We start from the raw sequence: 72,089 nt of genomic DNA on the forward strand, positions 1-72,089 counted from the left end.
CAATTTACAAGTGTTAGAGGATGATCCCCGTCATGAATGTGTATAAATAGCGTCTTATTAAATAAATAAATAAGGTAAAAAAAATGTATTTGTCATTTGATCGCCGATCGTTCTGGTCGTATGATCGTAAGTCAGAATCAGCGTTACTGCCAATGTCAGCGGCCTGTCAGCCTCAGAACAGGGGACGACGACGAAATTCAACTACCAAAAAGGGACGACGTTTTACTCTTTGTTCCATTATACCAAGAAGCATAACTTGACTTTAAAGTAGCCTGTTCTGAACGATTTCTATGTCATTCGGAAAACCACCTTCTAACCTCTTGCAGCCCAAGTTTTTCCTCGCACCTGTTGACTTGACCTTCCACTACATTTCCACAGAGGGAATCTTCAGCTTCTACACTTCAAGTGGAGCTGTCAGGCTCGTTCATTGATAAGGTGACGCGCCTTTATCTTCAGGCATGAGTGACTGGCGCTAATGAGTTGTTCTCGGATGACACGCCGCAGACGCCCGTATCTCGAGCGCGGCTTTCTTCCCCCCCCCCCACCCAATCGCATGAACTCCGGCGCTAAGGAACCACGGCAGCACCTTCTCTGCCGCTGTAGCTCCTGTGGAGAGTCCGCGGCCGCAGCGGATGGAGAAAGGCTGTTTTCCTGCTCTTTGCTAGGAGGATTATACACTGTGGAATGATCTCAGGATGAATGTTTGAACGTCTTCAGCCTGAAGAGCGTCTTAGGATATGGTTGTTTTTTGGATGTAACCTTCGCGAAGGTAAGAATAATATTATCCTCATCAAATAAGCTTCGTAAACTTGGCTTGGGGTGCAATTGCGTTAGATTTTTTATTTTTTAAATTTATTTATTTAAGAAGCATTTGTCCGTCAAGCTTCAACTTTCGGTTGCGTTGTTTCGGTAAAACCCGTCCATCCAACTTCTGAAATGTGTGCCATTCAAAGTCTGGCTTGTGGGCCATTTTTGGTCCCTTATCGAACTTCATTCCTTCATCATGTTTCTATGGTTTTCTGGTACTGTCTACCTGAGAATGTAAATTAAACGACAACCAACAGCAATTATAAATATTTAAAAATAAAACATTAAAAAAACTAAATAAAACATTTATTATATGAGTTTAATAGAAATTCAAGACATACAGTTCACTGAGTGAGTCATCAGTGACTCTCAGTCAATTCCAGATATTTGCATTTCATGTTTTGAAATGTGGACATTTGCTATGATCAAAATTAGAATTTATTGGCCAGTAATGAAAAACAAAACTGGATTTTTTTTTTCAAAAATAAGATAACATAAATGAAATAAGTTAGCAAAAGAAAATATAAAGTAGAAAGTCAAGGTGCTACTCTAAGTGGAAGAGTGCACAGCATAATCCACATCAGATACAATCAAACAAGTAGCAATGCAGTGTTCACTGTGCTTGGCGTGTCTGTGCAGTACTATGTATGATTAATGGTTTGGACAGCAAAAGGGTGAAAAGGGTCTCCTGCCAAAAATTAGTAGTTGAAACAGAAGGTGTCATGGTTGATAGGGGTCAGCTGTGATCCTGTCTGCACGCATTGATGTCCCGCACATGCACATGTGCTGGAATGATGGAAGGTTCCAAGAGGTCACCTTCTGTGCCGAATGGATGCTCAGCTGCAGTCTGTGCCGGTCTGTTACTGCTGTGGCACACTACCACACGCTGATGGTGGACTCCACAACGGTGTTGTAGAACTGCACCAGTACCAGCAGTGGGAGGTGGGATTTTCCCTAACAGATGCAGGAAGTACACTCAATAAAAATATAAACACACAAGCTTGAAATGGTCAACGAAAATATAATCTCAATTTGCTCAGATTCTTGATGTGTTTGAATATGCACTGACAGCAGTCCAGTGCCACTTGGCCACTCCTATTGACTCGGACATTACTCTAACGCCAATGTTCTGTGACGGCTCATGGTGTGGGCTGGCATTTGCTGTGGACTGCACACACGTCTGGATTTCTTTGATGGCACCATGAATGGTGATGCAACCTGAATGGTGACGGCAACGTTACCAAGATGAAATCGTGTCCTGCCCATTGTTGAAGTCCATCATCTGGCCTTCCATCAAGATAATCCCCACTTGCACATTGCCAAGATGTGCAAGGACTTCCTTGAACAGAAGGCTATACCTGTCCTCAGCTTGCCACCGTATTCACCAGACATGTGTCCAGTTCCAGTTCCCCAGAATGGCCGCCAACTTTAAGTGATTCTGCCAGAGGGATGGGACAACCTGGTGATGTCCATGCGTCATCAGTGTACTGCTCTGCGTGAGGTTAACAGCAGACGCAATAGTTATTAAGTTTGGAAACTGTGACCATTGACCCCAACTGTGTTCTTCCTGCCATTAGTCCAATTATGAAATTGATGCTTGCGCTCACAAATTAAAGCAACTGATGAAGTTGTACTACTGTTTTGGACAGTCAAATGAAGTTATGAATATTATTGTTGAGTGTTGTGTGAGTCACCGTGACTAAAACACACAACATTTGATGGACTTTAAATAGCTATCTGAGGCATTATTAAACATAGAATAAATGGAATACAGCTTTCCTTAACCCCAAACATAGAATAAGCAAAGCACCATCCAATGGCTTACCCCAACCTATGTCTTTCTTTCATGTGTCGCGCTACCAATGCAACCATTTCATCAGTTGCGCAACTACCAATGCAACTGATGAAATAGTTGCACATGTAAGACATATACTGACGTTGGGAAAGTCAACTTGAGGATGTGTTGCATGAAAAGTCTGCAGCAGTACTCGCCGGGTATTGTAGTTGGTTTCAGAATCTGTTTGAGTCAAACTCTTTGGGCCAAAAGGTTCCTACACAGCAGTGAAAGGTCAAATCTGTCATCGTCCTGATACATCAGTGTCCCTGAATGTGTGGACTGCACTGCAGCAAAATAAAGGGACATGTGTGTGACAAGGTTATTTTATATATGACCTACACTTTTGTGCAAGTCCAGGATATTGTGTTCCTGCACTTGTCTGGAGGCTGAAGTGACAAAAGGGCAGCAGAATAAACGATCAACAAATGTACATTATCTACCTCATTCCTTTTGATTTTGAAATTCTGTAACAGTCTATTTGCTCCATCTTCAGTTTCCATTCAATGCCAACATTTTCTCGCCTTTCCCCTCCTTGAAAACTATGGAAGACGTTTATTTCAATCCCAACTATTCAATCAAACATACAACAACAAATCTCCCAGAAGAATTAAGAGTATACTTTCTGCCCCCTTTAAATGTAAGCTTGTTTCCAGTGCAGCTTCCCAGCATGAGGTTTCTGATTTACTGAGTCCTGTAAGTAAACGTAAGTGAAGCTTCTCAGATACAGTCAGAGCACAAATGCTGATTGCTTGACAAATATGAGTGTTACATTTTTGACTGTGTCGCTCCACTTCTTTGTCCATTATTTGATGACTTCAGTGGGCTTCTGAACATGTAACTCTCAGTCATTACTCCTCACTCTTGTTCATCTTCTGTTGCCTATATGCCAGCTGGCAAGCTCTGCCTCTTCTGTCTTTTGGTGGGACTCCACGTGTTCATCTTGGAACTGAACTCTGAGCCCAGCTGGGAAGAAACTGCGTGCCTCTGCCGGGAATTTCTTTATTATTGCCTCTTGCTACCTTTAGTTTAACGCATCCCATGCTGTTATTTATTGACTTTGGGGAAAAGTGTATGATTTAAAGACAGCTCCTCTCTTTAAAATCCCTCACACAGCCATGCGTTTCAGTCATGGACCCTTGCTGACGCCACCAGTAAGGTGCCATCAGCATTAAAACCGCCATCAGATCGTCTATGTATCAACATGCAACAAGGCAGGCTGCCCTTGGCATGACCAGAAGATGTAAGCGACCACTTTCTCAAAGTCAATGTATTACGCTATGGGATGGGTTGGAACTTCATCCAGTCAATCCCAGGATGTCAAGCTCTTCCTGAAATATGCAAAAACATAGCCGTCATTTTTTCTGATCCGTCCCAGGAATATCATCAGGAGACTTTTTTTTTTTAAAGCTGTAGGACTAGAGGCATGTTTTCCATTCCAAACACCTTCTCTTTTCTCCCACTTCTCCGTCCATGCAAAGTGCCCAGCTGCCAAATCCTCTGCTGAGCGTTTTTCTGGGTAATGTGTCATGAATATGGCACATGACAGCCAGGTGTCATGTGCCATATTCAGTGACGTCGCCTTCTCTCTTTCTTTTTTTTTTCCTCGACATAGTTCTCCATTATGTGATGATGTGATGATCAAAATAAATGAAAAATAAATAAAAATAAATAATTCACTCCTAAAAAATCAGCTCTACTTGTTCTACTTCTAGAGAGCCGAATGGCCATTCTGACGCAATACTCTGATAAATTGTTGCACTACATCAAATCCATGGAGCGGAGCACGTAATTGCAAATGCATAAGAAGAAAGAACTATTGATGTCAACACAACAGCCACACATACACACCTTGTTGAGTGTGCTTGTCTGTGCTGGCTCTGTTGGTATTAGGGTTAGGAATAGGAATGGAGCTGCACAAGCTGATGCAACACTGTAACACTGCAGAGCGCTTTACGATCACCCTCATTTGTGTGTAGTTGACAGCCCTGTGTAAACGTGATGCACTGAATATAGCTGGGGTAGATGAGTGACAAGTACGAGTATGGCGAAATAGGCCATTAACGGTGGGAGTACTGAAACTGGTATTGATACATCCCATTAGCAGAACACAGTAACTCAAACACCTGCTTTAAGGCTTTTACACCGAGATGCTTCCTCTTTTATTGTGGCTGAACATTCAATTCCCGAGCCCCAATCAATGACACGCTGAAACGTACTGTACACTACAGGACAGTGCATGAACGTTGAACTGAAATGGAGTGTGCTGATAACTAACCAATGACTTCTACTGGATTGATAAATCGAATTACTGATTCCTTGAAAATATACTTGCAATGAAACCCTTGCTGAATATGGAAATTCATTTGTCAGAAGTCATGAGATGCTTCAGATTTAGGCTTCATCTGACAGTCACACATCTCTGCATACTGTTTGAAGCATGGCTTCATTCATTGAGAGCATTAAAATGATTCACTTGACAAGGTTGTGCCAAAGGACACAAAGAGGGTGACATGTTCGGGATAGCAGATTCCTTGGCCGACCGAACGGTACACAAGGTGGTAGACAGTGTTTATATGTTATAAGTAACATGACCTTTAGCAGAAACATTTTTAATGAATGTATTATCCTTCAGATCACTCTTGCGATCAACTTGCAGGGTTCATAATTCAATCAGAAATGTCTTTCTTGTGCTCCACAGATGGAATTTGACGGCCCTCTCTCTGCACAGGAGCAGATGTTCATACTGTATGAAATGAAACAGCAGTGCTACCACAACATCTCCAGCATGGATACGGGGACCATAGGTGAGACTAAACGTGGACAAATTTGCTTGTTTGCTTGTTTTGTGGTATCAAAACAAGCAATGGTGATCCCACTCTGGCTGCCTCCTGGGAGACTGATGTCATGTGTGAGTATGTCAGAGCTCTGGTTGTTATTTCTTGAGGTTCGCTTCACGGCTGTGATGCCATGCGATAACATGCTGTATGTGAGAGAGAGACCATTTGTCCAGATCACCAAGTCTGCGTCACGCCTATGAAACACGGACTTGAACTGACGACACAGTGAGTCATCATACTAGGTGACACTAAGACAGCTGGAATGTACATACAGAGCTGCCAGTCTGACAGAAGGTCTTATGATGAAGGCTTATGTGTTCACCACTCTGTTCACTCACAGGGAGGTAGTGACCGGCCTGAGACATTTGGTAGTACAAGGTAGTACATCCTTGTAGTACAAGGTAGTACATCCTTCTTGCAGTATATTAATTTATGAATCTCCCCTAACCCATTAAAATGACTTCACAATGAGATTTTGTTGAATTATACTACAATGCTTGTAGTGCAATACGTAGATGACAGTGTATTATCAGCCACAAAACACTCACCAGATCACTGGAACTAATAAAATAAAATAACATGAAATAACAACATCAGCGAATCATAAGAAATTACAAGAGTTTTATTCTTTATTTTTGTAACGACTAATGTTCACCCTGTCTGTCTCTCCTCCTGCCTGACGCAGATGGGGTCTGTCCTCCGAGCTGGGACGGTCTTATTTGCTGGCCCCAGGGTTCACCAGGAGTGGTTAGCAAGGTTCCCTGCCCACCGTACGTCTACGACTTTAATCACAAAGGTTAATAGCCTTTTCTTCTCTGTTTGACCAGAAAGAAATGTGTTTTTGCAGAGGAGAACAAGAATTATGTACATATGCATTTTAGAAACTATATATTAGAATCTCACCAGATGTCTATATTTTTTGTTTTTTCTGAGTCAATAAAAGGAAACTGCTCATTGTCGATGGTTTCATAATGCATGCTCTCAAACTGATGATATGGCCACGCCATTTCCCACACATGCCCACACACACAGCGTTTTCTTTAAATTCTGTTTATTTATTTACTTGTTTAGGAATAAGAGTAATAGTATTATTATTATCCAGGCTTGCTTGTAAATGTTACAACTATTGTTGAGACTTTTTGCTTTATGAGCCATACTAAAAAAATGTTTAAAAATCTTCATGTTTTGATCCAGAAATCGAATAGTTGGGCTTTCTCTCTAAGAATGAACTGCCTAAAAATGTCAGAGCTCTGATGCTGCCTTGACCAGCTGACTGAAGTGAAAGGTGTTTTCACCTCAGCAACATAGTTGCAGTGATGGGGATTAATTCAAATCACAGCATATTTCTGAACAGTCAATTGTTTTCATCTATCATTCATCCTACATTTTTTCCAAGGGACTGTTGAAGCATGTAAACACACCCCCAGGGTGTTGCTGCCACCTGGACCTGCTGACATGTTCAACATACAGTTTGATGATGTTTTTAGCTCTATGTAGAAAGTCAATGCTTTCAATCGGAACAGTCCAAGCACAGGTATTTTAACGTGTGTGCGCACCATCGCATTCCCTGGACTATCAATATAAATACATTTCAAGTATTTCAACAGAACTTTCATGATTCATTGGAAATGGGCTAACTGGCTGGTGTTCTGTAGGTTCATTTGGATTTGCTTTTCCCTGCATAATGGGGGTCACGTGAGCAGATCTGGTAGAAGATGAGCATAAGCCAGGAAGCCGACTATAAAACAGGACACAGAATGAAATCACTGTGACTATAGTACCTCTGTGGATTTACCTCTGTTTTCAAGGTTTGTTAATTCATCAGAATGGGCTCTTGTCTCTGGCATGTACGTTGTTGTAAGTTGAGTAATTATTTCATTTATTTATTCATTTTTTTCATTTCCCCAAGTGAAGCTCCCAGAGCGATTCATAAATGAGTCAAATCCGTCTGTCTGTCAGTCACCGTCACCACAGTGCAACACATGAACCTCACCCACCGGAGAAGATTGCCACCGTGCTTGGTTCACAAAGGCGCCGCCCACCTCTACTCTAATAAATAGATCATTGATGGTGCTTTTATTTGTAACATGATGACTGTATGAATCAGTCACTTTATGATTCATTCTTGAGGCAGAGCCTCGTAAAAACAGCCGAATTTATGTAATGGCATTTTGTGCTGACACTCATACTCTGTGACATTAGTTTGTCAAATTCTTCAACTTCGACTCCAGTGCTTCACTCACTCCGACCAGCTTCTCTGTCCTCTCACTGATTTTAGCCTGAGTAAGCACCTTCTTAAGAGTAAATGCCTCTGTCTATTCACCTAAGTTTTCCCATTTCTGCCAACTTTTTCAGGACTATTCCATCTGGTACCCAGATAAGCTTGCACAACTTTTTACACTGCTCTAAGAGCAGTTGTGTCTTTCAGAAAAAACACCCAAGACCCATCATCCAGGCCACTTCCATTTTATTTATATATATATATATATATATATATATATATATATATATATATATATATATATATATATATATATATATATATATATATATATAGCACCACAGACCAACAATTAATGCCTATTTCGTTGTCTTCATGCGCGGTGTAGCCGACAGATAGAAAAATCCTCCCTTCATCTTCACCTTCTACCGCTTATCCGGGGTCGGGTCGCGGAGGCAGCATTCGGAGCAGGGAAGCCCAAACTTCCCGGTCCGCACAAACCTCCTCCAGCTCTTCCCAGGGGATCCCGAGGCGTTCCCAGGCCAGACCGCAGACATAATCTCTCCAGCGAGTCCTGGGTCTTCCCCGGGGTCTCCTCCCGGTAGGACATGCCCGGAACACCTCCCCAGGGAGGCGTCCAGGGGGGCATCCGGATCAGATGCCCGAGCCACCTCAACTGGTTCCTCTCGATGTGGAGGAGCAGAGGCTCCACCCCGAGCTCCTCCCGGATGACCGAACTCCTCACCCTATCTCTAAGGTGTGCGCCCAGCCACCCTGCGGAGGAAACTCATCTCAGCCGCTTGTATCCGCGATCTCATCCTTTAGGTCATTACCCAAAGCTCGTGACCATAGGTGAGGGTGGGAACGTAGATCGATCGGTAAATCGAGAGCTTCGTCTTGTGACTCAGCTCCCTCTTCACCACGACGGTCCGATACAGCGACCGCATCACTTCTGCCGCTGCACCAACCCGTCTATCAATCTCACGCTCCCCTTTTCCCACACTCGAGAACAAGACCCCGAGATACTTAAACTCCACCACTTGGGGCAAGAACTCTCCACCGACCTGGAGAGAGCAAACCACCTTATTCCGGTCGAGAACCATGGCCCCAGACTTGGAGGTGCTGATCCTCATCCCGGCCGCTTCACACTCGGCTGCAAACCGCCCCAGCGCATGCTGAAGGTCCCGGTCCGTTGAGGCCAGCAGAACAACATCGTCCGCAAATAGCAGAGATGAAATTCTGTGGTTCCCGAACTGGATGCCCTCCGACCCCTGGCTACGCCTAGAAATTCTGTCCATAAAAGTGATGAACAGAACCGGTGACAAAGGGCAGCCCTGGTGGAGGCCAACATGCACCGGGAAGAAGTCTGATTTACTGCCGGCAATGCGAACCATGCTCCTGCTCCGGTCATACAAGGAGCGGACAGCCCTTAGCAGAGGGCCCCGTACCCCATATTCCCAGAGCACCCCCCACAGGACATCGCGAGGGACACCGTCGAATGCCTTCTCCAAATCCACAAAGCACATGTGGACTGGTTGGGCGAACTCCCATGAATCCTCGAGCACCCGATGGAGGGTATAGAGCTGGTCCAGTGTTCCACGACCGGGACAAAAACCACACTGCTCCTCCTGGATCTGAGGTTCGACTATTGGCCGAAGTCTCCTCTCTAGTACCCTGGAATAGACCTTCCCAGGGAGGCTGAGGAATGTGATCCCCCTGTAGTTGGAACACACCCTCCGGTCCCCCTTCTTAAACAGGGGGACCACCACCCCGGTCTGCCAATCCAGAGGCACTGTCCTCGACTGCCACGCGACGTTGCAGTGACGACAGCCCTACAACATCCAGGGATTTCAAATACTCAGGACGTATCTCATCCAACCCGGGGCCCTACCACCGAGGAGCTTACGAACAACCTCGGTGGCTTCGGCCCGGGTGATGAGAGAGTCGTCTGAGTCCTCAGTCCCTGCTTCCTGAATGGAAGACTCCATGTCACCTACCTTCCTCAGGATCTGGGAGAAACTCTCTCGGAGGTGGGAGGTAAAGACGCCACTGACAGCGGGTTCTGCCAGGCGTTCCCAGCAGACCCTCACAATACGTTTGGGCCTTTTCTTCTCTGTTTGAGCAGAAAGAAAGTGTGTTTTTGCAGAGGAGAACAAGAATTATGTACATATGCATTTTAGAAACTATATATTAGAATCTCACCGGATGTCTATGTTTTTTCTTATTTCTGAATCAACAGATAGAAAAATCCCTGCCTAGGTTTGTGGAGGAACTTCTTCCTATATCACATTTAAACTGTGTTTTAAGTCGAGAAGTTCTCAATTATGATTCAGTCTTTGTTTTATTAGATTAAGGTGCAGCTAAGATGGTGCAATTGACTGATAAAAAAAGCTGGAAGACAGAGGATTAACCCATCAACATACATGGTCCTGTCATTGCAGCTGCAAACTCCACCTTTATTTTAAACATGGAAGCTAAACTTGAGAAGGGGAAACACAGTCCAGCTTCACATGAGGATGGTGGTGCTGGTGAGCCTATCATGTGGTGAGAGTTCAAGTGGGTCGCACAGGTATTCATATTGGTATGTGTGAACAGTGATGGGAATTATACCAGAAGAAAGATCCAGAGGAAGATTTCCTCCGGTTGCAATATCAAAAAAATCTTTCTCTCTCTCTTTACAGGATATGAATTGTTGTTGAATGACAAAAGACACAGAAGTAAAGTGTTTTCAATTCCAATCATGAAGACAAGTCACTAACCCCTTAATCTCTGAGTAATGAATAAATGATGCCAAAGAAATCGGCATAATGAAATTAATATCTGTGGTTTCAAGGAGAAAAACCTGGTTGTCTTTTGTGTTGAGATTCTGTGTAGGTAGGTGAAATTGAATTTCTGAAACATATTCACAGTGAGGTGGGTCAATTTAGCCTCCAAGCCAAAAGCTGATTCAGTAATGCATCTGTTCCCTTTTAAATCCATCCATTATTCTCACATCTCTGGTGAGATGTGATTAATTCAGTGTATCGACAAGGCTAACTTCCAGATGGACACAGTGGGCTTTTCACAATACAGAACAGGAGCAATTCTTCTTAGACCCAGATGGCTGAATTCACTTGGTCTGCACATTAAGGGGACCACACACAATCGATAATGGGGCTGCTTTTGTGCTGACTGTGCTGACCAGGGATGGTACAGTAAATGCCAGACTGTCTTAACTCTAATATAACTATCCTATGATAGAATCCTTGCAGTATACCCCTGGTGTTCTGGTGGCAAACCAGGCAAACTTCAGTCCAGCGAACAGTCCTCGTCATCCTGTCCTTTAGTGATGATGCTTCTTTCAGGATTCATGCTTTTAAAAAACACACAAAACCACCATGTGCTGTGTTTTTTGTGATGTTTCTCCACTGTGTTATATCACGCATGATCACGCAAGATTTCTGACTTGGAGGATGAGCTTCTTGTTTGATGCAAGGAAATGATCTTTGTGTGTGCTGTGCTGTGTTGACATTACCTGGAGAAAGTACCTGGAAAAAAAACAATGCAAGGGATTCCATGTTATGGAACAGGCGTGCTTGTGAGGAAAACCTGTCCACGTGTTTGTGATTGGTTTTCCAAGTGTGAAAAAAAGAGAAACTCACACATTTGAGTTGCCAAAAAAATCAGGGTTTTCATTTTAGGCAATATCACCCAGCACCACGGGCTGTGGAGTCTAAATTCAATTCCCGGCAATTTTCAAGTAGTGAGTTTGTGAAATGATAGATTTCAACCTAAATACATGTCTCTTAATGCTGGTTTACAGGTCATGCCTATAGGATGTGTGATGTCAATGGCACCTGGGAGTTTGTGGAGTACTGGAATATGACTCTGACAAACTATTCCGAGTGCCTACCTTTTCTGACGCCCAGTGATGAAGAGGAGAGGGTGAGTATGATGATGCATGGACACAAAAACAGCAACTGTGTTTAATGGACATTAGTAGTGATACTACTAAACCTGTACTGCACACAGTGCAAAATGTGCCAATGGAGGGCAAACCTTTGATAATGCTTGAATGCTTTCGTAGTGCTAGTAAACGTAGGACTTGAGCAGCATCCTGTGCTGATATTCTTAGTTCTACAAATGAGTGGGGATTAATCACAAGTGCAACGCTGTTCTCCTTTCATTTCAATACCTGCTGCAGAGTAGATGCCAGGTATGGGTCTTGGACCACAATTACACCAACAATTGAAGAAAATGAAACTCTTGTTTGTCAATGTACTTTATTTAATATTTAAAAGCAGTTTTTGGAACACATGTTGAACACAAGTTCTGCATCCTCAAAAACAGAAAAAAACAAATTCTCCATATTAACATTTTCCAGAAAGTCATATAATATTTTCCAAAGTTTTCAAAATATGTCAAGTTTGCCTTTAATACCTGAGCTGATTTTCTCCAAGTCCACATGAAGAAGTCATCCCTTTAAGCCATTTGGAGATTGCACATGGGACCACACTCTTTCATTACTGTGCAATGCATCGTTTAGCTTTCAATCTACATAAGTAATGGAATCTTCTTTCCAATAAACCAGTAATTTGGCCACTCAGTTCCCAAACCTCCCAGAAACAAGAGACTTGTGGACAGTCCCACATACAATGGAGTAGTGATCCTGTTTGTACATTGCATTTAATACAAGTGTCAGGAGTAGTAGGATTAATGTAGCCTAGTTTTGCAGGTGATGGTGCAAAGACCTGGAAATTTAAGAAACTTATTGGGATTTTAAGAAATTGAAATTACATTGTAACTGGAGCTGTGCTGTTTATTTCAAAGTAGAACAGTGCTGGTCTAATATGGTCAGCCCAAAAATACTGTCATAAATTCCGTCATATGGTAAGTATCATTATCAGTATTTCTGATTTGGGAAAACTGTTTGGAAAAGAAGAGGAAGCAGTTTCTCAGACTCCAACTTAAAGCCATTGCAGAGCTATTGTCCGCTTTGCTGCCCAAGAAGAGCTATTTTTCCATTATCTTCTTTGAAGCATGAAGCCAAACACTGCTGCTTTAATACATTTTGAATTCTCAAGAGTATGCATGAGCTGGCACGCTGTCAATTTGAGCTGTTCGCAAGTATTCATTGTACAAAAGCTGTCAGCATTTGTTGTATCTTCATGAAGGATAGTGGTATTTCAACACCAGTATAGGTCAATTGTACCAATGTGAATTTGTCATTTGATGATCCTTGCAACTCGCAAATTTCATAGGAACAGAAACAATATCACTGAACAATAAATAGCCCAATCTGCAAATTGTGATTCCAACATTTGAAAAAAAAAAAAAAAGAGTGTTGTAGAACACCTGAATGGAAAAGACCAGGGGGCCAGCCTTCACAGCTACAGGACAATATAGTGTGGCCCTGAACAAAGAGGAAGCAGTGCACAAAGTGAAGAGGATGAGTCAGAGAAACGGAGGAAGAAGTTCAAACTAAACTGAGTGGAGGGAAATATTACTTATGCCAAATATTTCTGGGAGTCACAGTTTGATGTCTGTTTTATAAGCCGACTTTGTCTCTCCATTTGTGCTCTTGCTTTGCACACCAATGACGGTTCATTTGAATAACTGGAATGAGCAGGAGCCTCATGTTCAAAGCGTGCGTCCGCACTTATCGCAGGCAAATTCCCTGGATACAAGAAGCAAGAAGTGTGTGGAAAGTGAATTTCTGAGGCGGTTCCTTCTGCAGTTTGCAATGCGTGGCTGAATTGAAGAAAAACACTTATTAGCATGGTTGGTTTGGCCCCAGCCCTGGCCGCTCATTCAGAACACCTATCTGACAGCCAACTTAACACAAGCATTGCATGTGGTCCAGCACTTCGTAGCGCAACAGTCAAAACCAATCGGACATTAATGCGCATTAATGCAAGTCTTTGTACATGAGGAGTAAGAATGCAAAGAAGAAAATTTAATCCAGAGGGCCAACTGTGTCATTCTGAATTAGCGAATGCCTGGGTACAATGATTTATCTATTTTCTTCCCTGTGGGTTACTATTTCGCTCTTGTCATTGACCTACAACTGGATTGGGACATAGCTGTCAGCCAACTCACTCACCACTTTGATCTACAGGTCTGCTATTTTGTGTCAAGATCAGTGCAGTTTTGTAACTATTTCCTTCTTGTTTTTATACAGTATGATTTTTTTTAAATGACTTTAACAACCTTGCAATCATAACTGAGGGATTCAAAAGACTAGTTATGTTAAGTAGTTCCCCCTGCTTAAACTGTAAAATGTATGAACATGAAAATGTCTGTGTTGCTGATACAAGCTCTGTTTCTGTTTACAGCAAGTTTTCTTTGACCGGCTCTACATCATGTACACCATCGGCTACGCTGTGTCTTTCAGCTCTCTCCTGGTGGCCATCTTCATCATTGCATACTTTCGGTAAGAGCACACAATGAGCTAGGACGTGACATGGGCAGAAATCAGGGCTGAATATTTTGGATCTCCAATGACTTTCCTGATCCTCAAAGCGTAATGTTTACAGCCGACCCTCCCATTTAACTGGAATAAAATACAAGAGGAAATGCAGGCATTCATAGCTGCGGTATCACAAACTGGTGTCAGTACTGACAGATCAGCTGTACACACAGTGAATACAATGAGTACGACAAATACAAGCAAAAGCAAATGTTAAGGGCTATGTGTGACTCGGAAAAGGGACACCCCCTAAATGCACATACATTCTCTGTGTACTGTGGGGGGCAGAAGAAGTAGAAGAAGAAGAAGAAGAAGAAGAAAAGAAGGAAAATAGATCTTGTTCATACATAAGCCGCATCCGTCTATAAGCTGCAGGTACGGAGCGTCGGCGCTGCTCTCGCCATAGACAAGGTGCGGCTCTCCAGCCCGGGACGCTTGTTCCTGGCCAGTCTTTCTCAAGTACATAACAAATTCTTTGATTTTTTTTTTTTTTTTTGACTTGTTCAGTCAAGAGGTCTTTTCATTTGTCTGGATGTGAACCACAAGGGAGGCGAGAAAGCTTGAAGACTGCGGCAAATCATTTCGTAATAAGCGCCAGGATCAGCACCTGTAGATGAAAGAAGAGATGGCAACTCCACACTGCTCCAGCACAATGGAACTCTCTTTGCCACTTCACTGACCTCACGATTGCACCATTGATTAGTTGCTGGGAGCCCGGTACCCTGGTCTCGCCTGTAGAATCTTGTCAGAATGGGACACCGTGGAACGCATCGTGGAGGACTGGGCTATACATTACCACCACACTCAATGTGTCCATTTCTATCGACTGTGTGAGACACGCTTCCCGTTATGCTTACATTCAGCTCGGCGCTGTTTGAGCGGGCGAGCAAACTGTTTACCAGTTTTAAAGTGGTTCTGTCTCACTGGCCCCCCTTCAACTAATGATTGTGGGAACAAAAGGTTTTGGTGCTGGTATTCAACAGATGGCGTCTCTTGATCAAATGAAACTTGACTCGTGCTGCGAGACTTAGCTAGATGTGTTTAACTGGTAGGCTGAAGCAACACAGCAGAGGTGCCTGCAGTGAGGATCGATGGACGGCAGAGCACGGGCCGGAGGATTAAAGGCCCATTTATGCTCCCATAACGGACACAATTGTACCCGTTTGTTTCATATGAGGTTACCGTCACTGATCACATACTTCCATAAATTCTTTGCGTTGTTATCACTGTTCAAGAATATATCTCCCGCAGGAGCAGCCCAGAGTCAAAAGCTTATGACAAACTCCACAATGACTGTGGCAGAAGTACCTCTTGCACAAAAGAGGAAAACGGAGGCAGCATTGTGGGAGGTGGTGGCTATTCAGGATGTTAAACATATAGTGACTGGATGACGGAGAATTTCCGCTATTGTTATGTCTTCTTTGTGTGTCATTAGAGCTACATATCGGGTAGTAACGGTAACAGTGTCCCCACCGTTTCTGGTGGGACTGCTCCATTTGGGCCGTATCTGTAGGCTTTGTGGAAACGTGGAGGCAGATCATGGCCAAAGGGCTCGGTCCGTATCTGGATCAATACATAGTGTTGAGCATAAATGGGCTATTAAGGTCTGCTGCATCCCAATTCTTCACCTAAGCCCTTCGTCTTGGTTCCACGCGTTCACATGAGACCAAGGCATGTCCCTATTCTCTGATGGCCGAGGGGAAGGGCTAAGGGTTAGGGGGAACATTGAAAATAAGATTTTTAGGATGAACACTGGGAACCAAGGGGTACGATGAAATGCCACAAAGCATTGTGACCATGACAGCGGATGAGGCGAGCGACCAACACGGAGCACAAATGTGAGTATTAAAAACATAGTCACATTAAAACACAATTATTTTGTTTTGTTATATTAATAACACTACCCGAAAGGACACGTTAGCCATTTGTTCAACAGTAGTAACAAAGTATATTCATGTTGTTCTGTCCTTTGAATCTATGTTCATCTAAGTTCATGTCTTGGCTGTTGAGTCTATCCCGGAAACTACAGTGTATTTGATCTTACTTATCATGTGTCTCTATTCTTTAAGAACTTGAACCTGTCTTTCTGAGGTCTGTGCATCATGAGCCAGAACCTCAACACCCTCACAGCTTCTTCCCCAGCATGAAAAAGACAAATATCAAGTCCTGTTTTGGATTTCCTCATGGATGAATTGAAAAGAGAACAAAAGTGTTATGAGGAAAATGACTTAAAGATGCAAATATTCAGTTGTTTGAAAAGATGTTTTTTTCACATTTTGTTTACAATTTTTGTGTGCTCTTGTTTATAGTTGTGTTTTCATAGTCGCTTGTATCCCTGATTTGTGTGTTAATATATTCTTTGCTGTCGCTTAGGCTGACCTAGCATTTAGTCAGTAGAAACAGTTGATCGATGTCATGTCCACAGCCTATTACACATGCAGCACAAGTGAATAGAGATAGCACTGGGTTTAGCTGCCACAAATCATGAACCTGTCTGAAGACCGGCCTTCACTTTGGATTCTAAGTAAGGTCCATAACTGATTCCATACTCTAGAAAGAAGATTTCTTCCACACAGCGGCAAAGGAGTGTCGGAATGGGAAAGGCATTTGCATGTACCTTTGATTCTGAGATAGTTACCTGAAGGTCATCCTGACATCGACACTGAGCTCACTGTGTTTTATTGAGGAGTTCTCTTATCACATGAAACGTATGGGAGTCCCATTGCTGGGTTATTACTCTGTTGTTATTTACCCCTCACCAGTGACTCTTTTACATAAAAATGGTTTTCTGAACATGCATTGAATTAAAACAAAATCCAACAGTAGACATCGCTTTGGTTTATGTACTGCAGGTCAAAGTTACACATACATAATAAAAGTAACCTCGTATTACATTTTGACTTCATTTCTGAACTGCTTAAAACAAAGAAATGATTTGCTGGCAGAATGACACAATTGAAACTAACAACAGCAAGGGTAAAAATTGTGCATGACGAAAATGAAAATGTGTCCTTCCTTGCTTGCTTTTCTGCCTTTCTGGAGGCACAGTCACTGATGACATCACTATATATGATGTTGCTCTGCTCACTTGGGTCTCCGATCACAGTGAGTCTTTCTTAAGCCATTGATGATCCTATGAAATGAAAGTCCAGCTACAAACCTCTCTGACAACAACTTACAGTCATTGATAATGCCAGATCTGATTTGGTGGCATTTGCATTACTCTTTTTCAAACAGTTTGACAGTTGCTTGTCTAGTCGGATACACAGTAGCCTGGGTTCAGTCTCCATCAAATGTGATTTTTATCTCAACAGACGTCTGCACTGCACCAGGAACTACATCCACATGCATCTCTTCATGTCCTTCATCTTACGAGCAGTTAGTATTTTTGTGAAGGACAAAGTGGTCCACTCCAGCGCTGGACTTAAGGATTTTGACTCCACTATGTTGGACAACTTAAAATCAGACACCATGGCCCCATCGGACAACTCTCAGTATGTGAGTATGATCTACGCCGTTCTGTGTAGGATGGTGTTGAGATAATGGAACACCGGCTGTTTGACCCCTTTATGGAAAACAATGAGTCCTGACTGAGTAGTGCAAACAACTATACACCTCATGTCCATTTTTATTGAATGATTATGTAGTTCAGATTTTTTTTTTAATCATTTTCTAAAACCAATTTTCCCTTTTTCACATTTCTAGTTTCCCATCAGCGTTTTAACAATAATATGTAGATTCTAACTTGGTTACAAAAGGCCATGACCATATGTATTTTCAGTTTGACTCAAACCATTGCAGACCTGAATCAACAGTTTCTGGGTTTTGCCTGAATTGGCCAGGACATTCTTGATGTGTCTCTATGTACAGCTAGCTTCATTTATGTTTTTCACAACTACATTTGTTGACTCATGCTCATGCAATATATCAACGTAAGGCCCAAAACATGGCACACAAAAAACACTACTGCTTGGGCCAAACTTGCACCAAGTTCACACTTTGTTTGAGATAGAGAGATAGATATCCCTGCGCTCTCTCAATCCTGAGCAACGCCTTTCAGAGCAAATAATTGCTGCCTGTTTTAAATGTCACCCTGTCACGAGGCAATCAGAGCTCAAGCATGTCACCTGGAGAGATGCATTTACCAAAATAGCTAGTAATTATTTAAGCCCTGGCAAATGGAAGCCCAGTATATTGCAGTGTCTGAATCCTTATCTCCTGGAAATGTTCTATTAAATCAATTTCCATTTAAGCATTCAAGCTGGGAGCCTGTTTCAGCAATCCAAATTTTCATTATGCTACAAAAAGAACGTTTGTTCATTCCTTGTTATGATCTCTCATATAATAAAACATGGCGACAGTCGAGATTGAAGAGGTTAGATTCAAATATTTTAGATTAGATTAAATAGATTCAAATATATCAAATATTTCTTCAGCAAACATCGAATAAATGCTTCCCAATTTTTTTTATATATCTTTTTTTTCAACTGAGGTGCAACCAGCTCACTACGACATGTCAGAGATCTTGCATCATTTGTCACTGATTGAAAAATGTATGTTAATGTCAATGCCAGCCTATTTTATTATAATACATGTTTTTGTTTTGCTTTACTCATAACAGCACAATTCCTCATGCTTTCTCACTAGATCGGCTGCAGGGTGACTGTGCTGCTCTTCATCTATTTTTTGGCTACCAATTACTACTGGATCCTAGTTGAAGGTCTTTACCTCCACAGCCTTATCTTCATGGCCTTTCGGTCGGACTCCAAATACCTCTGGGGATTTATACTCATTGGATGGGGTAAGATGATTTGTCCAATAGATACGACACTGAACCTGGATCTTCATCTTCAAAATCATTCATTCAGCAAATCAATGTGCGATGTCAGAAACAAGTCATGCGCTTAAAGCCGCAATAGTTAGACTTGTTCATCATTATATTTCATATTGTCACTGACCATTGGCCTCATATGGATCTATTCAAAAGTCACAGAGCATCTCTTAAGCTCTTAAGCTATTTATAATCATAACAAGCTTCCAGACAACGCAATGTTGTCGTGACCGTACAAGAGCCGGGATCGGGCCATTCATCACAGTTGCATTCACACTCTGGCGAAAACCGTGGAATGGCAATATTTCAACTGAAGTCCTTCACTATCAGCACTAGTCTTTGTTGTGTAATCAAATGGTGGGAAGATATACTCTCCATTTTATTGTGTTTCCTCAAATACATTGTAGATGTATCCAGGCAAACATTTTAGTTATGATGGTACCAAGCAAGCTAATGTCAGCAAAGAGTGAACACTTGTAACACTTACTTCAAACCACTGGAGATATCTTCTCTCTCATCTATCTATCTGCAGCTGCTGCACACACGACCAGCGTCAACATCTCAAACTCATCCCTGGCAGTCGTTCTGCCATGCATTGCATATAGTGGATTGAAATGTCATTACTCGACATATACAACATTAAACCATGCATAAAATACAGCATAAACAACAAAAACACAAGTGACATTATTGAGCGTACTTTAAACATGGTTGTCTTTATTTGACTCCACTTACAGGATAAAATAGGATCAAACATCATGTACTCCATGCTGAAAATTATTAGTTCAGTCAATAAAAATGTCTGTCTGGCATCAGAAGAGATGGTATAGTAGTAAATGATTTATTTCAATGTCATCTGCCTGACATTGATGTATACAATTCACATTATGTTCAGACTTTTGCGTATTATACTGACAAAAAAGTGTGAATGTTACGTATAGGAGCGTCAATGGACTAAAAGGACGTTTCCCTCCATAGCGTTCAAGGCGAGGTGGTATGGATCATGCGTTGGAGTTGCGCATGGAGCATTGCGCGCCGGAGAGAAAAGCTTACTTCTATATTGCTCCTTGTGCGGCTGATGCAGAGGATGGGTTGGTTCTTACCTTTTTGGCTCTATTTCACTTTGATTAGCCGAGAGAGAATGTCCTGTTGACTGACCAGTTGATCATGAACCGTCATCATCAGGTAATTCTGATGAAGGAAGCTGCGATTTCTTGTCCTTTTTCATGAGAACCTTTGGATGAAAACTCACTCCTTTGATTTCCAAACTTCTACGCTTGAGCGCTCCTTCTGCAGTGTCTCCGGAGTTTGGTTTCTGTGTTGAATGACTGAAGGAGTGCCTCCTCCTCCACCATATTCCACGGCTGCAAACAGGCCAGCATTACTACTGCAAGTAGTAATGCTGGTATCGACATGTGTTGCATGGTATCGAGTATTGACATCCTTGCTAATTCCCGCTTGTTTCTCTCTGACTGTAGGTTTCAGGGATGCACTGCTAACCCACCATTCTAACTCCCCTTAATCCACTTAATCTCATCGCATAACCATCTCCAGTTTCCACTGGGAGCATAACTACAACTGCAACGTTTCGGCAGAGTAATTTTTTCCAAAGGAATTGGAGCTACTGCACATTACTGCACCGCTGCTGCACTGCTTCAAATTGGCAAGGACTCTATTTCTTACGAAGCGACATGCGGCACTGCTTTAAGTAGGAGTTGAGCGGTACAGTCCAGAGTCAAACGCTTAAAGAGAGAAGCGGGCAGGCCAGAGAGGGAGAGGCTGCAGTGTGCAGAGGTGTGCACAAGTGCGTAAGAGTAATTTCTGTTGAAATGATTTCAGTCTTTTCAGTTACGCTGAGTTAACTGTTGAGTTTCTTTGCAATCCATGGTTTTTCTTTTATTTTTTTCTGGCTATTTTTTACATCCTGGAGCAGCTTGTTAATAAATTTCTTTGGTGAAGCAAGAAAAGTGTCTCCAGCGTCTGCCTCCTACACCTACTCTGGCCTGGATTACCACAGGAAGGAACAGAAAGGAAAGGATAGGAAAGAAAATCGGTGTTTGAAGAGTGACGTGAATCCAGCACAAAATCAAAATAAAACACCATGAGTTGAAAGGGAAATGTAAAACATTACGTCAAAAGCGGTGCACAAGGAGCGTGGTAGATTTTTTTCTTGACAAGTTGACCACATGGACACTCATTTTGGAGGTTGTCGCAAGCATAAAGACAACGTAAGAAAAGAAAGACCATGGACTGAAATTGAAATTGAAGGGATAGAGAGCAAACACGTCATTCACATAGGTCAAACTGGCTAAATTCATGTGTGGCGCTCTCATTCAAATTGACAAGTCTTGTGTGACCGAGCAGAGGACCACTGCTCAGTGACGGTGTGCTGCACTCCTAGTGGATATCAGAAACTACACTGCAGTAACTGCTGCAGCTCCCAGTGGAAATTGGGGGTTAATAACATCTAATTATGTTGTAACATGGCAATGTTGCACAATGCTATTACATGATCAAGAACTGCAGTTTGTTGCTTCTACTCAGCTGGCAGATGCAGTTATGGTCATATGACTGGCTGGCACTGACGCACAGTAAAAACAGTGGCAGACAGGGACGTTGAAGATGTACGTGGCCGGCTAGCGACGGAAAAGAGAAAAGCTACTACCTCCTACTAACCTCATGTTTTCCTGTGCTAAATGAGTGTGCGATCGAATGAAAGCTGGATAAGGGCTACCTGGTCAACCACCTCCTCGCGGTAAAGCGAGATGGCTGTTGAAAGGCTCAGTGCTTTCTTATGCCATTGAATTCTTGGATGCTGTGAAACTGACTGTGGCTGACTGACCTTGAAGGTGAAGTTAAAACAACTGACCTGGTGCACATACCTGCAGTGTTTGTGGGGAAAGTGAAGCTATTTGGGAGACGCAAGCAACCAGAACTGGCCTTAGATGCCACTGAGGTGAATTGGAGATGACTGATCTTTGACGGTGGCGTAAGCCAATGGAAACACTCGACATCAAATAGGCTGCGCTAACGTCAATGTTTGTGGGTGGCACGTCTGTCAGTCTGAGTTTCCACCAAGATACACATAGAATCCAAGTTGTTCTGCCTGACGCGTGAAAAAGTGTTGTTCACAATGGAATACAAACCCGATGTCAATATATATATATATATATATATATATATATATATATATATATATATATATATATATATATATATATATATATATATAATTTTGACAAAAACATCCCCTTCTGGGGCCCAGGCCATGTATAGGGCCGTTTGCTGGATGCCACAATGTTAAGCCTCATGATGAAGACTTCAAAATAACTGGGTCACAATAGGTTTAAGTTTGGTTCAGAGTCCTGGTTAAGTTCAGCCATTTGTTTAAGGTAAGCTTTAGGGTAAGAGGCTGGGGAAAGCATGAAAGAAAATGAAATGTCCCCACAAAACTTAAAACCATAATATGTGCGGGTGTGTGCACGTGTGTGTGTAAGTTTAAGCATATCCGTCTTAGTGAGGTCCAATTTTGGGAAAAACACCTCCTTGTGAGGCCATGTTGTCGGACCCCACAACGTTGAGGATGAGGGCTTCAAAATAACTTGATGACTATTGGTGGATTTCACTTTGGATCAGAGTCCTGCTTACATTTGGCCATTTGTTTTGGATGGTTGAGTTAAGGGTGAGAGACTGTGGTGCGACAAACTGATGTGTGAGTGCGTGTGTGTGTGGCGGTGCACCAGAGCTAGGTGAGACTGACTGTGTCGAAATCAAGACTTATCCGGGTTATTTGTGTTTCTTGAATAAAAATGTGACACGCTAGAACGGTAATGAGCAGAAATGTCGATAATACCTAACAATGAACAGTGTGTCCAGTGCGGCTCTCTGCACAGAGGTGGGAGAAGATGGCATGAGTCCTCTGGTGCAGCAGGCCTCCAATTAGAGGTGAAGAGAAATGTATGTAAACATGTGGGTGTGGAAGGTTAGTATCACATCTGCTTGGCAACAGTCTCCAGAGGAAGTGCAAATAAATGAGGAATTGATGTGTTGGGCTTTCCCCAATGGAGACTTGTTAGGATTGAAGAAAAGATGAAGCCAGCAATGTCCAGCATTCTGAATGAAAGAGCGCTCTTGATCAAGGTGCAAATTCGTCTTTCAGGAGGAAGATGGCTCCAAAAAACAGCCTGTAAGCGCATGTATATTGTTTTCATCTCCGTCTCAGAGAAGGTCTGATAATGGCACCTAGTGTTGCCTAGCGCAGCACAGTGGAACGGGCAAAAGCCAATCGCTGCCTGGCTTTTGACGTCACTCACCATACAGCTCCGGTCATTATTTGGAATTAATCCACCCATTAGAGAGTGTGTACAAACTGGTCAAAATAATCCATGTGATCAACGTGATCTTGCCAAAAATGAAGCACTTGACTGACAAGAGTCAGACTACTAATGTCAGATCGGGGTACACATTCTGGGACTGGACCTTTTCTGCACTTGGCCTTTGCTTCAAAATGTGTCCGCACATGCTCAACAAAGCAGAAGCACAACAACTGGAACTGGAAGATCCCGAGTGACGTATTCTCTGTGTTGAGACTTGTGTGTGTAGTAGTCAGGAATCCGGCAGGCCATTTTTTTTCCACACACAAGCAGCGGTACCATGTGTCCAGTTCAGGAAGTGGATCGCTGAGCTCATTTCCTGATTGAAGCAGCACCAGGAACACCTCTGCCACCGAGTGTGTGATGTTACTAGCATATTACAGCTGTGCCGAGACACACACTACTTATCTTACTGATCCAAGTCAGACACCCGCATCGAAGACACTGGAACATGCTGCGTTTTATAAAACCAACTCTGCACCTAAAGGGCGTGACAATGACTTGACAAAACTCAACTTAACTTGACAAGACCAGATGATAACAGTGACTATACAAGATGTGACTGACTTGATTGACTTGACGTGGACACTTGACTTGACAGGGCAAGATGGCACGATGATTTGACTTGATGAGACGGGAGTGGACCAGACCGTTACTTGACTTGATATGGAGACTTGACTGGATGGAGTAATAAGTCGGTGACTAGACGAGGACTTGACAAAACTTGACTCCCAGATGTGACAGAAGACAAAAATGCTGAAACACTGGAACAGAGGGGCAGATAAAGAGGACACAAAGCAAGAAACACCGGGTTTCACCGGACAAAGACGAGGCAGAGGTGCACGAAGGAAGACCAGACAAACCTCACCATACGAAAACGTTGAACAAAACGTAACTGACACTGACACCATCAGTTAAGGTTTTCATCTTCCTAACTCTGCAGATGACCCTTTAACCATGGGTTACCATTCATGGTCTCCTTTTAGAATTTAACTACACCAATGTGTTACACAGGGTCACTTAAACAAACATCAGGTAATAGTGATAGAGAAAAAAAATCAATTTCATATCAAGCATTTCCCTGTGCAATTAGTCTAGAAAAGATATTTTTCTCAGTAAGTCAATAATGTGCAGGCAGAGGTGAAAAAATTGGAAATCCCAGACCGGCTTTGTTTATCTTTCTCCAGCTGACATTCATCCTGTAAAGAAGGTGCTGCCAACTGTGAGGATCAATGCGTAACTTCTAAAGAGAAATCCAACACCCAGGAATAAATAAACTGCCTTCAAAATTTTTACCTTGAATCAAAACCAAGCATCTTTGGGCACCAGAAAGAAAAATGTAGTGTCGTAGCAGATGGCGCTCTGAGCCATAAATTCCATTTTTAAATGAGGTCCGATACTGAGCAAATTTAAACAAACTCAAATTACTATTATTAGAAAATCAGCTTGTCCCGCTGGGTTGTCAGCCGTCATCCTCTCCTCTCACTCTCCTATCTCAAATTGCAAAAAGCAAAACTCAAGAAAAGCTCAGGTTAAATTCAATGTGAAATGCGGCAGGAGAGCAATACAGTATATCAATGACACGTAAAGAAGAAAAAGTCGAAGGATCGTGACGAACAAACTGGACCCATGTGCCAATGCTCTTCACCTAGAAACCTTGGTCTGCTATTCAGGCTATTCTGCACATCTTTGTTACGTCCATGACCCGGAGTCCTTGGCTTTTCTCCAAAAATATTGTAAAACCAATGCTTTTCTATGTGAGTGTGGTAGTTAATAACAGCATGCTTGTAATGTGGTCAAGGTTGAACAGACAAACTTTAACAGCTGGCAATGCTGAAAGACAGCTTTGCATTTTGACCTAAACAATGCACAGTTTTTCCACTCTCGCTCTGTCACCTCCCTATACTGTACTGTAGCTGACGGCCACAGCGCTGGGCTATTATGGTCCGCCTTAGTCGTGATTTAAAACACTCGCCTCAGTTGCTGATCAGTTTCTGACGGCGCTTCCGCTCGGCCAGAAGCACGGTTGGAGCATTCCATTTCCAAGAAAAGCAGCATCAGCCATTTAGGAGTGGTTTGTTGCTGCAGACTTGCGGCAGAAGCAGGTGATTCCCTCCCGCTGCTACTTGGGCCAGTTTCTAGGAATTGTTTGCGCTACATGATTTAATCTTCTGCCCTACTTGGTAGAATGTTTCTGAAAAAAATAACATTTAAATTGAATATTGACTTATATTCTTGCATTAGCAATAATAATGATGAAATATTGTTATTTTTCCCTTGAGTTCTTTTTCATTGAAGACAATTGGGTTTTGTTGTGGACATGGGGACGTGAATCTGGGGATTGTCATTTGTTGCATTTGTTGTTGTATTGAGTTATTGTACGACGGCTTGGCCAGAGTGTCCACAATTAATATTTATTTTATCACATCTGTATGGGACTGAGTTCTTCATTTTTAGGAATTGACACAGTGTGGTCATTGGATTCTATGCTCTCTCCTTAGTCGTCATATTTCAAAACCTCCAATGACCCATTGACTTGTTGATGTTCCTTTAAGCTTGTGTACCGCCTCAGCCTCTTTCCCATAAAAGGGAGGTGATTTGTGACAAGTGTTATGAAACCTTTCCAGAGAAACATATGACAGATGACTGGATGAGGTGACAAAGAGCGCTTCACCCGAGAGAGAGAGAAAGGAATGAAGAAAAACTGCAGAAGCACACTGGCGCTAAGACATGCAATGCCTAAGAGATAGCGGCACTGACCGTGGGTAACATGTTTGGAAGTGAGAATGGTTTCCCTGAAATGCTGTGGAGCGTGTACTCAGGAAGGATGATTCGAAGAACAAAATGGATCCTGCAAATCATTCTGTTTGTATAATCTGCCCCTGGCTTCTGGCCAGTGACAGCAGAGTGAGTGTGCGTGGCTGAGGAAAGTGCGATTTCAGCTCCTGCACAACATAATGTATAATGTAATGTATGGATGGGGCTCATGCACATTTTCCAAATATATATATATGTATTTTTACTATTTGGTGTTTTGTCCAAAAAACGTACTATGTTCCACAGAGGTCCACAAGCTTAAATCACCAGGAGTGGTCCTCTTCAAAGAACTCAAGTGAGAGTGAAAATCTGATATTTTAGAATCTAAAATATTGTGTTAATATACAGCATATTGCAATTGCTCTTAGATTTTGACACTAAAGTGCAGCATAGTCTGATCAAAGGAGCAAACATTTGGCAATCTCACGGAAATGGTTTGCACATTTCCTTTTCCACTTATCAAAGTAATTTTGTTCTGTTGTGTGTTGTCGTTGCCTGCCATGACAACACACGCTGCTGATGTATGCCAATCATTTGCTCATTAGTTTGTCAGAATGCGAAAAACACATTCACATTCATCACAGTTGAACATAATTTGTTTCTCCCAACATCAGACAACCAGAGAAATGTCTACTGATACGTGCTTCCAATTGATTCTGTTTCATCTGCTGTCATAGGAATCCCAGCGCTGTTTGTTGCAGTGTGGGGGATCTTCAGGATGATGCTGGCGGATGCGAGGTCAGTCGACTAGTCAGTCAGCCTGTTTGCATTTTACACCAAAAAGACTATTAGTGAAATGTGGGTTTTTGAAAGTCATTTATTTCGATGCCCTTTCGATAGACTCCCCAGCATTGTGACTGAAGCGACTGCTGCTTGAGACCACAACCACTGGTGACACTGTTGAAAAGCAATGAAAGCAATGTAATGACATCAAAGTTATACTGACAGTCAAAGTGGATAAAACTTTTAATCGTACAGTTTTAGCATCATATTGGGTCTCCAGGATTGAAGGTTTGATGGGAGGTTTCACAGCCTCTTAATGTTGAGATATGCACTGAAGATTGTGGGGAGTATGTACTGTGTCATACTGTACGTGCTCTGGCCTCCCGTGGGCCCTGTAAACTGCTGGTGGGCTCACATGCACGGTCAGCAAGTGTGTTCTGCTCTGGCTCCGATTTAGAAATACCTTCCTTTTATGTGGGCATATGGTGTTATGTCTATGATCTTGGCCTAATGGGCAAACTCTCCCTCATTAAAAGGCCATATTGATTTTGCAATCCCTGCTACCATCACGCAGCTGGCCTTTTAAGCAGCCTCACACCATGTGTGAACCCAAACCCCTTTCATTCCCGCTGCCTTTGGGTGCTTTATCGCCATTTGCATCTGAGGTTGTCATGGTGTTGCTGTCCTTTATGATACATTGCATTATTCTGGATTTGCTCAGAGGACCTAGTTCTGTCTGCCACTTTGTGTATAGAGGCCTGTCTGTGCACCTGTCTAGAAAAGGGTTCAACTTTCATTTGGGCAGTCTTGGAAGGGTTGTTGTCAGCTTTAGTATGTTTAACACAGCATGTATTCAGTCTAGTGTTCTCATATGATGTACGATCAAACAATATCTGTTCAGAAAAGATGCACTTTAAACTTCATTTTGTTTGTTTATTCTCTTTTTTTCAGATCTAAACTAAATTTGAGTTTGGCTTTTTACAGCTAGATAGCTATCATGACATACCATGCACCCACTCATTTGTCTTAGATGTGTTCAATATGCTGATAAGATGTTTTTATATGGTCATGTTCACACACTTGCATTTGCTCATAGAAGTTCACACATGGTGTTATTGATGTTGAGTGTTGGTAGGAACACAGATTTTTATCTGTTGATTTCATATCTGAACTTGTATCAAGGATATCTGTTGTCATTCTTGTCTGCAAGAGGAGTGAAGTTCTGAAATTTGTTTCTGACAGTTTATGAGACTGTCTTTGCAACTGTACATTTAAAATCTGAACACAGAATATTTTTTGTCTGGAGAAGATCGAGGATGGCATGAAATTCTGCTGCATAGGAAAGACTGCACCTTGAGATGCATGTTGCCATGTACTGTCAACCTTCCACTATTCAGGAGTTACTGTATGCATGGGCACAGTGAGGGCCAGTGACGGTGACCTCTCATTCAGCTCACTGCATCTTCACTTCTCCCTCTCCATGTCATTGTTGGATATACCGGCTTCTTTTGATCAACCAACCTTACATTAGCTCCACTGAAGCCTTGAAACCAAAGTGTGCATTCTTTTTTATTGTTTGTGTCCAGAATAGTGTTAGGTCTGCCAAGGCAGTTTGGAAGTAGCAAAAGGATGAAGCAATTACATTCAAGTGAACTCAGCAGTTGGAATTCTGTTTTTTTTTTAAACCCTAAAACCTACTTGTCTCTTCTGCAGGTGCTGGGAGCTCAGTGCTGGGAACATCAAGTGGATCTACCAGGTTCCCATTCTGACCGCCATTGGGGTGAGAGCGTATTTTCATCACCCCGAAACGTGTTTTTCAACCGGTGCGCACGCGACACACTCGTGCGCCATGTGAGACTGTCAGGTGTGCTGTGGGAAATGATCCAGTTTCACATCCTTGGTCCTGAGATGGTGATGGGCGATATGATGACTTTAAATCATGAACAATGAGACCGTGTTGACCGTGCCATCACTCGCAGCAGTGCTGCACATGTTGTGCAGTGCATCTCTTCCTACACTCTCTCTCAGAGAGGAAGCTGGTCAAATGCACAACATCAAGTTGTTTGTAAACCCGATGTTACTATACTGTAACTTGACCACACACCTTCATGACAGAAAGGTGGAGTGTTCCTTGTTGGCCCTGCGACGCCAAAGACTGTCTGCATTGCAGAGATAACAGCTAACGTCATGTCTCACTTCAAAACTTTATTGACATTTGTAGACTATCAAAATTGTCTTTGCTGTTTAAATGTTGGTCAAAAAGTAAATGTAGAACCAGACAAATGAGCTCCAAAATGTGAAGACAGAAAAAAGTTATGGTTGTCGTGAAGCAAGCCAAGGTAAAAAAAAGGTAAAATATTAGTCTGGAAATTCTCCATGTCAGAATAATATCATGCAAAAGAGGTAAATCAGGAACTGTACCCCAGGCCTAACACAGTCCAGCCAGATAAAGACGGCCATGTTGTTCGCTAGTAATCTGGTAGAAAACTGTCAGGATATCTTCTTTCTAGAAGAAGTTGAACGTACCTAAACAGCACTTGTTCCCCTTACAACAACGTCTGTGACTTAAGTTTGCCTTTTTCATTTTGACCGTTTGAATAAGATATTTACTGTTTAGTTCACTCCAATCACGTGAAAATGACTGTGTAGAAGAAAGCAACAGTCCACATATTGGCTATAATCTGATCGTTGGTCTAAATTGTCAGATTTTTAGGACTAACACTGACCAGAAACTTGCAAGTCAGACTCAAAATCACGTGCGATTTTAATAAAATTATATGTCATATAAAATAACTACATACATTGTGATATGGAGACATTTTAAAGTGAATACATTACATTTAGTAGAGTGTAGCTATAATTTTTTCAGAAATAAAAAAAAAAAAAAAGATTTCCTTACAGGATCTTTGACTAAGCACAATATGGCTTCGGTTCCTTCGGTGTGCCTCGGGATATTTTCAATGGACGAAGTGTGCCAACATGAAAAAGGTTGAAAAACTGACTTAGATGATGTGTCAATTAACTTTTACTTCCTCATTCCTATTGATGTTTTGGTTCGTGAAATGGCGCGCAGCTTAGTGGACCTTATATGATCAAAAACAATGGATGGTACTAGGATGAGGATATGTCAATCAAAAGCTCTCACATCGGTAGGTAAGTAAATAGGAAGCCGAATATGTTGACTGGAACACTGACGGCTGGCTTCAGCGTCACTCTGGTATGCTTCAGAATGGTGACTCTGTGATGCTGTAGAAGTGAGAACATGTTGGTTTTCTTCTCCATAAAAGAAATAAGCTCTATTAATTATACTTGTCCACTCATGTATTTATTCATTGCAGTTGAACTTCATCCTGTTTGTGAACATTGTTAGAGTGCTGGCGACCAAAATTCGTGAAACGAATGCTGGAAGATATGACACCAGGAAACAGTACAGGTGTGTGATGAGATTTACCTTTGGGTTTAACATTGTGTCTAAATGCTTCATTGCCTTCAGGTAAATGAACTCAGATGTTTTTATTTTTATTTTTTAATTTTATCATAGATTCATGTCATTTACAAAATTCTGTGCCTCCTTTATCACATGTTTGTCTGTCATTGTTTGTATACGCCATATGTGAAAGGAGCTTCTTCTTAGTATTCGTTCCTGCCCTCTATCTATGTCTACTCTTTCGTATTGTGTATGCAGCGTGACAATTTGTTTTTTCAACTGTGCTGACTGTGCCCATGGGAGTCTTAAAGCACAAATACATTGTTTTCACATTTCCTGAGATGACAAGTATGAACCGTCAACAAATCCCGGACTCAGACTCTCCAGCTCTCTGTGAAACTCCACCTTGGACTCTGTAGCCTTCACTGGGCGAGCCGCCCGGGGCGTGTTCTGAGACTGGCATCACAGCCCCAACTGCAACACTTTACGGCAGAATGGCAGAGCTACCTCGGCAGTGATCTGAGTTGAGCAGAAGAAAGTTCGTAGTGAGGAGTTATGCCGACATAGCAAGATCAAGAGTTAATGTAGGAGATGCATTTTACAGCCTGGTGAGAAATGACAGCTATGAAAAGTTTTTCATATGATCCTGAAGTGGCAATGTCTTCTCGACTTGTAACTCACTCTTTGTGCTTCCTGCGGGGTTCTGGGTGTGTTATCAAATACTTATTTTTGAGACAATAACAAACGTGTTGTTCATTTTATTGCAAAACAGATTAGCTCGACACAAACTGCGAGAGGCTAAGGTTCGTGGCTAATGTCCGCTGGCATTTATCAGACAGAAAAAACAGTCGATTCACTGTCATTAGCAATGTTTATGGTCTATCTAGTTGGATCCATCACTCTTGCAGCTGCTTCCGCCTCTCGCTGGATCCTGCCTCTCCTCACTGGCTGCATGATGGAGTTCCATCTCTGGTGTTGAATGATAGATGCTTCTAGAAGTTGCCTTTGCAAGTATAAGCTGGACAGTGTTGTGTATATTGCCATCTGTGATTACATTTTTTGCTGTTTCGCCATGGTCTTTCCTCATAAACAAACATGGGATGGGGGGGCGGGACCCGAAACCCAGCTTTACGACAGCTTGCAATTACACTCATTTACCAGCGAAGCCGCCAAAAGCAAATGTTTGTAAAACTACCTAATGCTGCTTTAACTAAATGCAGTGATACAAATCTAAGCTGCTGTAGCTAACGGCACACAGATTGTTAATGTTTTGTAAACGCTTAGGGTTAGAATCGATGCCAGCAAACACACATTGCTTCATGATATGCTGATTAACAACTCTTTTGATCTGGTTAGTAAAACCAAAAAAAAAAACAGAGGAAATTCTTAAATAGAATAGAGATATAGGTTTTTATTTTTACAGGTACTCAACTTAATTGGTATTCTTGTTTCCTACTTCATGAACAGTCAAAACTCTCAGACCTTTGACGGCTTTCTTTTTTTTCACAGGAAACTGGCCAAGTCCACCCTGGTGCTGGTTCTGGTGTTCGGCATCCACTACATCATCTTTGTGGGTCTGCCGCATACATCTGTGGGCTCCAGCTGGGAGGTCCGCATGTACTGTGAGCTGTTCTTAAACTCTTTCCAGGTACTACTATTAGATTTGTGATACATTTGAACATGTTGTTGATGAAATTAAGACACCGGAAAACACCTGCAGGGTCTGATGATGGGATATCTGTGGGGACGATGGTTTCCTCCCGACCAATCAAAGCAGAGAAGCCGAGGATGGGAGAACAAGACTTCACCTCCCAGGAAACAAAACATTTTCAATGGGTGCTTTTTAAAATCACTGAGAGTTTCATACAAACAGACAAACAGTGACGTGTTCAATAAGGGTCCAGTGTCATTCACACTTCTGCTGAGTGCTGGTGACGTTGTAAACACACATCACAGTCGACAGTTTTTCTCTCTGACATGACACTTTTGAGCTCTATTGCTATCTGGGTAGATTTATGTCCAAAAATACATGTGATGATTGAATGATTGAATGGAAACCCTAAATTCTAAAAATTGTGCTATGATATTCTATATAAACACATTTAATTTAGGTTACATAACCAATCGCACGTTGGATTAGATCACATTAGATATCCACAGTGGGGATATTCCACACATGAAACAACCTGATACAACATAATAAAACGTGAGGCTGAAGTTAACTGTGACAAAAGACCTTCATAAACTTCACATTGCTTTAATAGTGAAAATGGCTGAGAGGATCTCAATTCCAGTGCAAGAAAGACTCTTACCTTTCATTCCCTGCTTCACAGATGAGTGACATTATACTTTGAGATCATATTTTCAATTTTGGCTGCTGGGATTGACACTGCTGATGCTTTTACCCAGTGAACTGCTGCTCCTTCCATATCTGTGTAATGTGAGCCCAGCACCAGCCGTGAGGCTCCACTCATTAATTGTAATGAACTCTTGTTGTGTGTCTGAAGCTTTAGTACTTAACTGCGGTTGTGCTTCAAAGGGTGCACACAACAGGAGCAGAAAACAACGAAATGTAGATTTGTGCAGGTTGATAGGTTGATGTACTTCAAGAGGTAGAGGTAGGAGATTTGGTGAAATGAAAGTTCACATCGAAACTGTTTCTGAAAAGTGCTTTGGGTGTCTAGCAAAGCGTTGTATAATAGAAAGCTATTACACAGGTTTTGTGTCTGATAACTCTGATGTCTTTCTCATTTCAGGGCTTCTTTGTGTCCATCGTATACTGCTTCTGTAACGGTGAGGTAAGTGAACTACTTTGTACAAACAGTATAACATCTTTTTCCACAGTAGTTAGCAAATATATATGAGAGGAGACAAAATATCACAGCACTTAACAGAGTCCAAGACTAAAAAAAAGGCAGGATACATGGGTACAGGAAGCTAGAGCTTCTGTTATTCATCTATTTTAGACAAGTTTTTTTCCTTCCTGGGTGACGGAGGGGTGATTCCAAGCCTTTTGGTGCAAAGGGGAGTGACATTCTAGGACCAGTTAATTTTGAGGTGGAATCCCCTGGGTCAGATGAGGTTTGACAGCCACTTAGTGTTGGAAGATAAGCCAGAGATGCTTCTGCAGTGTTGATCAAACACAATGCTCTCAGTTGTAGGGATTTGTAAATGATTTCTCAGCACGATGTAGAACGGACTCCAGAACAATAGAAAAGTCTCTTTTGTGCTCTGATCGTGGGAATGTGTGCAACAGAAGTTAGCAACGGCATGAGACAATCACAAGTTCACATAAGTTAATGGGACAATTCAGAGCAATAGTGATGAAAAGGTGCTGTCCTGATACCAGACCACGTACAAGTTTTTGAGTACTAATGGGAATTTCATGAGCAATGTTTATGCTGTTAATAAGAGCTAAGATACTGCTACTGCTGACTGGTTTACATATACAGTGTTACCTCGTTCGTGGAGGAGTTGAAGCACCATCATGAAAGGATGTAGCAGCACCATAAAGTAAACCTGGATACTATAACATTCTTATTTTGCTTTGCTACACATTCAAATTGTTTCAGGTGGGAATGATGCATCCTTGTATCTTACCGGCTTGTTCAATGCATCAAAATGCCCTGAAAAACAACTCCCAGAGAAACGTCAAATATCAATTTGTGTTGTGTGTTCTAACTATCATCAGGACAGGAACAGGAGACCTGTGAAAAAGGCTTAAAATCACCAACAGATACCGTATATTTACAGGATGAATGTTATTCATCATGTGAAAGGCATTTTATGTGAATATTTTCATGCACGACAAGAAGACAAATGTCGCCAAGGTGGGAATTGTGTACGGAATGAAAATGAAATGACTGACAGTGTTTGTGACCTTTGTCAATCTGGGACAGGCCTCTACACAGGGGGTGACCGGCTTGTGTAAAGGACCATAAACACAGATTTTATCCGTTTACATGTGGATGACAAATCTAACAAAGTTATTGGTTGCTCTGTAACATAGAAACTGCTTCTCTTTCTGCAGGTCCAGTCTGAGATAAAGAAGACTTGGACTCGCTGGAATTTAACCTATGGTTGGCAGGGTCCTGTAATGTGTGGCCGTTATAGATACGGTTCCGTGGTTGTCACCCTCAACCACAACAATAGCAGCAGTCACTCCAACTTGCCAGGCGTGGGACCCTCCATGCGCTCCACAAGTGTGGTTTCCAGTCGTGCTTCACAGAGCACCGGCCCTCCAATGATCAGCATGCATGCCGCACTCCCAGGATTCGTGATCAGTCACTCCGACCCTTCCCTGCCAGAGGAGCTTGAGGACAGCGGTCCCAAGCAGGTGGATGATATCTCACTGAAGGAGAATCTTCCTGCTCTGAGAAGGAGTGCAGCTGCAGAGGAAGAGGATGAAACACAGTAGCAGCGCAGTACCAACTGATGAATGGTAACTCTAACCATGCGGACTAGTGCTGATCCCTGTTTCACTATGACTTTGAAGAACGCAGTGGGAATAAAATGCCCCTTGAAAACAGCAGGAAGAGATCTTATATATGTGAAATGATTTCTCTACATTTATAGGTATGTGTGTGAGTAATGCATGGTTGGGCTCGGATGAGCATGAAAAAAAAGAGAGAAAACAGAGATTGGAAGAGGAAGGATTTCAGTATCTTATGCTTTTTCTTGATGTTCGTCTGAGGGCAGTTATCATGTTTAAATTAAGGACAAATTACCAGGATTTTCTTAACTTGATGCAAGGTCTGGACACCTGGCGTTTCTTGTGCTGCTCAGGCCCAGAAGTGCAAATCATTTAGCATGTGGATGAAGATGAAGATGATGGTGAAAGTCTAATTGTAGCTTGTCATGTGTAAAGAAGATGATAATAAAGTCATTTCTTGTGCTCTGATCTGTGTCATCCCTGCAAATTATTCCTTGGTGAGGATTTGAAAACACCCTAGTCTTCACAGAGCGGCTCTTTTGCCTTCATACTGTCTTCTATGGTCTTGATCAGCAAGCCCTATTGTCTAGCTGATATGGGAGTGTGAACTCAACTGTGGCTGACAGTCTCAGTCTTTGTTATCAGAGGTAAAACATTTTGTTCCTCAAGATTTTATCAGAGGTAAAACATTTTGTTCCTCAAGAGTTTATCGGCCATGAGCATTTTTCTGCCACGATTTTCATCATGAATTCTAAATTACAGAAGGATGAGTACACTACTTGTTGAGAAAAGAGAAGAAACATTGTCGACATTTTTTTTCTTAGCCTGCTAGTCGTACGAATAAATCCAAATTGTCTACTAGTAGACAGATAGAATAATGCCTCACTTGTCTCAAAAAAAACTATCTCATGTTTACCAGTAGTTCTGGTACATCACAAGAAAAAATTCACTCGTAGTACAGTTGTTGACAGTTTTTGGTTTACTAGTACTTCCAGTAAAACTGACCCCTGCACGAGTAGCACTAGTAGATCTAATGCAAATGTAGGGACGGGGATATTGCCAAATCCCACTCTCTGGTGAAAATATTTTCAATAACCAATAGGAGGCCAGAATCCCTCGCCCATTTATTAGCTTATAAGGGTTACTAGTGGCACAAGTGTGAGTTTTTTAGTTCAGTAGTAGAACAAGTACAATTTTTTTAGTTCACCAGTGGCACTAGTATAAATGCTAAATGCGTCTACTAGTCCTATTAGAGAACATTGTTTAGCTCTACTGGTAGTACATGAGACACTTATTGTTTTACTAGTAAAGAATCAAGGGTTAGGGTTAGTCAAACAACATAAGTCAAACAAAATTGAGAATGCAGGTCAACTAGAAGTTGACAAGTGCTGGGTAAAAACAAAACCACATCTGCTGTCCACATGGAGCATAAAAATAATGGATTGATCGGCGACATTGGTGTTTACAGATGTGTTGAACGAGTGACGGTTGATCTTTGATGAGAGTCAGCTGCTTCATCGACACCACAGGGAGTACTCAGCTTTCAGTTTCATAAGTTCTTGTTTGGTAATGATTCGAGAAAATAAATGTTCACATGAAAAATTACGTTTGGTGATTGATTGCTTCCAGCTGTTTTCAGTGACGGTTGAACTTAATGGAATAGCATCAAAACAGTTGCAGTTGCAAGTTGCAATTGACATCCTTGACATTTGAACCAGCGACCTAAGGACATTTAGCTACTTCTACAGTCCTACAGGACAAAAACTTCTTGTATGGGAGAGGACTGTGCCAAATCATTTTGTTTCTCTTCTGTAAACAGTGAATGGGACACGGCTTTACCCTAAACCCAGCCAAACCCGAGTCCTAACATGTATCCGCTCAACAGAGAGTCAGGTGTTATCTTTTGTTTTCTGGTGTCTCATAGACGAAGGCTGCCTTGAACTGAATTAGAGTTGTGGCTGGGATTAGAACTGAAATTGGGATTTAGTTTTTATAGTTGGGTTTGTAATAAGGTTGGGGACGGGGTCAGGATTCACATTTGCGACACAGTTCTGACATAAAGATCAAAAGTAAAAAATTGCTTTTAAAACTTGCAGGGCAGCATTTCTTCTTCAGTCGTTGTTTTCAGGCAATGGCTCCCTTACACCTACATCTTCGTGTTGTGAGGCAACAAATTTCTCCTTATATGAGCTTCTTGCCAGGAAGTGACGCCAACTGTTTCATCACCTTTGAGATAATGGTTTCCCCCCGGCAAAACATAGTATTTATGCAGGCCTCATTGAAGCCAATGATTATTATTCTAGCTTTGGGTGCCAGAGGTTCTGGATTCAAATCATGGATGAGCCCTTGGAGGTCTTGTTAGTGTAAGTGTCATGGTTTCGGAGGAATGGACCCAAGTGCAGGAAGTGCTGGCCGACAGAAAGCAGGGAGACGAGATGAAATTACAAAAATTTAACTGATGAATAAACAATAAGTAGACAGACAAATAACTATAACTAAAGGCGCCGGAACCAGAACGCGGACCGGGAACAACACGCAGGGACTGGGGAAGAATCTGAAAACACAGGAGAGGCGAATTAAAATTCAAAGGCTAAATCTGGGAGTTGAGCTCACGAGGTGGCAATAAAGAGAAAGCGCTCGGTGGTGGAGAAACACACACACACACACACACACACACACACAAAGAATAAACTGAGTGAAACTGAATAGGAATTCAAGCACACAGGGAAATCTAGAAAAGGTCAGGGAGGAAATTGAGAGCATGGAAGTCTTTTCGGAGTTTGCCTTAACAGAGCGAGAAGCAACCATCTGGCAACTGGAGCTGACGTTGATGGGTCGATATCTATGGAAGGATTGATGAGGGAACGAACGCCAGCTGTGTTGCCCGTGAAGCTGGAGAGAGCAGGAAACGAGGACAACCGCCGGTAACAAAATAACAGCACGAGACAGAAACACGGAAAAAATACAAAAAGGAACGGGCAATTAAAGTGCGGACGTGACAGTAAGTAGTCAAACTGATGTTGCTAACACTTTGTTTTAAGTGCAAGTATTTTGTACTCATGAAGCAACAATGCAATAAAAATCAGACGCAAATAGGGAAAAAATAATGAAGATTTGGGAAATGAATAAGAAAAAGAAAAAATGACTTCATAATTCTCCTAAAAGGGAGAGTGCTGGAAAATTGAGTTTCCTTTATACAACTCTGGACGTCCAATAAATGTTGCTTCTGACGCCAGGTTCGAACTTAAGTGTCAAAATACAGAGAGTTTACATAGAGAAGGTTATGATTGGAAGGAGTGCTACATGGATCACATGGTGGGTAAGAATTGTACAGCTGTACTCCTTGATCCTGATTTGAACCAGTGACCTTAGGATAGCCACGCTCTCGGCCTCTACATTCCTCCACTCTACCAACTGAACTACTGAAGGAATGAAAAGTTTACCATCTGAGAAGATTGCCAAATCACAAAGGTCTGAAACCCAACATGACCCCCTGCAGGGTCTAACACAAACATCATCAGGTATTGTCACTTTTTTTCTGGTGAGTCATTCAATAGATGGCGTAGTGGAGGAAAGTGGGGTTTGGGTGGTCATGATGCTATGTTTAGAACTGAACAAGATTGAGGCTTAGTATTGGTGTTGTGGTTGGGACTATAACTTAAATTGGGATTGGGGCAGCAGTTGGGGTTGGAATTGGGTGATGATTGTAACTTGAGCCACAATTCTGTCAAAAAGAAAGTAAAAAATGGATTCTTTGGTCTTTTCGTCCAAAGACTCAGCATTTAGCCAGGAGTTGGAGAAGATTAGAGCGTGGCTACTATCTGACGCAAGGCTTCCTTCTGCACCTTCTTCGACAAGGTGCCAACACCGCAAAGTTGTCTGTGTTGACAGGCCAGATCTATTCAACGCATGCCTTCTGCACCAGCCCGGTTTGAACACTGTGTTTAATGAGTTGTACCAAAACCACCACAAAAAGACCCATTTTCCTGTTCAAACATTTTCCGCAAATTTCCGTTTCGATTACGCTGTAAAAATGAAGCCGCTTCTGCCGTCCACATGGATTCACAGGGGTCACCAACTTTTTCCAAGGGCACCGTGTGACCGGTAGGGCTACACACTTACATTAAGTTAAATAATATTCCTTGACATTGCTGAGTTGTCGCAATCATTACCAACAGTGTAACAAAAAAAGAAACACAAATGCAAACATAATAAGATGGCTATTATTATTATGGAAATTGAACTATTTATTATTATTATTTGCTGTGCCCATGGGCACCATGTTGGTGTCCCCTGCTCTAGCAAACAAATAAGAATACAGTGTGTGTGCCAATTATTAGCACTGGAGCATAAACAAATCGATCAAAAAGAGACATTGGTGTTAACAGACGATGCCGTTGAGCTGTGAGCTGTGAGTCGACACTGAACTACAAGCCACCAGAAGCGTGAAAGAGTGTCTTTACCAGCTCTGTGGTCACCTGCTTAATACTTCATTGCCACTGCTGTACCCAGCTTGAATTTCAGTTCTGTAAGTTGTTGTTTGGATATGGTTTGAGAAAATAAACCTTTGCTTGAAATATTACATTTGTGTTTGTGATCGATTGATTCCAGTTGTTTTCAGTGATGTGGCAGTAATGGAATAGCAACAATACTGTTGCAAGTCGTGCAAGACTGTTTAGACCGACAGTGTGTTTGGAGTGATACGCAGATGAACAGGAAAAAAACTGAGTTCCTTCACGCTGGATTTGAAGCAGCAAACTAAGGATATCTAGCTACTTCTACTCTACCAGCTGAGCTACCAAAGGCATGAACTTCATGCCACAGGAGAGGACTGTGCCAAAGCCCCCAGGTCCTTGCCACTACACATGTCCCCTTGCAGGGTCTAACACAGGTGTCTCAAAACGGTCCTCAAAGGGCCGCAATCAATGGGTGTGTTTGGGCAGGTGGGCGGACCAGGTGGCGGCTGCGAAGGGTCCCGAGATGATGACGTGGTGGGTTGTTGTCGTCGAATTGTAGTTTGTACGAAGCATGAAATGGAGAAAACCGCTTGTGCAGATTTATTGTGGATATATATATATATATATATATATATATATATTCATCGACATGAAACAATCCGCAGGTTGAGGGGATCTCCTTTGATGGTGACTGGTTCTGGATGCGGCCTGGGTCTCCTAAAGTCCACCACCATCTCTCTGGTCTTGGTGGTGTTTAGGCGCAGGTGGTTGGAGTCGCACCATGTGACAAAGTCCTGGATCAGTTTCCTGTACTCATCCTCTTGTCCACTCCTGATGCACCCCACGATGGCCGTGTCGTCTGCAAACTTCTGCACATGGCAGAGCTCCGTGTTGGACTGGAAGTCGGAGGTGTACAGGGTGAACAGGACCGGAGAGAGTACAGTTCCCTGCGGTGCTCCTGTGCTGCTGGCCACAGTGTCAGACCTGCTGTCCCCCAGCCTCACAAACTGAGGTCTGTTGGTCAGGTAATCAGTGATCCATGCCACCAGGTGTGTTTCAACTCCCATCTCCTTCAGTTTGTCCCAGGGCAGCAGTGGCTGGATTGTGTTGAAGGCACTGGAGAAGTCCAAAAATGTAATCCTCACAGCACCACTACCTCTATCCAGGTGAGATAGGGACCGGTGGAGCAGAAAGATGATGGCATCCTCCACTCCCGTCTTCTCTCTGTATGCAAACTGCAGTGGGTCCAGGGCGTGGTGGATCTGTGGCCTCAGGTGGTGGAGCAGCAGCCGTTCCATGGTCTTCATCACGTGTGACGTCAGGGCGACTGGCCTGAAGTCGTTCAGTTCACCAGGGTGTGGTTTCTTTGGGACTGGGATGATGCAGGATGTCTTCCACAGCTGGGGGACCCTCCCTTCTCCCAAACTCAGGTTGAATATGCGTTGAAGGGGGTGTCCCAGCTCCCTCGCGCAGGCCTTCAGTAGTCTCGGGGAAACTCCATCAGGACCTGCAGCTTTGTTGGGGCGCAGCCTCTTCAGCTCTCCACAGACCTGAGCTGCTGTGAATGTCGTTATGGGGTGAGGGGAGGTGTCCTCTTCTCTGTTGATGATGACTTGAGGGAGAGTGGGGGCTGCTGTGTTCAGAGGTGTGAATGGTTTGGGCTGGTCAAACCTATTGAAGAATTGGTTAAGCTGGTTTGCCCTTCCTACACCCCCCTCAGTGGGGGCACCTCACTTGGAGTTGCAGCCAGTGATGGTCTTCATCCCTTCCCACACTTCCCTCATGTTGTTGGCCTGCATCTTTTGTTCTATTTTCTTTCTGTATTGCTCCTTCGCCTCCCTGAGCTGGGCTCTTAGTTCTCTCTGTATCCGCTTGAGCTCCTGGGTGTTGCCCTCTTTAAAGGCTCTCTTCTTCAGGTTCAGAAGGCCCTTGATGTCACTTGTTATCCAGGGCTTGTTGTTAGCGAAGCATCGTACAGTTCTGACTGGAACCACAGTGTCCATACATAAGTTAATGTAGTCCGTTGTGCAGTCAACCATCTCCTCCATGTTCTCGTTGTTAGGCTCCTGCAGTGTTTCACAGTCCGTGATTTCGAAGCAGTCCTTCAGGGTCAGCTCGGCTTCAGGAGACCACTTCCTGAATGAGCGCGTTGTTGTGGGTAGTTTCCTCACTCGGGGTGAGTAGTGAGGTTTCAGCAGGACAAGGTTGTGGTCTGCTCTGCCCAGTGCAGGCAGGGGGGTGGCTCTGAATGCATCCTTCACATTTGCATACATCAGGTCTAAAGTCCTCTTCCCCCTGGTGTAACAGTCCACATACTGGTTAAAAGCAGCCATTGTATTGTTCAAGGTGGCATGGTTAAAGTCACCAGAGATTAGCACAAGAGCCTCAGGATGCTTCGTTTGGAGTCTTGCCACAGCGCTGTGGATGACGTCACACGCAGCCTCCGAGTCGGCTCGCGGGGGAATGTAAACTATGAGCACAATGGCGTGGCTGAACTCCCTGGGCAGGTAGTAGGGACGTAAACTCACAGCCAAGAGTTCAATATCCATGCAGCAGGTGGGGATTTTAATGTTCACATGCCCAGGATTGCACCATCGTTTGTTCACATACAGTGCGAGTCCTCCTCCTTTACGCTTCCCACAGGCGTTCGTGTCTCTGTCCGCTCTGACTGCGCTGAAGTCCCGTAGCTCCACGTTAGCATCTGGTATGCTATCAGTAAGCCACGTCTCAGTGAAACACAGTAAACTGCACTCCCTGAAGGTCTTCACGTTCTTTGTCAGCGCAGCCAGTTCGTCGATCTTGTTCTTCTTCGTTCAAAAGAACTCAGAAAGCAGAGGAAAAATACAAAAAGAGTATAAAGCACACAGAGCTGCTAGGGAGGCTGCCACTCGCGTCGGCGCCTTTGTTCACTTAATTTGTTTAATGCATGTATGCATGTCCTCTCTTTAATTACCAAATATGATTCACAACCTCTTGTACATGTCTGCAATTATCTGTTGCACATTTCTAAATGTTACGCTCTTCTACACTGTCAATGTGCAACATACTATTCCATAGTAAACGTCCATGTTTTCCTCTCCCATCTTCATTTGCCTTTAGTATCCACATGTATGAGCATTTGTGGATGTAGGATGAGTAACTCACACACGCCACTTAGCTACACCATTCTCATTTATTCTGTGGCGCTGCTGTCTGCATTGGAGGCTGTTCACATATCTGACTTATAGTTGATCTTCTTACTGCACTGGGCTCATTCTCAGCAGGCCTGGAAAGTGTACTAGGTCTGTATATGTTTTTAAACTCATGCATCATCAATGTGATTGTCAAGCCACAGGAGGGCTTCTGGAACAGGTAACTCATTTGACATGGTTAAATATTTGACAGAATCTGCCTCTTGTAGCAGTTTGCTGGCGCATCAGGATCTTATCTCACAAACAGGAGCTTATTAAATTAAAACACCTCAACACCTGGAATGACCAACAGATTCATGTACTATGGCTCTCATCCATCATTTTCAACTGACCTCCAGATCACTGTTAAATGTTTTGTGGTACATACAAACCTCCAAAGATTATCACATGCAATATGATATATAAATATTAATGGGGAACAAGTGGGCTATTACATCCAGTTGGTGAGCTTACAAACAAATTTTGCAATTGCTTTCCAATGCGCTGATTACAATTGTCATATTTGGCACAGCGTCCCCAGCATCGGAAGTAGCTATTGGCCCGCCCAGAAGTAGCTAAAAGTAGCTAGACGAGCGAGCAGTCCAATCCAAACGTGAGAGCGAGGGGCTTCCTTGTTTTTTTAAAAACTCAACTCCGCCCCCGCCTGTGTCTCTCTTCCACTGCACCTCTCTCTTTCTCTGAACGGGGAAAGAGAGAAAATGGCGCAATAATTTTTTCCCCCTTTCGCGATCTTGGAGCCTCTGACCACCAAAAAAAAAATCGCTAGATTTGTCGCTAATCGCTTTTGTCTAATTTCCTCGCTAGGGGGGGTCCGGAAAGTAGGTAAAAATAGTGACAAAGTCGCTAAGTTGGCAACACTGATTTGGCATCGTATCTGCAAATAACTTTGCGACTGAAAACCGTAAAACATCAGATTGTAGTCGAACTCTAGAGCCAGTCAGCCAATCGGTTCCCGCCTCCTCTTCCAGATTTGGTGGTGATGATGTCGAAGCCGAACAGCGCGATTGTGGACACCCCAACTTCCCACAATGCCTTGCGCACGGATCAGCTCACTGCCCATGACAGGTTTGAATCAAATTTGCCCTTAAAATCCCACTGGTGGGCGAAACTCATCATCCTTGTGTATAGAAGTGGAAAACAAACTCCGTCTTGGTGAGTCAATGGAGTAAATACGGTGACGTCACAAATTACGCGACCCGAAGAGAGAGCAGGTGATCGGACAGCGACACACCTGGCTCCCGCCTCCTGCTCTCTTGAGATTTAGATGGCAGCGTGGGTGATGACGTCAGAGCCCAACTGCTTGACCCTGAACAGCCTGACAGTGACAAGAGTTTTTGCAAATTGCTAAATCAAGATTACTGTTTGAAACACTTATAAACTGTTACAGCTGTCGGCACAGCGATTGCTCACCGTGGTCCAAGGGACGGCTCAGGGAGTTTGTGTATTTGCTCAGACACATGGAAAATTAGAGAGAACATTGGCTGCAGTGGGTGCTTTTGTTGTTTCTGTCATGATGGCGGATGAATGGACCCAAGTGCAGTCAGTGCTGGTTGACAGAAGACTCGGGAGACAAGATTAATTTATACAAGAAGATACTACAAATAATATAGACAGACAAATAACTACAAAACTAAGGGCGCCGGGAACCAAAACGCGGACCGGGATCAACACACAGGCAACGGGGAGAATCTGGAAAACAAGCGAGGAGGATTAGAATCAACGACCTACTAAACTGGGGTGTTGAAGCTACCATAATAAGCTTCAACACCCCAGTTTAACACATTCCTCCGTTGAAGGTTAGGGCTAGAACGCCGCCTAACATAAGACGGAGGAATGAACGCACATAGCCATGGGTTTTGGTTGACCGGCATGCACACACACACACACACACACACACACACACACACTGACAGAACATCATTTATTAATTTGCAACACCTGCCAGAGATTCACCACGCCCCCTTAGACAGTCGGTGTAAAAGCACATTCAAGACAACAATGTGTAATGTGTTAAGCACAACGCGGTGGTAACAAATTGAAAGCGCTCGGTGGTGGTGACTACACGCACGCACACGAGGGTAAAACTTTACGGAACAATGTGTTAGCAGAGATGGTCTTCACTTCTCACTGGTTTTCACCCACTCAACTCAACACTCAACAAAACGACACATGAGAGCACGAATATAGTTAACACAATCTAACTAAAAAGTGAGACTAGGAAAACTGCTCACAACACGAACTGAATAGATAGGAGGGAAGCAAGAGTGGAACGAGAAAGAACGAAGAAGGAAAGTTACGGCTGAATGGGAATTCAAGCGCACAAAGGATTTAGAGATTTCAAGGAAAAGAGCAAGATCAGGGAAGTCTAGAAAGAGTGAGTGGAGACAAATCTCTACCATCTGGCAAGCGTAGCAGGCGTTGGAGGGAATATATCCGTGGGAAGATTGATGAGACGATAGTGTATTGCTTGCTCTTGCTCCAGCTGCGTTTGCCTGTGAAGGTGGAGGGAAGGCAGGAAACGGAAATGACAGAAAGTAACAAAACAAAAGCATAAAGAAGGAACGTGGAAGGAAATCAGATAAAAACAGATGAGTTAAAGTGCGGACATGACAGTTTCAGTCTGGTGGTGAGTTGTGCCAAAACTTCAAATGAAAAGTTTTGGTACAAGATGTGAGGCTCAAATGTACAACCTTCAGATTATATTATGCTGCCTACTGTGCTTTGAGTGTGCACTGCGGTTTCACACCAGAGAGAAATCATTTCATTTTCAGTCTTTGTGTTTAGTCAGTGCCTCAGGTCTACCAACAACTTTTGTAATGTGATTTTCATGCCATGGGTGAACTGCCTTTGCCCAGTCAATACTGATGAAAAGACCAAACAGCTTAGTTGAAATATATAAATCAATTATTTATTATTGTTGTTTTGCAGTAAGGCAAATGAGGAGCAAAAGAGGTCTGCTGGATGGCACGGTCAAGGTTCAGGGGGTCTCGTAGACCAGCATGGATATACAGTGGTACCTCAGTTCTCGACCACAATCCGTTCCAGACGGCCGTTCAAGAAGTGATTTGTTTGAAATCTGAATCGATTTTTCCCATTACAATTAATGGAAAAAGAAATAATGCGTTCCGAGCCTTAAAATAGTCTTTTGTAGGAGTGAATGTAGAGTGTCTGCTGCAGGTGCGCTGTTCCTCTATGTGTGTGGCCGCTGCATGTGGGAGGGGTTGCCGAGTGAGTGACGTCTCTCCAGAAGTGAAGAGGTGCCCGGTGCGTGTCCAGCTCTGAATGTGCGCTTCTGTGCAGTTTGGCTGTGACAAAGTCATAAACCAAGTAACGCTCTGTCCCAGACTCGCAGGTGTCGAGGAGCACCTCCCCTGTGACACTATACCACGGTTCAGTGCGGAGACAGGAAAGGTTTTACACCTCAATATGAAGAAAAAACAGTCAGTAAATGTAGCTAACAGGACACGTTTGCATACAGACCCTGTGTTATACACAATAACAAAGCATGTCGTGGGTCAGCTGATCGGTCCACACACATTATGTTTTACCGGCTTTTTTGGGGGCGTTCAAGTTCGGGATTGCCGTTCGAAATCCGAAGCAAAAAAATCTCGAAATCTTTGTTCGAACTCCGATTTGTTCAAAAACCGAGGTACGACATACACACACATATACACATTTACAAATCAACAAAATGGGCGGTAATAAATTACAAAAATGGGCTGTTACATCACCATCACTGAGGACCTCAAATGGGAGCCAACCATCAGGTCCCTCATCAGGAAGGCCCAGCAAAGAATGTTCTTTCTAAGGCAGCTACGAAAACTACGACTGCCGATGAAATTGCTGCTGGAGTTCTACACGACCATCATCCAGTCCACCGTCACCTCCTCTATCACTGTCTGGTACCACAGCGCCACCTCCAGGGACAAGAGCAGACTGCAGCGCATCGTACGTTCTGCTTAGAAGGAAACCGGTTGCAGCCTGCCACCTCTTCAGGACCTGCATGTCTCCAGGACCCAGAGACGTGCAGGTGGGATCAGAGCCGACCCTTCTCACCCTGATCATGGACTGTTTGTTCCTCTTCCCTCTGGCAGGAGGCTACGGTCCATCCAGACCAGAACCTCCCGTCACAGGAACAGCTTCTTCCCCTTGTTATTTTATTTTATTTTTATTTTCTGTCAGCACTTTATTCCAAAACACTTTCCTAGTTGGTGCGATCCCCACTGACCATAGCAATAAATTGGATTCTGATTCTGAAATTGGGCAGTTACAAATCACAAAAATGTCAATAAGGCCAGGTCATTCTGTTTTGAGAGGGACTAGAACATTTTATGGAATAGCACCAAAGCTTTTGCTAGGTTTGAACTATGGGCTCAAACCTCAGTAGTGTTTACACTGACAACATGTCATGACTGGACGTGGATCACATGCTCGGTAGGTGTGATTTAATATACACTTGTCTGTGACAAGCTGGATTTGATGCTGCTTATTTCCTTATTGTCATGATTCCACTTTTATTTTGGTCCATTGAGTCTTGTTTTGCTTTCTCCCTTCTTTCTTCCTGTTCCTGTGGCACACGGCTGGAGCCAATCAACCCCTGATCACCTGAGTATAAGAGCACCTGGACTCCAGCAACGTGTGCCAGGTCGTCTCCTCTTGTTCCTGTGGTAAATTGGCTGTCCTCGTTCGTTCATTCTTGCTTTCTGTCCGCTAGCTAGCTTATTTTGATTACTCTGTCTGAAACCCTGTTGCCTGAGTTAGTGTTTTGTTCCTTCCTTTGTTTCCATGTGTTTCCTGGTTTCTTTTGTGATTGACTATCTCTGTTCATAGTGTATTTGTCTCTCTGTTCCCAGATTTAAGTTTGATTTTTCCCGGTTCGGTGACGCTTTCTGTTGGACTCTTATTCATGTTTATGGACTTTGATTTTTGGACATTCTGACTTTGTTTTGTTTCTCCTGGTTTGGTGACACTTTCCGTTGTGGTTTGATTGTTGTCAATGATTAAATTGTCTTTGACTTGCTCCTGCCTCCTGTGACTTTCATCACTGCACTTGGGTCCCACTCCACGTCTTGACTTACAACACTTATGTGCAGTTCCCAAGGCGACAGTGTTTGGTTTTAAACAAACGTTGAATATTGGTGATATCTGTAGTGGTGCCATATTGGTCGAGTTATGCGTAATATAATATCTTCTGCTGCCTTCCGTAGCCATGATTAACAAAAAGCACAAGTTGAAATTTTCTTGTAGCACCAACAGTGGCATCAGTGCCTCTTTGACCAGGGGCCACATGTACAAAGGCTTTTGTAGATTGCATATTGAAACAAACAACATTGTGTGTGTGTACATCCCTGTCAACGTGGAATTATGCCCAGTTGTAAGAATAACCCACCCCTCCCTGATCCAAACCTCTCACAGTGAATGAAACGTCAGACCATTGCAAGTCCTCTTTCAACATGACTTGCAGTACTTGCAGTGTTAGATGGAGCTCCACCCTATATATCCCATATCCTGAGTTTTCTTGTTTTTATTTATTTTCTCTCTTTCCCTTTCCATCAAGAATATAACAAGCTAAACATTTTTTTTTTGTGAATAATAATGAATCAAATGCTCAATACGTTTGAAAGTGCTGGTGATATTGACTTTTTGTAATTTTGCATTTTAATAATATAATAATCTGATGCCATATGATTATGTCTATGCAGCCATAAGTGAAACAGATCCGACAAAATCTGACAATAAGAAGCTCTGTGCGGCAGAGGCTGGAAAACATTTGGCCATGTTGTGACGTCAGTGGCAGAACACTGCACTGGGCTTGGAAACGTAGCAACGCTCGAATCACTTGTGAATGTGTGCTCTGATAAGTGGCGGCTTTTAATTATATTTGACTGATTTGATGAGCTCAATACTACATATGAGAGGCTGGAAGCTCTGCTGTAGCGTCTGGAAGCACTTCAATGGGCCACGTGTAGCACTGCCTCGGACTGAAAAACATCTTCGTGTCATGTCATTTCCGTAGATGTAGCTGACTTGTTATTCTTGGTCACTGAGCTAAAGTTACTAAGTTCATCTTCGAATAACCACCTCTGAAAAATAACCCTTTAGAGAAGGGTTAGTTACAGTTATACGTACAGTTATCAGATTTACAGTGTTTATTGTGTGTGTGGAGCAATGATTTCCAAGTATGGTTGAAGGTGTCCCCACAAGCGCTTAACAGAGACAAAAGATCACTGAAGAAAATCCAGTTTGTGAGCAAAAATAATCAAACAGAGTAAGTAGGCTGAAGCGGAGGAAATTTTAAAAGAAAGGGGTAAATTCAGCAGAAGGCATGTTCAGGACTGGCGTCTCTCTGGAAGTCACATGTGAATCTATTTGCATGTCAATTAAGATGGGCTGTATATACAGTGCAGTCTCCCTCTTTTAAACCAACAAACAGAGCATGTGATCCCATGTGTGCATTCCATTTACATACATGTTTCATTTGCGTTCAGAACTGCTGAAGTTCTTGTACCATACTGGCCTTTTTTTAACCACAGAGAGCACAAATGACATAACCAAGTGTGAATGCACCAGTTTTCTGCAGAGATGTGCTCTTGGTCCCATGTGCTTTAATTATAGTGGTGTGATGACAATGCAGCAGTGAAACAAAAAACATGCAAATGGAGCAAGCAAATGGCCTCATTCACATTTGCATTGAAAAAAAGCTCAACGAATTAATGCTCACAGCCCTTCTAAACAAATAATCTCTTTGTTTCAAATGACCTGCTGTATATATATGTGTGTGTGGTTGTCATTAGAGTTACAGTGGTGATGCAAAAATTAAAATGAAATAATAATTTAAAAAGGGGGGACTTCAGTGCTGTTCCATGTTTTTAGATGAAGCAAGAATTGAAAGAGCCATTTGCATCCATTTTGTGGCGATTTAGCTTCAAAAATAAGCCTTCATGACACGTTTCCCCAGCGTGATTACTTCCTGACATTCAACAGCTTGAGTCAAAGTCACTGCTCAGAGCTCACTGGAACTGCTGTTGCTGAAGTGGATGAATAAAAAAAATGCAAATGCACTAGATTTTTTTAATAGAATAGATGCAAATCTATCAGTTATCTTTCTTTATCGCTCTCTCTCTCTCTCTTTTTCTCCCACCGAGCCCATTCCGTTACCTCAAGCTCCCTTCATACCACTTCAATGTGCAGTAGAGAAAAGTAATGTGGATCTGGCAAATATTCATAATAATAAACCATGTGCAAAACCACGTGCATTATGTTGGCTTGAGTGACATTTTACAGTGAACAGGCAAAGAAGTTTCCGTCATAAACTCCCCTCAAAGTCTGGAGGGCTCATGTTCCTGATCGTTGTTTGGTTATAGGTATTTATAATACAAGAAACTCTTGATACATTAGTCATTTCTACTAATTGTTGGTTTCATAAGACGCAACGGTATCCACACGAGTAGTTCAGATTGTGATGATTATCGAGTTAGTGCCATGAATTTCAGGTATTATTGACAGTCAGAGTTGTTATAATTTGGTACTGTTAATAACATTATACCACTTGGCAAAGTTGCTGTCCTGGTATGATCAAGTGAATGGTAAAACTATGGCAGTTTCTTAGTACATTGAGGAGCTGGCGTAGACGCTCCATTGTGAATCGCCATCTTGAAATACGTTACGTACATTGTAAGATACATGAAACAGTTCTGCCTTTGTGTTTTCCACTGTGACATGATAAACTCAGGCTATGGAAATTCTTATCGTAGCTACACCGTACCCAGCAAGGTTGAAAAGGAAACACGGGGGACCAAACGTATTCCAAATCCACACTTCAAGAAAGCCTTTTTTGTCCAGAAAAAAAAAATAGATCATAAAAAGAACAGAACGTTGGTTGTTCCATTGCTCCTTTATTTCAGATTTATTGTGATCGATTTGGGTAGAAACTACATTAGATTATGAATGGATTTCTCCAGAGTTTCCATGTTTGACATTGTTGCTGACTCTTGCATCGAACTGAATTTTTTTCCGGCTTTTTCGGCATAATTACGATTGATTTGTGGATTTACCTTCCTATAATTGTGAATGACAACAGCAATTCTTTCACTACAGTTCTTTCTGATCCAAACAAACCACCTCTCATGTTTGCAGACACATCACGTCACAGTGAAAGAGCGAGTACCAGTAAATTGATGCAGCAGTGGCTGATGAAAAATTGATTATTTTTCATCTTCTCCAATAGTAGGTATTGCTTCTGCAGAATAAAGTCTTCATCTTCCATTTAAGATACTGTCTACTGATACTGTCTGTCTCAGCTAGCTGGGGAAAGTATGAAAGCAACACTGAGTCATGTATATTCCTTGATGGAAAATCTGACCTCCACATTCATCGAAGGCATTCAGCTCTTTTCTGAATAGTACAGAGATACCTGGTCACACAACCTGGCTTAAACCAAAGTCTCAGATAAGTGAAAGAAAACTTCAACAGAGGAAAGTGTATTATGCAAACTCTATTATGCATTGATGAGAATTAGAATGCTGCCAGTAACTGTTTGTTTCAATGTTGCTTTTGTGTCTGCAAATTCAGCAAAAATATGCACATGATCATACACCCTGGACTGCTAACTTCTTAGAGGCCAAAAGATCCGCGTTCATATTACAGCAAAACTAGCTGATAGGAAGGTCACCCTGCTAACTTGTGTATTTGCTCCTCAGTCGAACAAATCTGCAACAGGCATGGGTATTTATCAGCATCAGCTTTGACCCCTGTGGCATGAGAGTTTAGCCTCTGTTCACCAGTTAATGCCAGTTTTGTTGTACTAGCTCGATATTTTTTCACACCGACAGATTCAGAGTTTGTTGTATTAGATCGTAGTTCCACCAGTGCAGCTACAGAACCTTTTTCTCACCAGTTTGAACCCCAAATTACTTGTAAATTAAGTGTATGGTATCATGTGGTGTTTTGTCGTGGCCCAAGTATTGGTGACATAAAACTAATCAGATACACAATGTTAAAACAACAGCAATGCTGCCTGTGTTAATTACCATTTTAACAAACCAGCACGACAAGATGATCACTCACAACAATCACTCCATTAACACCATTGTCTCCTGTTGATCAGAGTATAAATGGGGCTATCTGCTATTGGAGTCATTCTGTCCTGTGCTCCATCTCGCTGACAGAGTGGGAGTGGGGTGAGGTGGATGGAGCAGCCCGACACCCAGGTAGCAGCAGTGGTATCAATGAAGTGAAGTTGTCCCATGTTCAAAATATCATGAACAATGCCAGTCTTTACTGTATGAACTGTGTATTGCTCTGGCAGATTTTTTCATGAGGACTTGGAAAACTGTTTCATAGTTGGTGTAGTGAAAGTGACGGATTGTCGGGTCACGGACGCCTGCGTCTGTGACGTGGATATTATGAAAAATAATATCTCCTCGAAAGTTTGGGGCACCACCTGAAATATAGTTTCCAGGAGACTATTAAGCTCTCTTGATTAACACTTAATTAATTAATTAACTGTGGTAACTTAATTAATTATTAGCGTAATCAATCTATTTATCTGAAGTCACTACTCGTGATGTAATGTCCTTTACTGATCAGAGGCTCTTAGATTGATTATAATACACTCCAAAGTAACGTGATCAAGACCAACGTAATTTTATAGATTTATTTAGGAATAAAAGAACAGAAAGAAACAGGAAAGATGCAGAAGTAGAATAATATGATCCCAACAATATCGCGATGGAAACGCAAACCAGTTATGAAGCAATGTCAATACTGCATCAGACGCGTATGTAACTGATGGGAAAGTTGAGACGTTCTAGTCTAACTGTCAACCTCAGGCAAGTAATGATATTACTAAACCCCAACACACCACTCTGTGCAGAGATGACAAGCAGCGGCTTACTTTGGCGATGAATGGAGGGATGAATGGGATGGATGGATGGATGAGAGGGTGATGAGTAGATGCAGAAGGTCGGTCAGGAGGTGAGGGGGGAGGCAGGCGGCTTTGGAAGGAGGCGTCCTGGTTCTCAGCGTGGTGGCTTGGAGGTGATGAGGACCCGCAGCTTCAGGCGTCGATGGCACTCTCGGATCGTCTTCCGGACCGCCGTGGATCTTTCGTCGCAGACGGGGTGATCGTAGCTGGCAGAGAGCGGCGTAGGACCGAAGGCGTATCTTTCTCTCGTGCCAGGTGATTCACCGGTCTGAACAACCTTCTAGAGTGGTCGCCTTAATGACACACTCCAGGCAGCGGAAGGTTGTTGGAAGTTGGACTCGCGTACTCGTCACGGCCGCCGGCTGTGATCACGTGGTGTGACTGGGCCGTTCCTGAAGGAGGCTCTGGCTTGGCAGACCGCTGTAGGACGAGGGCGACGTGCAACTGGAGAAGTTCTCGATCACTCTCACACTTGGATGGGCAGCGAGTGGAATGCTGGCACGGCTTCAAGGGTGGAGGAGAAGCAAGAGTCTTTGCAGGAACTTGAGCAGGAACCGTCGAAGAAGTTGGTTGTAGTTGGTTGTAGGAGGCGAAGGAGCCAGAAGGAGCGGCAGAAGAAGGGGGAAGAGGGCAACCGAGGGCAACAGAGGGACAGAGGGGAGAGGAGCACAGAGGTGAACAGAGGCTGAACCTCTGTAAACTGGGTCTTTTAAACTCTCATGAAGAGTCTCCTTGTCCAGTCTTGATTGGTTGAAGGAGTTCCATCACCTATTGCTGATTGGACGAGGATTTCCAAACCTGGCCTTCCTCCTCCTCCTCCAACGGGTCGTAAATTCCAGTCTTGAGATGAGAGATTTTGATCCCCCCAGTACCAGAGTTTTATTTGACAATAAAACATTACCTGAGTTGTAAAGTTGCTCACAATCTGTCAAAACTTTCCCATCTCAATTCAAGCATTCAAACGACACCAAACATGACCATTCTAGCACATTGTCTTCTTATAACGATCAACATAACAATCAACCATTCATGTCAAGTTTAACATCACATGTTCAGGGCATCTGGTTTGCTTGAACATCCTGTGGAAACCATGGGTTAAGTGGGAAACAAAAGTCCTTTTTCAGAAATACACATTAAGACACATTCACATACAAGTCTGTCTTTGTTCATCTGGAACCTGGAGAAGGGGGAGCTGTGTGTGTCCCCCACCAAACAGGGTTCACGAGTTGGTCAGGGTTTTTCCTCTTACGGCACAGCATCCTGGACTGTTGCTCTAGTCTCTCCCCCCTTTGACCATTCCAATGATTTATGGTCCTTATCGGAGGGTTCCGAAACCTCTGAGCTGCCAAAGGCATGGTGGGAACCCAAGGAGATGTCTCCGAGTTGAAGTTACACATTCCGGAAAAGTTCACCAGGTCCCTGCTTGAATCTCTGGAGAAGGAATCACTACATTGGCCACCAGCCGCTAGTTTGGAACACAGAATTCTACTTGAAGTCTCGGCGGAGTGTCTGACGCCATGACCAAAAGCTCTTTCATTTTGGTCCTTTTCAAGGCAACAGTCTTGCAAACAGCACGTTTCTTTTGTTCCTTTACTATCCCCATATATAAGCTGAAAGACTTTGATGGATGTCACAGAAGTTGCCCCTGCTAGAATTTTAAATATTTTGGCTACTGAATCAAAAGTAAACAGGGACCTTGAAGGTATCTTAAACATAAGATGTAGCAACCCCAAGGCACACACAGTCGGCAGCAACTTCTGCAGCAACTGTGGTCAAGAATAAAAAAAATGTGGTCTTGAGTTCTGACCATGAGACTGAGACCAGGGTAGAGTGCTTTGACTTTACTCTTTGTTTATGGTCTTACTGTATGTTTGAGAACAAAATTTATTTTGCTGCAACTTAATATAAATTGCTTTATATTAAACCTAAACATTATAACTTGCTGAAGTCCATGCATGTTCATGATATATATATATATATATATATATATATATATATATAGAGAGAGAGAGAGAGAGACCCACATGCAGCAGACTGAAAGTGGAGATACGTTCCGCAGTTTAATAAAGACTCACTAGGAGAAGTTTACAAAGTGAGAAAAAACAAGAAACCAACAGAAAGAGAAAACAAAACCTACTCAACTTCAACTCTGGAAGGATTATAGAAAGATACGGAAAAAACTAAACAAGAATACTCTAACGGTAGATAACTAAGGGAGCCGGACAAAACAAATGTACTCTGGAAAAACACTTGATGTCAACAAAACCTAAACTAACAAAGAAAGAACAAGCTACAGAATACGGTTAGCGTCCTTGAGCGCGAGAGTCTTCCAAAGAAAAGAAAGGGCCAGAAGGTTTGTGAGCGTCCATGAGCGCGTAGTCAGTCCATAGGATTGGGGGAAGAGGAACCAGGTAGTCAGCCACAGACACACTGGAAAAGACAACGAAATCAATCAGAAAAACTCAAACGAAAAGTGCATGGCAGAAGTGTCAATGGTCCAAGGAAAAATCTTTCAGTAGTCCAGATGAATCACACAGGGTCATACAAGGGTTGAGCGAGAGACGAACTGACGCCGACTGTCTCCTGAACAGCGTTTTAATGTCCTGAAGGAAGATTGTGAGATTGGGTTCAGGTGTGTGTCTGTGGCAGGAAGGTGCAACCCCCAATCCTGGAAGAGAAAGAGAGAAAGGCTAACCAAACTATTCTGAACAGACGGAGGGGGGTCTGTGACATTACCCCCCCCTCTAGGAGGCGCCACTTGGCGTCTTACCCGGTTTTGTGGGGTTGTCCCGGTAGAAGAAGACTTGGGTCCAGGATGGAAGACCGGGGAATCCAGGGACGGCCGTATCCCTCCCAGTCAGCCAGGAACTGGAATCTGGGTCTGCGGCGGCGGACGTCCAGGATTTTGCGGATGGTCGGGTGGTCGTTGATGAGAAGAGGAGGCGGATCATCCGATGGATGGAGTGGACTAGTGGAGACAGGCTTAATGAGGGAGACATGGAAGGTGGGATGGATCTTTAAGGAATCCGGTAGCTTGAGATGGACAGCTGAGGGGTTGATGATGGTGTCGATCTCGTAGGGGACGATGTATTTCGGAGCCAGTTTTCGGGATTCCACCTGTAGTGGGATGTCTCGTGTTGAGAGCCAAACCTTCTGTCCCGGGCGGTAGTTGGGGGCGGGGATGCGGTGACGGTCTGCCAGAGTGCGGTTGCGCTGGATGGAGCGAGCTTGGCGAGCGTGCTTCCATACGGAGCGACAGCGCTGAATGTGTCTCTTCACTGAAGGGATTGCCGATTCACGTTCCTGTGAGGGGAACAGAGGAGGCTGGTAGCCAAATGCCACCATGAAAGGAGACATTCCGGTGGAGGATGAGGTGAGGGAGTTGTGGGTGTATTCAACCCACGGAAGTTGAAGGCTCCAGGCAGCGGGATGTCAGGCTGAAACACAGCGAAGGGAGGCTTCGAGGCCCTGGTTAGTTCTTTCTGACTGACCGTTAGACTGGGGGTGGTATCCAGATGTGAGGCTGGAGGTGACACCGACGTTTTTGCAGAAGGCCTTCCAGACCTGAGAGGTGAATTGAGGGCCCCTGTCAGACACAATGTCATTGGGGATACCATGAAGTTTGAAAACATGTAGGACAAGCAGATCAGCGGTTTCCATGGATGAGGGAAGTTTGGGTAAGGGAACAAAGTGATCCATTTTAGAAAAGCGGTCAACAATGGTGAGAATTACTGTCTGACCGTTAGATGGTGGTAGTCCCGTCACAAAGTCAATGGCGATGTGGGACCAAGGATGTCCAGGGATTGGTAGAGGCTGGAGAAGGCCGGCCGAAGGTTGATGGGATGACTTTCCACGGGAACAGACAGTGCAGGCGGCAACAAACTCCTTACCGTCTTTGGTGATATTGGGCCACCAAAAGCGTTGTTTAATAAGGAAAAGGGTTCTGGCAATACCTGGGTGACAGGCGACCTTGGAGGCGTGTCCCCACTGGAGGACTTGGGAACGGACCGACTCGGGGACGAACAGTCTGTTTGGAGGAACCGAGTCGGGTTCAGATTGCTGGTCCTGAGCCTCTCTCACCAACCTCTCAATGTCCCAAGTGGCTGCGCCGATGAAGCACGAGTTGGGTATGATGTTCTCTGGAGTAGGGTTGGTGGTGGGAGGGTCGTGAAGGCGAGAGAGGGCGTCGCGTCGTGTTCTTGGAGCCTGGACGGTAAGAGATGGAGAACCGGAAGCGTCCCAGGAAGAGAGCCCAACGAGCCTGACGTGAGTTGATCCTCTTGGCTGTTTTGAGGTACAGCAGGTTCTTGTGATCTGTGAGAACGAGGAAAGGGACAGATGAACCCTCCAACCAATGTCTCCACTCCTGTAGTGCCGCTACCACAGATAAAAGTTCCTTGTTGCCCACATCGTAGTTCCGTTCGGCTGGAGTCAACTTTCGGGAGTAGAATGCGCAGGGGTGGATCCTATTGTCCAGGGTGGAGCGTTGGGAAAGAACTGCACCGATGCCAGTGTCGGAAGCGTCAACCTCAACGATGAACTGGCGAGCAGAGTCCGGGTGAATGAGGATGGGAGCCGAAGAAAACAGTTTGAGTCTGTTGAAGGCAGAATCAGCTTCTGGAGTCCACGAGAAAGGCTTCTTGATTGAAGTGAGAGAGGTAAGGGGAAAAGCAACACGGCTGTAGTTCCTGATAAAGCGTCCGTAAAAGTTAGCAAATCCCAAGAACTGTTGGAGCTGTTTGCGGGAGTTGGGCGTTTGCCAGTCTATAACAGCCTTGATTTTGGCAGGATCAGGTTGGAGCTGACCCTGACCGAGGATGAACCCCAGAAAGCTCACAGAGGAAACATTAAATTCACACTTTTCAGCTTTTCCAAACAATTTGTTTTGGAGCAGGCGTCGAAGGACCAGACGGACATGGGAGAGGTGCTCCTCTGGGGAGCGAGAAAAGATGAGGATGTCGTCCAGATATACATAAACAAATTTGTTCAAGATGTCTCGGAGCATGTCATTAATGAGGGCCTGAAAGACAACCGGGGCGTTGGTCAGGCCAAACGGCATAACCAAATATTCGAAATGACCCAGTGGTGTTTTGAAGGCAGTTTTCCACTCGTCACCCTCCTTAATACGGACTAGATGGTAAGCATTACGAAGGTCTAACTTGGTAAAGATTGTGGCTTTGTTAAGAGGTTCGAAGGCGGGGTCGATGAGGGGGAGGGGATATTTGTTCTTTACTGTAATCTCATTCAGTCCGCGATAATCAATGCATGGTCTTAAAGATTTGTCTTTCTTAGCAACAAAGAAGAATCCTGCACCAAGGGGGGAAGAGGATGGTCTGATGAGTCCAGCATTAAGAGACTCGTTGATATAGGATTCGAGTGCTTCTCTTTGGGGAAGCGACACATTATATAAGCGACTGACGGGAAGGGGTGAACCAGGAAGGAGGTCAATGGAACAGTTGTACGGACGGTGGGGGGGAAGGGAAAGAGCTCGACCCTTGTTAAAGACCTCCCCCAGGTCGTGATACTCTGGGGGAACGGAGGAGAGGTCAGGAGGAGAGATAGGAGTGATCTTAGGCCCTTTAACGATGGCTGAGCGTAGGCAGTGGGAGTGACAGAAGTCAGTCCACGAAAGAATGGTGGAAGAGGACCAATCTATATGTGGGTTATGGCGCTTAAGCCAGGGCAGGCCAAGTACAACTGGTGAGGAGGGAGAGGAGATTACAAAAAAATCGGATAATTTCAGTGTGATTACCCGAAATGGTGAGGGAGAGAGGAATAGTTTGGTGAGTGACATCGTTCAACGAGCTGCCATCAATGGCACTCACTGGGCGCGGGGAGTCCAAGCTGCAAAGAGGGATACAGAGCTTATTAGCAAAGGCTTCGTCAATGAAGCTCTCATCAGCTCCTGAATCAACCAAGACCTGAGCAGAGGTTGAAGCAGAACCAAAGACAAGAGAAACGGGTAGGTTAATGCGAGTAGTTCTAATGTGTGAGCAAGTATGACTCACCAGGGTCTTGGAGGTTCGTCTTGGAGACTTGGGGCAAACAGGGCAACGTGAAATTCTGTGGCCTTCACGACCACAATACAGGCAGAGGCCCATGGACAGGTGACGAGATCTTTCCTGAGCTGACAGTCGTGCTCTATTGATCTGTATGGGCTCAGAATTGTCGGTCACTGGGTCAGGGTTAGGCTCCAGGAGAAGTGACTTCTTTGAAAGTAAACCAGGTTTAGACCGAGACTCACGATGACGTTCTCGAAGCCTATTATCGATGCGGATTGAGAGTCTGATTAGGTCTTCAAGACTTTCCGGTTCGTCCCTAATGGAGAGTTGGTCACGGATTGTGTCATTGAGGGCTGCGCAGAATATAGCTTTTAAGGCAGGTTCATTCCAACCCGATTCAGAGGCTAGGACCCGAAAGTGAATACTGAATTCTGACACAGATAGTTCGTCCTGGCAAAGACCCAGCAGTCTGGAAGAAGCTGAGGTGGAATTCTGAAAGGGCATGTCGAAAACTCGGATCATTTCATCGGAGAAAGATTTAAATGAGTTGAGCACTACAGAGTCGGATTTCGATAGAGAGGTGGCCCAGTCACTAGCCTTTCCCCGGAGGAGATTAATGATGTAAGCCACCTTAGCGCGGTCAGAGGAAAATGAGAGTGGCGGAAAACTAGATTGCACTGTAGGAGGAAATAAGAACAGAGTCCTACATCGCCAGAGTACTGCGGAGGCGTAGGAATTGATGGTTCCCGGATTAAGTTTGATGGAACCATTGGGACCTGGTCAGTGGAGGAGACGGTCTCGACATTAAGCCTCTGTGAAGTAACCACTGACGCAAGTTTACAGAGGGAGTCTGTAAGCTCCTTAATGTTATTTTCTATCGAGGTGATGCGAGCGTCCTGGGAGCTAGCTAACTGCTGGAACTCACTCCCTGCCGCTGGGTCCATGTTGGTCAGTTCGTTCTGTAAAGAACTCAAACGAGAGACCCACATGCAGCAGACTGAAAGTGGAGATACGTTCCGCAGTTTAATAAAGACTCTACTAGGAGAAGTTTACAAAGTGAGAAAAAACAAGAAACCAACAGAAAGAGAAAACAAAACCTACTCAACTTCAACTCTGGAAGGAGGATAGAAAGATACGGAAAAAACTAAACAAGAATACTCTAACGGTCGATAACTAAGGGAGCCGGACAAAACAAATGTACTCCGGAAAAACACTTGATGTCAACAAAACCTAAACTAACAAAGAAAGAATAAGCTACAGAATACGGTTAGCGTCCTTGAGCGCGAGAGTCTTCCAAAGAAAAGAAAGGGCCAGAAGGTTTGTGAGCATCCATGAGCGCGTAGTCAGTCCATAGGATTGGGGGAAGAGGAACCAGGTAGTCAGCCACAGACACACTGGAAAAGACAAAGAAATCAATCAGAAAAACTCACAAACGAAAAGTGCATGGCTGAAGTGTCCATGAGAGAGATGAAGGAGACCACTATATGTCAAACCTGTATGATTGATGGCCCCCCGGGAGTAATAAAACCCTCCCCTTCCGGAAGTAATAAACCCCACCCCTTTTTTATATCAAAAAGAAATTAAAATAATTACCCTCCCCATTTTATATCAACAGGAAATTAAAATAATAACCCTACCCCCTTGTTTTTGACAGGAAGGAAAATAATGAAGGTCCAAGGGGTAGCTTCACCCTTGTGTGATGCAGGGGTGGGGGTCAGCTACATCCTCACAGACGCAAGGGTCAGGCAGGGTCAGTGGGAGGGTGTGTGTGTGTGATGAGACACCGGGGGGATTACCTTAGGGGTGTGGGTAAAAAAAAAGGGGTAAAACAAAAAGAAAGAAATACTTTTAGTTTTCAGCATTAGTCAATGTTTGAACTGTTTCTGCATTGTAGGCTAAATAATCAGTAGCTACAATATTATTTTGGGTTTAAACATTTTAGAAGTTATTTAACACCTTATGAAGAAGTTTTTCATTCTTGAAATATTTCTTAAAGATAAAACAGTAGAAAGAAAACACTTTTTAGTTTTCACTAATAGTTCAAATGACGCAGCTACCCAACTCATGCACCATTTTTCAAAATGCGTTTAAACAGATAATTTGTACTTGTTTGAGAAATACTTTTAGTTTTCAGAATAAAACAAAAGAAAGAAATACTTTTAGTTTTCAGAAAATAAGGTTGAGTGAACAAGGATAAAACAAAAGAAAGAAATACTTGAATCAGTCTATTTAATTTTACACCCTGTGTGAGTTTGAAACGATGCATTTTTACTTATTCAGGAAATACTTAAAAAAGAAAAAAAAAAAAGGGGTAAACAGCGGTGTGACAACAGGCATTATGCCTGACTCTTTCTCAGACACCGAAACAGAGTCTGTGATAACCAGTTAATTTGCTGCGGAGAGGCAAGTTCTTTCCTGGACGGTTGAATCTTCAAAAGAGACAGTCTGAAGGCGGACCTCATTGTCTTCAGACAACATTGTTTAGGCTGTAGGAAATACACTTCTGTACCTTCCACGTGTTCGTTTTCTCGTGAGAATGACAACCAAAAACACCCCAACTTAAAATCCAAAAGAATTTACACCCTGACAGAGGCGTCTAATTACCCTAACAGAGCTCTGGGCCCGCAACTACACCTGGCTTTGCCTCAGCTCCGATGGTGTAGAGTGACAAAGACTATCTCAGGCCCTGACCCCTTTTATTACACATTTCAGTTCATTTTGGGGGTGCAGTCTCCACTGATTGATCCTGGTCTTCTTACGGTCCAGGTCGTCATGGGTCAAATTCCAGATCTTGTGCCGACTCCACCACATCTGGAAACACATTTAGAATATTTATACATCTGTCTTTAATTGGCGACAATGGCAGAGCGGATGACCCAAGCCATTCTTTTTTTGGCATCCTGCTTCTGTCACCACGTCCGTTCTCCATCTGATTATTTGTTTTACGTCGCCGCGGTTCATACCTCTGAGCTACCTAGCAGACATTGATCCTGGTCTTCTTACGGTCCAGGTCGTCATGGGTCAAATTCCAGATCTTGTGCCGCCTCCACCACATCTGGAAACACCTTTAGAATATTTATACATCTGTCTTTAATTGGCGACAATGGCAGAGTGGGTGACCCGATCCAAATCAACAAAGACGTCACCTAGGACCTACCCACACGGACGGAGTATTTAGGTGACCCGATTCAGACCGCATTTTACATCAGTTCCGGGGTAACCTTCGCTGTTGACCAGACCTTCCAGAACTTCATCCTCCTTTCCAAAAGGACTCCAGACTACCCATGGATGCCTCTTCCTCTGCACGTCGTAGGTGAATATTTATCTATCTATCTATCCATCTATCTATATCTATACAGTATACATATAAGTATATACATATATGTGTATCTATGTATTTACATTTACATATATAAGTATAATAAAAACGTTACGTCATGTTTATCACGTACCATGTCTCTTTTCATTGACAGACGTCGTCACTCATCTGTGTGACGTTCATTTAACGCAGAATGATACTGGTAAAAATATTTAATTATTTTATAATTCGTTGTTAATATCTCTATTATGTGTTACAACAGCCGCACTTCTATTTTTCAGATATTATCGCCTCCGCGAATAACTTCCCGGAGACGCTGATCGGCGCTGAGGAGCTTGAGCGGTTAATGCGTGTAACTTTTGAAGACAGAGATGCCCGTGCGGATCTGTCGGATGTGAATCCGAGAGCGAGTCTTCAAGACAGCGGCACTGAGGCTCCGAACACGCCGTGTATTATAATAATCGACAGCGAGGACGAGTTTACTGCACCTCGTCCGGGACCGAGTACTGGAAATCGACCGAAGGGGAGTAACCAACGCTCTCTGAGCAGTAAGCGACGGTATAATTCGGCACGGAAGACAGGACCGGCGCGAGTCATTGGTGAGAAGGAGACAGCGATTCTAATCATAATTACGATAACTAGGTAAAGAATAGCGGTATTTATTAAGTGTATATACATGCGTATGTGTGTGCGTGTGTGCGTGTGTGTGTGTGTGTGTGTGTGTGTGCATGAAAAGATCACCCGGAACCTGGAAATCAGACACGACCGGGAAGTCATCCGGACCCTGTGGATGCTGATCATTCATTGAACGGGTCGCTCCAACTGTTCAACGGTGAGAGCAAAACATTCAGTTCAATAAAAAAAAAAGTATTTTAACCACAGTCTGTCGATGTATTTTATATTTAACTACCTATGTTTTTTTGTTTTATTCAACGCCTGTGCGTATGAAAACAGACGATCAGTCAGAGGTCGAAGGAGTAGGGCATCCGCTCGTTGATTCTTTAACTCACCAGACGCCTCAGCTGATAGGAGGTGGGAAAAAACATTTTGGAGTGATAGTTTACGTTTCACTGCTGTATTTATTTATTTATTTTTTCACATGAAAACAGATACAAAGACAACGAGCACGCCACACCTTCTACCTGTCGCTTCAACACCAACACCAACGTTTGGTAAGATGCGAATCTCAATTTTTTTCAACACATCTCTACCGTTCAGTATCAGTTGAATGGTTGTATGTTCGCTATTGCGTGTGTGTGTGTGTGCGCGTACGTGCGTGTGTGTGTGTGTGTGTGTGTGTGTTTTATCTGTAATGCGGTTTGTCTATGTTCCGGCTATGTGCTTTAGACGGTGTCATTTTACTATTGAAGGTGTTTGAGTAACTGTTGCTGCTAAGCGTCATTGTGATTTTACTACTATGCTTTAACGACGACGGACACTAGAGGTCGCGATTACTATTTCACACTATGCTTTAACGACGACGGCCACGTGAGGTCGTGATTTTACTAATTGTAATGTGCTTTAACGACGGCGTCCACTAGAGGTAGTGATTTTACTAATTGTAATGTGCTTTAACGACGGCGGCCACTAGAGGTCGTGATTTTACTAACTATAATGTGCTTTAACGACGGCGGCCCTTAGAGGTCGTGATTTTACTAATTGTAATGTGCTTTAACGACGGCGGCCACTAGAGGTCGTGATTTTACTAACTGTAATGTGCTTTAACGACGGCGGCCACTAGAGGTCGTGATTTTACTAATTGTAATGTGGTTTAACGACGGCGTCCACTAGAGGTCGTGATTTTACTAACTGTAATGTGGTTTAACGACGGCGGCCATTAGAGGTCGTGATTTTACTAATTGTAATGTGCTTTAACGACGGCGGCCACTAGAGGTCATGATTTTACTAACTGTAATGTGCTTTAACGATGGCGGCCACTAGAGATCGTGATTTTACTAATTGTAATGTGGTTTAACGACGGCGTCCACTAGAGGTCGTGATTTTACTAACTGTAATGTGGTTTAACGACGGCGGCCGCTAGAGGTCGTGATTTTACTAATTGTAATGTGGTTTAATGACAGTATACACTAGTGATTTACTATTTGTTTTTACGCTTTAAATGTTGATCCTTCGTAGATCCCAAATTTATTTATTTATTATTTTATTTTATTATTATTATTTATTTACTATTTTTTAATTTTTTTTTTTACTGCTCTTCACTATTTGCTTCTGTTGTGATGATGGTTCTGCCCATGAGTATTGATATGGATGCTACACGTGTTGTTGTCTTATTATAGCCATCACTAGAAAACAACACGGCTCTACACCGGTTATATGATTACGTAATTTTGTTTTTCCGCAGGTCGTATTTTTTCATATTGTACTAGGGTTATTTTCATACTACTCTGTTTATATTAATATCATATTAACTGCTATCCGAGGTCTTGCTTCTAGATTGTATTTACATTTGTATTGTTGTCGGTATTCTGTTTCAGCTCTCCCCCCTGGGTCTTGGCCTTTGTGGGAGACATCGACGCCAGTTTCCTCAGTACCTCTGGATCTACTATCCGGACCGTTCCCCGCTGAAGACTCGACGTCGGCATCTGGGCAACCCGCACCTCCACAGCCACCGTCGCCGACACCATCAGCGCCGCCAGCAACCACAGACAAGCCGCGGACATCGCCCCGGGTACCAACGTCGACTTGCGCCGCATCGCCCCCTGACCAAACCCCGCCTCTACCCCCAGCCCCCGAGCGCTCTGTCGCAGCTACCCAAGTCAGACCCCGCTCTCCAGCGTCGCCGACCCTATTAGCGTGCGTGTAACTTTTGAAGACAGAGATGCCCGTGCGGATCTGTCGGATGTGAATCCGAGAGCGAGTCTTCAAGACAGCGGCACTGAGGCTCCGAACACGCCGTGTATTATAATAATCGACAGCGAGGACGAGTTTACTGCACCTCGTCCGGGACCGAATATCAGTTGGTCCGTATCAGTTGAATGGTTGTATGTTCGCTATTGTGTGTGTGTGTGTGTGCGCGTACGTGCGTGCGTGCGTGCGTGTGTGTGTGTGTGTGTGTGTTTTATCTGTAATGCGGTGTGTCTATGTTCCGGCTATGTGCTTTAGACGGTGTCATTTTACTATTGAAGGTGTTTGAGGAACTGTTGCTGCTAAGCGTCATTGTGATTTTACTACTATGCTTTAACGACGACGGACACTAGAGGTCGCGATTACTATTTCACACTATGCTTTAACGACGACGGCCACGTGAGGTCGTGATTTTACTAACTAATGTGCTTTAACGATGGCGGCCACTAGAGGTCGTGATTTTACTAATTGTAATGTGCTTTAACGACGGCGGCCACTAGAGGTCGTGATTTTACTAATTGTAATGTGCTTTAACGACGGCGGCCACTAGAGGTCGTGATTTTACTAATTGTAATGTGCTTTAACGACGACGGCCACTAGAGGTCGTGATTTTACTAACTTTAATGTGCTTTAACGACGGCGGCCATTAGAGGTCGTGATTTTACTAATTGTAATGTGCTTTAACGACGGCGGCCACTAGAGGTCATGATTTTACTAACTAATGTGCTTTAACGATGGCGGCCACTAGAGGTCGTGATTTTACTAACTTTAATGTGCTTTAACGACGGCGGCCATTAGAGGTCGTGATTTTACTAATTGTAATGTGCTTTAACGACGGCGGCCACTAGAGGTCGTGATTTTACTAACTAATGTGCTTTAACGATGGCGGCCACTAGAGGTCGTGATTTTACTAATTGTAATGTGCTTTAACGACGGTGGCCACTAGAGGACGTGATTTTACTAATTGTAATGTGCTTTAACGACGGCGGCCACTAGAGGTCGTGATTTTACTAACTTTAATGTGCTTTAACGACGGCGGCCATTAGAGGTCGTGATTTTACTAATTGTAATGTGCTTTAACGACGGCGGCCACTAGAGGTCGTGATTTTACTAACTGTAATGTGCTTTAACGACGGCGGCCACTAGAGGTCGTGATTTTACTAATTGTAATGTGGTTTAACGACGGCGTCCACTAGAGGTCGTGATTTTACTAACTGTAATGTGGTTTGGTTTAACGACGGCGGCCGCTAGAGGTCGTGATTTTACTAATTGTAATGTGGTTTAATGACAGTATACACTAGTGATTTACTATTTGTTTTTACGCTTTAAATGTTGATCCTTAGTAGATCCCTACATTTATTTATTTATTATTTTATTTTATTATTATTATTTATTTACCATTTTTTAATTTTTTTTTTTTTACTGCTCTTCACTATTTGCTTCTGTTGTGATGATGGTTCTGCCCATGAGTATTGATATGGATGCTACACGTGTTGTTGTCTTATTATAGCCATCACTAGAAAACAACACGGCTCTACACCGGTTATATGATTACGTAATTTTGTTTTTCCGCAGGTCGTATTTTTTCATATTGTACTAGGGTTATTTTCATACTACTCTGTTTATATTAATATCATATTAACTGCTATCCGAGGTCTTGCTTCTAGATTGTATTTACATTTGTATTGTTGTCGGTATTCTGTTTCAGCTCTCCCCCCTGGGTCTTGGCCTTTGTGGGAGACATCGACGCCAGTTTCCTCAGTACCTCTGGATCTACTATCCGGACCGTTCCCCGCTGAAGACTCGACGTCGGCATCTGGGCAACCCGCACCTCCACAGCCACCGTCGCCGACACCATCAGCGCCGCCAGCAACCACAGACAAGCCGCGGACATCGCCCCGGGTACCAACGTCGACTTGCGCCGCATCACCCCCTGACCAAACCCCACCTCTACCCCCAGCCCCCGAGCGCTCTGTCGCAGCTACCCAAGTCAGACCCCGCTCTCCAGCGTCGCCGACCCTATTAGCGTGCGTGTAACTTTTGAAGACAGAGATGCCCGTGCGGATCTGTCGGATGTGAATCCGAGAGCGAGTCTTCAAGACAGCGGCACTGAGGCTCCGAACACGCCGTGTATTATAATAATCGACAGCGAGGACGAGTTTACTGCACCTCGTCCGGGACCGAGTACTGGAAATCGACCGAAGGGGAGTAACCAACGCTCTCTGAGCAGTAAGCGACGGTATAATTCGGCACGGAAGACAGGACCGGCGCGAGTCATTGGTGAGAAGGAGACAGCGATTCTAATCATAATTACGATAACTAGGTAAAGAATAGCGGTATTTATTAAGTGTATATACATGCGTATGTGTGTGCGTGTGTGTGTGTGTGTGTGTGTGTGTGTGTGTGTGTGTGTGTGCATGAAAAGATCACCCGGAACCCGGAAATCAGACACGACCGGGAAGTCATCCGGACCCTGTGGATGCTGATCATTCATTGAACGGGTCGCTCCAACTGTTCAACGGTGAGAGCAAAACATTCAGTTCAATAAAAAAAAAAAGTATTTTAACCACAGTCTGTCGATGTATTTTATATTTAACTACCTATGTTTTTTTGTTTTATTCAACGCCTGTGCGTATGAAAACAGACGATCAGTCAGAGGTCGAAGGAGTAGGGCATCCGCTCGTTGATTCTTTAACTCACCAGACGCCTCAGCTGATAGGAGGTGGGAAAAAACATTTTGGAGTGATAGTTTACGTTTCACTGCTGTATTTATTTATTTATTTTTTCACATGAAAACAGATACAAAGACAACGAGCACGCCACACCTTCTACCTGTCGCTTCAACACCAACACCAACGTTTGGTAAGATGCGAATCTCAATTTTTTTCAACACATCTCTACCGTTCAGTATCAGTTGAATGGTTGTATGTTCGCTATTGTGTGTGTGTGTGTGCGTACGTGCGTGCGTGCGTGCGTGCGTGTGTGTGTGTGTGTGTGTTTTATCTGTAATGCGGTTTGTCTATGTTCCGGCTATGTGCTTTAGACGGTGTCATTTTACTATTGAAGGTGTTTGAGTAACTGTTGCTGCTAAGCGTCATTGTGATTTTACTACTATGCTTTAACGACGACGGACACTAGAGGTCGCGATTACTATTTCACACTATGCTTTAACGACGGCGGCCACTAGAGGTCGTGATTTTACTAACTATAATGTGCTTTAACGACGGCGTCCACTAGAGGTCGTGATTTTACTAATTGTAATGTGCTTTAACGACGGCGGCCACTAGAGGTCGTGATTTTACTAATTGTAATGTGCTTTAACGACGGCGGCCACTAGAGGTCGTGATTTTACTAACTAATGTGCTTTAACGACGGCGGCCACTAGAGGTCGTGATTTTACTAACTAATGTGCTTTAACGACGGCGGCCACTAGAGGTCGTGATTTTACTAATTGTAATGTGCTTTAACGACGGCGGCCACTAGAGGTCATGATTTTACTAATTGTAATGTGCTTTAACGACGGCGGCCACTAGAGGTCGTGATTTTACTAACTAATGTGCTTTAACGATGGCGGCCACTAGAGGTCGTGATTTTACTAACTGTAATGTGCTTTAACGATGGCGGCCACTAGAGGTCGTGATTTTACTAACTAATGTGCTTTAACGATGGCGGCCACTAGAGGTCGTGATTTTACTAATTGTAATGTGCTTTAACGACGGCGGCCACTAGAGGTCATGATTTTACTAACTGTAATGTGCTTTAACGACGGCGGCCACTAGAGGTCATGATTTGACTAACTAATGTGCTTTAACGATGGCGGCCACTAGAGGTCGTGATTTTACTAATTGTAATGTGCTTTAACGACGGCGGCCACTAGAGGTCGTGATTTTACTAACTGTAATGTGCTTTAACGACGGCGGCCACTAGAGGTCGTGATTTTACTAACTTTAATGTGGTTTAACGACGGCGTCCACTAGAGGTCGTGATTTTACTAACTTTAATGTGGTTTAACGACGGCAGCCGCTAGAGGTCGTGATTTTACTAATTGTAATGTGGTTTAATGACAGTATACACTAGTGATTTACTATTTGTTTTTACGCTTTAAATGTTGATCCTTAGTAGATCCCTACATTTATTTATTTATTATTTTATTTTATTATTATTATTTATTTACCATTTTTTAATTTTTTTTTTTTTACTGCTCTTCACTATTTGCTTCTGTTGTGATGATGGTTCTGCCCATGAGTATTGATATGGATGCTACACGTGTTGTTGTCTTATTATAGCCATCACTAGAAAACAACACGGCTCTACACCGGTTATATGATTACGTAATTTTGTTTTTCCGCAGGTCGTATTTTTTCATATTGTACTAGGGTTATTTTCATACTACTCTGTTTATATTAATATCATATTAACTGCTATCCGAGGTCTTGCTTCTAGATTGTATTTACATTTGTATTGTTGTCGGTATTCTGTTTCAGCTCTCCCCCCTGGGTCTTGGCCTTTGTGGGAGACATCGACGCCAGTTTCCTCAGTACCTCTGGATCTACTATCCGGACCGTTCCCTGCTGAAGACTCGACGTCGGCATCTGGGCAACCCGCACCTCCACAGCCACCGTCGCCGACACCATCAGCGCCGCCAGCAACCACAGACAAGCCGCGGACATCGCCCCGGATACCAACGTCGACTTGCGCCGCATCACCCCCTGACCAAACCCCGCCTCTACCCCCAGCCCCCGAGCGCTCTGTCGCAGCTACCCAAGACAGACCCCGCTCTCCAGCGTCGCCGACCCTATTAGCGTTCTATGATGCAACGGCTGTAAAACAACAGCTCGAATGCAGAGTACGTACGCTTGAACGACGTCTTCATCAGAGTGAAATACAGAGTCGTCGTCTAGCACGTCAAGCACGTAAATACCGTCGTTTGGTGAGAAATCTACGTGAAGGTAAGATTAACAACTATTTCGATGCGTAATCAGCAGGGATGCATATGTCTTATATATTATTATAATCGTTACAGAACTCATCATTAAGGACGTCACGAATAAGGCGTTGGTGTCTGAAGTTCTGAGACTCCTAAAACAACAAGGACCTGGCGGTAACAGACGTCGTGGACTGATCTGACTGAAGTTCGACCCAGTAAGGTCCATTTGGATCCTCATAATTTAAAAGCAGGGCTGGGTGATTACGGTTTGAGGTTGCTGTTGCGCTGCGGGTGATTGTGTTTTGAGGTCGCTGTTGCATCGCGGGTGATTGTGTTTTGAGACTGTTGTTTTGTTTATTAAATTTTTTAAATTATTATTCTATTGTTATTGTTATTATTGTTATTACGCTATGGCCAACCATGATGGTTTTCCTTCCGGTTCTGACCCTGAATCCACACACAACCAGGACACTACACCACGCCTCATTGACCAGAGTGCCTCGTCAACAGGTATGTTTCTGTCTGACTTGTTTGACGACGTGTCTGAGGGGGATGTAGTGCAAGTCTATGATCCGTGTATAAACGAAAACATGGAGTCAATTTTTTTCGGCGAGAGAGAGGGTAACCGAATTTTAAATATGGTTCCTGCATCATCCCGCGAGGGTAGGGCCGATACCTCTTTAGACAACGAGAATTGGTTAGAAAGGTTTGTCGATAATCTGCAGACGACTGATTCAGGGACACCTGCTCTTGACCCTCTAGTAGATGTGTCTGACTCTAACTGTAGCGATGACAATGTTGATGATGACGGTGATTCGGTTCAGGAAGGATGTTGTGTTGGAGGTACCGGTATTGAATCCGAAGTCATAGAGCCTTTTAACACCGATAGGATAAGAAGGGTGCTAACACGACCTGTTGTACCGGACACTCCTGATTTAGCTACTTTCTACAGAGGTTTGATGCAACAGGTCAGGGAGTTGGCTGATGAAGCGCAGAGACTGGCAGATCAAGAGGATGCGGTTCAGCTTGAAGTGGTAGGCGAAGATGTTCAAGAACACGTTAATGTTGTGGTTGAAGGCGACGGCGGGAATATCTACCCTGCTTTTGAGGATCTCCTTAGCAACACAGTGCAATCTGACAGAGTCATCGCTATGGGTAAGAGAATTGAATTAACGGTCCAAATTGTACATAACCCTCGAGGAGGCGCTAAACGCAAGCTCGAGAAGACGCTGGATGCCGAAATTATTGGTAAAAAAAGACGACATCTCTATGTAGTTGGTGGTGACGGAACCAAGCAGCTTTGCTTCGCAATCAGCCTTTCTTGTCTCCTTAATCCTAACCGTGTGTATCAAGATTGTATTGAGTTGGGGAGGGAATTACAAAACAAAGCTGGTTTAGATTCTCAAACACCTATCACATTCACAGATATACCCCTGTTTGAACGGATAGTGAGGCGTAAAATTGTTGTGTTTCATAAAACGACAGCAAACCAGCCATTAGCGCATTATGCCACCGGTTTTGCTGATGGTTCGAAGCCCTTATACTTGTTTCTACTTCAGGGACACTACTATGGGATGAAGAACCCAAAAGGTTTTTTAGGAACACGTTACTTTTGTGTCAGCTGTCATAAGGGGTATGAAGATAAATCAAAACACATATGCAAAGGTCACTGTAGCGTTTGTCACGATCCTGTTTGCCCTACAGAGGTCCCAAACCCTGTAACTTGTGACGACTGTCGCAGGGTTTGTAGAACACCTTCCTGCGTTGCGAGACACAAAGAGATCGGCGCTAACGGCTCGAGTCTCTGCCAGAGATACAAAAAATGTGAAAAATGCGGAAGGTGCCGGTATATCCTGTTAAAACCAGGTAAACCCAACCATTGCTGCGTTGTGCTTAAATGTAACATCTGCGGTGTAAAATTATCGTCGACTAACGAGGTCCATCAGTGCTACATTCAAACCGTCGCCAGGAAGACTGAGCATCCTGATCTGGTTTTTTTATGATTTTGAAACGTTTACAGACGACCAAGGTAGACATGTCCCTTTTTTAGTGTGTGTAAAGACGCAGAGAGGTGAAGAACGGGTGTTTTATGGTCTCGACTGTGTTAGAGCGTTTCTTTTATATTTCAGAAAGAACCGGTTTAGAGGCTGTGTTTTTGTTGCGCATAACGCCAGGGGTTTTGACAGCGTCATTGTCTTGAGAGGTATGCTTGATGAAGGGTTAATACCTAAGAGGATAATCATGACTGGTAGTAAGATACTTTGTCTTGAGGATCCTCACTACAAGCTAAAATTCATCGACTCTCTCTCATTCCTAACCATGCGACTCAGCTCCATGCCTAAAGCTCTCGGTTTCACCGACCAATGCAAGGGTTTTTTTCCACACAAATTTAGCTCAAAAGATCATCTGCATTACATAGGGACCTATCCTCCTCCCTCAGACTACGGCGTTGAGGACATGTCAGACCCTGAACAGAGAGATTTTTACAGCTGGTATGAATCTGTGTGTAGGAATTCTTTCAATTTCAGGAGTGAAGCTATTCACTATTGCAAAAACGATGTTGACATTCTGGCCAGAGGATGCATGATATTTAGAGAGGAGTTTTTTAAAGAAACAGGTGTTGATGCGCTCTCATCCGTAACAATCGCCT

At 43.4% G+C, this 72,089-nt stretch overlaps 1 protein-coding gene across 3 annotated transcripts; it reads left to right on the forward strand.

Moving 5' to 3' along the window:
• The first annotated feature begins 305 nt into the window (after positions 1 to 305).
• On the forward strand, positions 306 to 35,162 carry pth2ra (parathyroid hormone 2 receptor a). 3 transcript variants are annotated; one of them, XM_053877778.1, is made up of 14 exons: positions 310 to 435; positions 505 to 769; positions 5,343 to 5,448; positions 6,167 to 6,277; positions 11,505 to 11,626; positions 14,017 to 14,114; positions 17,465 to 17,648; positions 18,798 to 18,951; positions 26,849 to 26,909; positions 28,608 to 28,674; positions 30,233 to 30,327; positions 31,831 to 31,969; positions 33,078 to 33,119; positions 34,352 to 35,162. In XM_053877778.1, the coding sequence occupies exons 3-14, from the start codon at positions 5,343 to 5,345 to the stop codon at positions 34,736 to 34,738; spliced, it is 1,566 nt and encodes a 521-aa protein (XP_053733753.1). In that variant the 5' UTR covers positions 310 to 435; positions 505 to 769; the 3' UTR covers positions 34,739 to 35,162. The 3 variants fall into 3 exon arrangements, with proteins under 3 accessions (XP_053733754.1, XP_053733753.1, XP_053733752.1); XM_053877779.1 differs by lacking the exon at positions 505 to 769 and having other exon boundaries at positions 306 to 435; XM_053877777.1 differs by having other exon boundaries at positions 312 to 769.
• The last annotated feature ends 36,927 nt before the right edge of the window (positions 35,163 to 72,089 follow it).

Source organism: Synchiropus splendidus, chromosome 10 (assembly GCF_027744825.2).
Source record: "Synchiropus splendidus isolate RoL2022-P1 chromosome 10, RoL_Sspl_1.0, whole genome shotgun sequence".
Taxonomy (NCBI): Eukaryota; Metazoa; Chordata; class Actinopteri; order Syngnathiformes; family Callionymidae; genus Synchiropus; species Synchiropus splendidus.

What these genes read in the sequence shown, in the direction of transcription:
- pth2ra (XM_053877779.1), top strand. Translation starts at nt 5,343, where the DNA reads ATGGAATTTGACGGCCCTCTCTCTGCACAGGAGCAGATGTTCATACTG. An exon ending in ATTTATACTCATTGGATGGG is followed by an intron (nt 18,952 to 26,848) that starts GTAAGATGATTT and finishes CTGCTGTCATAG; the next exon opens with GAATCCCAGCGCTGTTTGTT. An exon ending in TGTTCTTAAACTCTTTCCAG is followed by an intron (nt 31,970 to 33,077) that starts GTACTACTATTA and finishes TTCTCATTTCAG; the next exon opens with GGCTTCTTTGTGTCCATCGT.